The sequence below is a fragment of the Tiliqua scincoides genome, chromosome 6, assembly GCF_035046505.1.
Source record: "Tiliqua scincoides isolate rTilSci1 chromosome 6, rTilSci1.hap2, whole genome shotgun sequence".
NCBI classification, from domain to species: domain Eukaryota; kingdom Metazoa; phylum Chordata; class Lepidosauria; order Squamata; family Scincidae; genus Tiliqua; species Tiliqua scincoides.
In genome coordinates this window covers 25,874,869-25,945,242 of record NC_089826.1, presented here as the reverse complement: position 1 = coordinate 25,945,242, position 70,374 = coordinate 25,874,869, and the positions used below count along the sequence as shown (strand labels likewise).

The following is a 70,374-nucleotide window of genomic DNA, read 5'->3' as shown; positions in this document are numbered from 1 at the left end:
AGAAGAGCTTGTGTTTAGAAAGGAGATCAAGAGTAGCCTGAAGCGGTGCAGAAATTGTTTGTAGAAACGAAAGAGATAAGCGTTACAGGAAGGAGGTTAGATGAGATATTAGTAAAGCACCGCATACGCAGTGGACCAAACGCCTTTTAAAAACTAGACCCCGACCCCATTGGTGCAATATAATAATCCCATTGCATTGGGCACCCTTGAGTTTATATTTGACTTACAGAAATGTGTAAAGGGAAGGAATTTGGCCTGGCACGGACATCTGCAGGTGGACAAAAAGCAAACTCCTTGTTCCTCAAGCTGCCTACATTTGAGAGATTTTTGGATTCCCATATAATTCTATTTCATTTTCAGAATTTGGAGCATAGACTTAGAGACTTAGATTTGAACTTTATGGCTAGCGTCTCACTATGGATAGATTCTGGCACACCACTTCCTACTCGCACAAAGTTTTCTTTTAAAGTGACCCCATGAGCGTATACATGTGGAAACATTCTGCCTGAATGGATTAATCACGTATGTTTCCCTTAAGGAATCCATGACCCAATTTATACTCAGAACAGTTAGGTGCGAGGCCGGCCTTAGGGTAATTTGACCAATTTGGGCCCTATGCCGGTGGGGCCCTGCACTGGGGTGGCAAGCAGAGTGCCCATAGCTGCAGCTGGCACTTCACTCTGTAGCTGACACTCCAGAATGGAATCTTCCGTACCAAGGCATTGCAAGGACAACGCAGCATTGCCACGGAATGGCGCTCCTTCTTGCCTGCCTTTGGGTCCAATTGGCTTGAAATTGCCTCCCCTAAAAGCAACAGGTGGTGACAGAACTGCAGAGTGCCTCACTGCTGTGGCTCATCCTGGTGAGTGGGGGGTGCCCCTTCCGCAAATATGTTTTGCATTGAGCCCTGCAGCTCCTAAAGCCCTGGTTAGGTGGACAATCAACTCTTGCACATATTTATGAAAGAAGATGTGGACACATATATGTACTTTAAACATACTTTTATAAATATAACAGGGCATTCTGCTGCTCTTTCTCAATCTATAACCCTAGGTCAGTGTTTTTCAAACTGTGGGTTGGGACCCACTAGGTAGGTCACGAGCCAATTTCAGGTGGGACCCCATTCATTTCAATATTTTATTTTTAATATATCAGACTTGATGCTACCATGGTATGTGACTGCACTGGGGGAAATGTTACAGATCTGTACTTTTAACAGGCTACTCTGTATATGCGTTTAACAATGACAGTCAATGGGACATACTCCTGGGTAAGTGTGGGTAGGATTGCAGCCTAGGATTGTTAAAAATTTTCCTGCTTGATGATGTCACTTCTGGTCATGACATCACTTCCGGTGGGTCCTGACAGATCCTCATTCTAAACCGTGGGTCCTGATGCTCAATGTGTGAGAATCACTGCCCTAGGCTACATATGATCATAGTCCAGACTGGTCAACATCTTGTCTGTGGGCCAAATCTGGCACTGTTTTGGTCCTGCTCTTCCCCCCTCCCAAATCAGTTAAATCACCATACTGTAGATAGTGAGATGGGTTTTGTGATTCTAGTTATAACCTGTGAGTACCACACTACCCAGACCTGCTGTACATATGTCAATTGTACCCCTGCCGAAACGTGTAGCTTACTTGAAAGGAACCCGGGGCTGGATGGCAAATTAGAAATGCATCCACTTTTCTTGTTAAGCTTGTGTTGATGAATTCTTCTATTCATTCTCCTAACTCTGTTGCAGGCCTCACATTTTGTCTGCTCTCTTTCCATATGCAATTTCATTAAGGCAGAATGATTTTACAAAGTAAAAGAATTCTGTGGCCAAAGGCAGAACCTTGAAAGAGTCACCACTGAAGGAACAAAAGCACCTGTTGTTTTCCACTAGTAATGACCTCAAAAGTACAAATTTGGACTGTTTCTCTCTAAATGCGACCATCTCACCAACTCTGGCTGAATGTAGAAAAGGGGATTGTTGACATTAAGAGCAATAAATTTTAAAAGCTCGTTAAAAAGACATAATGAATTTGGTACACCACATATTTCTAGATCAAAGATATCTTTGAAGTGACCAAACTGAATCCATGGACAAGTGAAACTACTTCCTTTCTGTTCTGATCTTACTTGGTGGTGTCCAATAAAATAGAAGTTAAGGAAATTGTTGTTATCTGAATATGGCCAGAAGAAACCCTCTCTGAATGACATCCTTGTCGCAGGACAACAATTGGGGGGAATCATTAGGAAGGCGAGGCCAAATGACACGAGGAATACGATTGGTGTTTGTGCTAATCTTGTCCTGCAGTTGTCGTCACCCAGAACTCCCGTCCACTTGTGTGAAAACAGCTTTGTCTTTGTCAATGTTAACAGGGTCTGGAAAGACTTCTCTTTCATGAATATGTATCATCAGCCCTTCGTGTCTACAGAGACAAACCCTTCAAAACTGCAATAAAAAAACCCCTCACTAGCCAACCAACAACCCAAATCCTAAGCTATTGGGTCGAGAGAGCTGAAATGCTGGTAAGTAATGTGAGCTCACGCTTTCAGAATGAACCAGAGGAACCCCCTGTTTGAAACCTTTCTTAGGACTCAATGAAGCCTATAGAACACTTTAATTCTTCATGTGCAAATGTGCAAAACCTGCAATGACCTCTTGGGGGAAAGAGAGATGATTATGCATTTTAGCATTCTAGCATGATACGTGTGTACTTTCTCCAGACAAACTGAACAGGTAGCAAATCATCAACGGTGCTTACAAGCCTGGCAAGATTTAAGTTCCAAGCTGTAAATTGCATTAATTAAATTTCTTCACATATGTAGCAGGTCTGATTCGGATGGAACCACTGACGTGATAAAACACGTCAAGCAATTGTTTTGCAAGCAATTTTCCATTAGCGAATGTTTAATTCATTATATGTTCAACATATTTAAACATAGCTTTGGTTGCAATTTTATGCACGCTTATAAGCAGTAGAGGCAGTGACGTAGCTAATGATCGTGTAGCCCAGTGTCAAGCTCAAAATGATGCCCTAGAATTGATGTCACAACCGGAAGTAACATCACAACCAGGCTTTTAGAAAAGTGAAAACTGTGGAAAAATCTGCCCCCCCCCCAGAAGCTCACCACCCACTTGCTCTGTTGCCACCCCCCCAGTCAGTGGCATAATTAATGCATCTACCTACTACCTGGGGTCAAAGAAGATTTTGTAGCCCCCTGCCACAACAAAATAAAATTTAATTAAGTAAATTAAAAGTGTACTCCTTATTGGTTAGAGATGCTGTGCTGGACTGAAGAGGGACAGTTATTCTCCCGCTGCTAAATATAAGAGGAGCATCATTTGAAAAAGTGCCTCTTTACCCAGCAGGGTATCATAAGATACAAGGAAATGAGAGCTGATTCATATGAACACCTTGCTATATCATATAACATCTCATTTAAAATCAGTCTCATAGGTCAGTTTTAAGTTAGGAAAATCCACTTTCTGTTCCATAAGGCAGTTGTGTTTTCATTTTGCGGTTAACTGGCCATAACTTTTGATAGAATACAGATATTTCAATGCAGTTTTTTTCATTGCATTCTGCATTAAATTACCTTTCTAATGATATATATAACCATATATAACATGATGGTATTATTCGTACATATCAATTTTTTCACAATTTTGGCCACTAGTGTCAAGCTCAGCTTGTTGCCCCCCTAAAGCTTGATGTCTGGTGCATCTGCTACCCCCTGCTACCCCCTGCTACCCCCTTAGCTATGCCACTGAGTAGCGGAGCCTGAGGGGGGCAGAGCTGTAAGTCCCACATGGGTCCAAAACTCCCAGTGTAAGCCGTCCCTCCCCCTCACTCTTGCAGCTTGCAGGGGCGGGGCAGCTTACATGGTGAGTTTCAGAGCCATGTGGCATTTACAGCTGCGTACCCCCCTGGCTCTGCTACTGCTTACAAGGGAAGATAGTGGGGCTTACTTCTGAGTATACGTGCACAAGATTGTTCTACATGCCTATTCTAATACTAAGGGCCTGATCCGAACTGGCCCTTGGGCCTGCACAAGTCACATGCGCCGCCCTGGAGGTTGTCGCAATGCTCTGGTCAGAAGGTGATGGCCTGGAAGTTTGCACCACTCGGGGAGGAGGGAGGCCTTTGCATGGACATGTGCCAGCTTCCAGAGGCTGACCTGGAGCCTCTGCAGAGCCGGCACAAAGGTAAGATCATGACGGCCAAGTCAGGCTGGCATGGGCGCTTGGGGAGGGCAGAACAGAGGCGTTCCAGGGCAGGAGGAGGGCTGGTGGTGGGCAGGCCTGAGGGCAGTCTGGGCCAGTGTGTGTGTGTGTGGGGGGGGGGATGAGGCCAGGATCTGGCACTTAGGCCAGATCCTTACCGCACTCCTGGGCAACCTGGTGCAGCTCTGGGTTGCTCGGATCTGTGCCATCTCTTTAGGTGGTGCAGATCTGCGTAGCCCCATTGGGGCTGCCATGAATGCATTCCCCTTGTCCCAGGCTGAACTGCAGGAAGCCCCAATCCCGCTCTGGATATAGGGCAGGCCAGCTGGCTTCCCTGTTCCAGCACAGGTTAGGATTGGGCTCCCTGAGATAAGCTATGATAGCTAAGGGCTATCAGCTGTGATTTGTATTTTGGGGCAATTATTTATTTACTAGATTTTTAATCCTTTTTTTCCAGGTTGCTCAGGATAGTGTATATAGTTTCTCCACTCATTTATCTCACAACAACCCTGAGAAATAAGCTAGGCTGGAGGATAGTGACTTTCCCAAGGCCATCCGGCGAGCTTCACTGGCTGAGTGGTCATTTGAACTAATCCAGCATTCTTTTACTATTATTTTTACTATCGTTGCAAGAAAAAGAACAATTAAAAATTGCTAACATCACTAATGTAATCCAAGCAACTGAAATTATATTGTGAAATGATGCTATATAACAAGGAATAGCCGAACATTTTTCCAAAGCAGAGTAAGATCAATAGAGAAAATGATGCATAGGTTGACATTCTATGCTTATATGCTATGCACAGATATACATTTGAAAGCTGTTATTGTCTAGTGGACAGCCAGTATGGCTAAATTAAATTTAGCTTGCAGATTCTAGATTTAGATTGCAGACTCTAGATTCATTAGGGGCCAGTTTGGATATTTTTAATCCAAGATCAGCCCCACACTGTAAATGATGGGGAAGCTCACATGCGCTCTCCCTTTGAGTTTCCAGTTAGTTCCTTTAGGGCCCAATCCTATCCAACTTTCCAGCAACGGTGCAACCACAATGTAGCCCTGAGATAACGGAACAAACTTTCCCTTACTTTGAGAAGGCTTCCATGACTGGTCACCGCATCTCAAAAAAGACATAGTGGAAATGGAAAAGGTGCAAAAGAGAGTGACTAAGATGATTACGGGGCACCTTCCTTATGAGGAAAGGCTACGGCGTTTGGGCCTCTTCAGCCTAGAAAAGAGACGCCTGAGGGGGGACATGATTGAGACATACAAAATTATGCAGGGGAAGGACAGAGTGGATAGGGAGATGCTCTTTACACTCTCACATAATACCAGAACCAGGGGACATCCACTAAAATTGAGTGTTGGGCGGGTTAGGACAGACAAAAGAAAATATTTCTTTACTCAGCGTGTGGTCGGTCTGTGGAACTCCTTACCACAGGATGTGGTGCTGGCATCTAGCCTAGACGCCTTTAAAAGGGGATTGGACAAGTTTCTGGAGGAAAAATCCATTACGGGGTACAAGCCATGATGTGTATGCGCAACCTCCTGATTTTAGAAATGGGTTATGTCAGAATGCCAGATGCAAGGGAGGGCACCAGGATGAGGTCTCTTGTTATCTGATGTGCTCCCTGGGGCATTTGGTGGGCCGCTGTGAGATACAGGAAGCTGGACTAGATGGGCCTATGGCCTGATCCAGTGGGACTTTTCTTATGTTCTTATGACTGCCTCTGCATGCCCCAGCGGCACTGCTGCACTGGCACTGGAAAATAAGAATGGCACTGGATAGGATTGGGCCATAAGTCTGCAATCCTATACACACTACTTGGGAGTAAGTTTCACTGAAATAATGGGACTTATTTCTGTGTATAGGAATAGGATTGTGCTGTTAATTATATGGGATGAACAGAATGGACAACCCACTCCTCAACATGTGCTCTAATCCTAGTAGGTTTAGGAGTTTATGTAGAAGGGTGGTTCATCTGCACTGCCTCCCTGACATGATTAAAGGAGTTCACGCGAAGCAAGGGCAGGGGTTTAAATGTGCATGCATTATGAGCATGCATGCCCTTTATCGAATGGGGCCAGGTCAGGATTAAAAATATTCTCTGAGCTGGCGATAGGTAGATTCAGATAAAGCCACTAGCTTTCACCCTCAGTTTCTCTTTTGTATAAGAGACATAATATTGAGCTAACTGACAAAACTGTTTCGAGAAATAAGATTATTAAGCCTAATTTACAACATCTGGAGTTCCAACATACCAGCAGCACAGTGGAGACTGACTGCCGACAGGGCAGCAGATCAGGGCTGGGCTGGGGATGGATCTCAGTGGCACTGGTGCTTCTGTATCCAGAACTTCCATTCTGGGCCTGACCTGTCCCCCTTACCCAGAGGAGACCTAGGAACTACCCCCCACAGCATACAGCTTGTGCTATGGTAGTGTGGCTACATCAGCAGGGAAGGGAAGGGATAGGATTGAGGCATTCAGCAATCATCTTTCAACATGATTTAGTATCATGCTTTTAACATTTCAAAGGGCGCAATCCTAACCTGTGCTGGAACAGGGCAAGCCAGGAGGATAATCCAGCGCAGGATTGTGGGCAGAAGCGGTTCAGCCAGAGGTAAGGGCCGCTAGTCACAATGGGTCTCCTTGGACTTGTGCCACCTCTGGAGGTGGCACAAGTTCAAGGAGAGCGCAGCGGTTTGAAGCAGCTCTATTCTCCCTGGGAACGGGGGTTGGGATCTGGCATAACTGCCAAATCCCAGCCCCGCCTCCCGCTCCCCACCTGCCCACCCCCAGAGCCGCCCATCACCTGCCCTCCCCCTGCCCAGGAACGCCTCCCTCCCTCCTCCTTCCCGCCCCCCCACACCTACCTTTTCCGCTTGTGTCGGAGCCGGCAGGCCGACACAAGTGGCTGAGGGGAAGCCGGCACAGAGGCTTACGTCAGCCTCTGCAGGCCGGCGCTTCTCAGAGTGCTGGCCCGGTGCTTCTCGGAATGCCAGCCCGGCTTCCCCTCAAGGAGGCACAAATGTGCTTTACGTGCTTAAGAGACTTGGGCCGGCATAGTGCGCAGTTTGGACTGCGCCCAAAATGTCTGAAATTTTTATAGCAGCCCTGCAAGGTGAACTAGTACTTTACTGTATCCTCACATTGCAAATTGGCTGAGCCTTAGCAGTAGCTTGTCAAAGGCCACTAGTGAGTTCATGATCAAGGCAAGGTTTGAATTGTGGATGTCCAAGTTCACATGCTTGGACATGACACAGCAGACTAAACGGAGGTGGGAGGAAAGAAATACGTAAGGGAATATTTTTAGTGCATGGTTCCTTCCCAACAACTGCTCCCCAGTAGTTTTTCAAAAATAGCTATTTACAGTGAAAAAATTCACCTCAAGATGCTTGTTCCTATTATTTTAACCATTTAAGATATCAAAACAAAAACAGCAAGACCACAATTGAATTTAGTTTGTCTGAGAAAACCCCCACTGTAATTTATCTCTGAGCAACTACTGTTGTAAAATCACACTTTCTCCCTGTTCTCTCTGATTAACATTAAGATAAAGAAATTTGTCTCGGAGTGGACTATCAAGGCGCTGAGCTCAGTTTCAAGGGTTTAAGTTATCATGCAATGTTTGCAGTAGACATTTCCATTTCATTAGCATATTCTGCTTTACATGAAATCCAGGGATGAATACTCCCCCTGATCTGAGGCTAATCCTCTTTAAAGAGCTACAGGCTATATTACATGTGGCCACAGCCGCAGTTATGCCAAAGCTGAATCGCTCTGAAGCCTATTGAATAGTGTTCTCTTGTGAGACCATGCACAGGACTGTAAATCAATGCTGGGTTGTGAAAGCCCACTGTTTTCATGAGGAAGAATTTTTATAAGAAGGCAGAAACTACCTCCAAAGGTAGTCACAGCACTTAGGAGAGAAAAAAAAGATGTTAAACTGGCTTCACTAGTTTTAAACACTAATTCCAAAGTTGTGTCACACAAGAGGAAAGTATACTTTCTGCATTTAGATATTAAATACACACAAGGAACCAATAATTAAAGTGATTAGTTCATTTAACAGCACACTAAGTGGCAAATAAAAAAACTGTAATAATGAAGTAATTTTCTGGCGATGACAATACTTACTGGATAGATGTAGGTGAACAGGATGCATGTACTCCACAGTGTACATGGGCAAAATTATAAGGATATTAAAGCAGGTTCTTGTCTATAATAAGGCCTTCTTTGGACCTTGTCGTCTGACAATGTTTCTGCTGAAGTCAACTGCCTACTGATTTTTAAGAAGTCTTTGATATACCGAACCAATCTAATGAATGCTTCAACACACATCACAAACTATTTCACTGAATCAAGACATGGGCAAAACCACCCATAGGACTGCCTCAGCAAATACTTCTGGTTCCAGCAAGGTCAAGCCTCTTGTTCTGCTCAACAGATAACTGACATAATGGCAGTGCTACACCTGGTGTCAGGGGATGGACTTCAGATCAGTGATTGTCTGCTTTGGGTAGAAGGAAAGCCTGGTCTCAGCTGAAGTACCTTTTCCATACCCTGCTGAAGAAGATGATCCATAATGTAAATGCAACATAGCCCTGCTCATTGTGTCACCCCCCCCCCCAATGGACCTTCTTCCATACCAGATCATACCGAATACATTACAATAACATATGCACAATCTAAATGCACTGGCATCACTAGGGTTGGTGTAACCAACCATTAACTTTATTTTAATATATGACTTTACAGTCATCCAACCAATCAGGAACCAACAAAAAACCAGCGGCAATCTTGATGATATTCACACAACTGAATAAGAGTTCTAATATTAGCTTTGATACATGGAAATGAGAGCTAACTCATACTAACACTTTATTGGTTCCCAGTTGTGTCATAATAACCCCTCATTGGCTCTTGGAACAGTCAGACTCATCAGTCAGTTTTGAGTTAGGAAAAATCTACTTTTTGTTACATAAGGCAGTTGAGTTTTCTTTTTCTGGTTACTTGGCTATAACATTTGAAAGAATACAGATAATTCAACTGGGTTTGTTTCATTACATTATGCATGAAAATATATTTTCAATTATACATAACATTACATGTTATATATTACATGTTATATATTGTATTGGCAACCTTCAGTCTCGAAAGACTATGGTATCGCGCTCTGAAAGGTGGTTCTGGCACAGCGTCTAGTGTGGCTGAAAAGGCCAATCCGGGAGTGACAATCCCTTCCACACCGGGAGCAAGTGCAGTCTGTCCCTGGTCTGTCTCCCTGGCTATGGGCCTTCCTTCTTTGCCTCTTAGCCTCAGACTGTTGGCAAAGTGTCTCTTCAAACTGGGAAAGGCCATGCTGCACAGCCTGCCTCCAAGCGGGCCGCTCAGAGGCCAGGGTTTCCCACTTGTTGAGGTCCATCCCTAAGGCCTTCAGATCCCTCTTGCAGATGTCCTTGTATCGCAGCTGTGGTCTACCTGTAGGGCGCTTTCCTTGCACGAGTTCTCCATAGAGGAGATCCTTTGGGATCCGGCCATCATCCATTCTCACGACATGACCAAGCCAACGCAGGCGTCTCTGTTTCAGCAGTGAATACATGCTAGGGATTCCAGCACGTTCCAGGACTGTGTTGTTTGGAACTTTGTCCTGCCAGGTGATGCCGAGGATGCGTCGGAGGCAGCGCATGTGGAAAGCGCTCAGTTTCCTCTCCTGTTGTGAGCGAAGAGTCCATGACTCGCTGCAGTACAGAAGTGTACACAGGACGCAAGCTCTGTAGACCTGGATCTTGGTATGTTCCGTCAGCTTCTTGTTGGACCAGACTCTCTTTGTGAGTCTGGAAAACGTGGTAGCTGCTTTACCGATGCGCTTGTTTAGCTCGGTATCGAGAGAATGTGTGTCGGAGATCGTTGAGCCAAGGTACACAAAGTCATGGACAACCTCCAGTTCATGCTCAGAGATTGTAATGCAGGGAGGTGAGTCCACATCCTGAACCATGACCTGTGTTTTCTTCAGGCTGATTGTCAGTCCAAAATCTTGGCAGGCCTTGCTAAAACGATCCATGAGCTGCTGGAGATCTTTGGCAGAGTGGGTAGTGACAGCTGCATCGTCGGCAAAGAGGAAGTCACGCAGACATTTCAGCTGGACTTTGGATTTTGCTCTCAGTCTGGAGAGGTTGAAGAGCTTTCCGTCTGATCTGGTCCGGAGATAGATGCCTTCTGTTGCAGTTCCAAAGGCCTGCTTCAGCAGGACAGCGAAGAAAATCCCAAACAAGGTTGGTGCAAGAACACAGCCCTGCTTCACTCCGCTTCGGATGTCAAAAGGGTCTGATGTGGAGCCATCGAAGACAACAGTGCCCTTCATGTCCTTGTGGAAAGATCTGATGATGCTGAGGAGCCTGGGTGGACATCCAATCTTGGGGAGAATCTTGAAGAGGCCGTCTCTGCTGACCAGGTCGAAAGCCTGGTATGTTATATACCATAAAGTATGTTATATATACATGTTATATATTACATGTATAACATTATACATGTTACATATAACATGTATATTACAGTATAACATTACATGTTATGTATTACAGCTGGGGCCTCGGTATCCATGGGGGATCTGTTCTTGGACTCCCCATGGATACGGAAAACCGCAAGTAAGGAAATCTGCAGTTTTGGCCCTTTAAACCCACGGAGGGCAACCAGGGCTGCAAGCTAGTCACCTCCAGAGGGCTTTCTGAAGCCCGCAGACACTGTGCATGTCTGCCTGAGGCTTCTGCAGTCTTCAGAATGGTCTCAGAGTGCAAAAAAAAAAACACGCTACTTCTGGTTTCCCTCGGAAACTGGAAGTGATATTTTTATGCCTTTTAAGGCATTCTGAGGCCTAGAGAGGGCAGCTCCAGTTGCTTTAGGAAGGTTCAGGTTGGGCCAAATCTGGCTCAATGCAGGTCTGGGGGAACCAACATTTAGCCAGACCTGTGGATAAAAAATCCATGGATAAGCAGGCTCAACCTGTATTCATAAATACAAATTTTCTAAAAGGTTTCCAAAGTTTCGACCCAGGGGTCACCAAGTGTGGTCCACACCCACACAGCACTGCCCTCACTTTCATTTTCATTTTGCCATTGCCCTCACCTTCATTTTCCTTCCCCTGCCAAATTATTCATCTGCACCATTGGCCACTCCACAGGCTCCCTGCACACGACTGTATTTCCCCCATGTGCTCATTTACTCATATTTTAAAAAGCACCTGCCAGGAACAAAATCCAGTTCCAATGAAATCAATATTCTGTCACTTATTTCAGTGGGATGCAGCCTGCACGTATGGTGAATTTAGTTAACAACGGGATGAGTAACTGTTGATAAGATAATGTGGTGCTAATTGCATATCCCTCGTAGAGCATGAGCTGAAATGAAGGGTGCTTTTCACGACTGCCTGCAGAATATTGCTCTCTTTTTTCCTAAAGGGCTGGGATCGTGCAGTGGGAGAGGGGAAGCTTTCAAAAATGATGCTGAAGGAGCAGGAGTGCAAATACCCATGGATGGGAAAAATGTGTCATTTGGTTTTTTTCCCAGGAGGGCACTCCATGCTACCCACCCCACATGTTTTTGTGTCAGAAATGACTACCGTCAAGCATTTGACACAACCTTAAACTCTCTCAAGCCATCCCCTAGTACAGTCACATCTCCAGAAGAAAACAGCAAACATTCATGGCAGCACTACATCCTACTGTAGAAAAAATAAAGTTCAGAAGCAGAGTAACAACCATAGCATAGAAAACGCAGGGAGAATTCAACACGGCTCTTGATCCAACATCCTTGTTTCAGCAAAGAGAGCCATGAGCTCTTTAATGATCACAGCTGCTCATGAGGACTACAAAGGCTAATAGCCGTATCATGAGATGGGTCATAAAATACACACTGTCTCCTACGGTGGTTGTCACAGTGATGTCTTCGGGGTTGCATCTCATCTGGAGAAAACTCAGTACACCGATGCCCTATATGTACTAATGCATGGGTTTGGCATTCACCCATTTTATCATCACGTGATTGAACTGAATCTGGCAATCTCATGTTGAATGCATGTTATTTGGAGGATTTATCATATTAATCAACATGTACTGCTATTTTACAGAGAGTGTTTCTTAATAAGCATGGGTTAGAATTCAGAATAGTTGGCCTCTTATTCTTGAGCGCATTGTTCCTCTTGCTGGACTGCCACACCTAATTTTTAATTTTCCTCTGCTATATTTTGCATCTATTGCCAAGCTGCCTGTTATTATTTATCCTTATTTAGCATGGTATAGCATTTAGCATGGTATAGCAACTTAGCATGGTATAGAGCAGTGGTTCTCAAACTTTTTTGCACTGGGACCCACTTTTTAGAATGACAGTCTGTCAGGACCCACTGGAAGTGACGTCATGGCTGGAAGTTGACATAATCAAGCAGGAAATATTTTAATACCCTCACACAACAAAATCAAATCAATTATGTAAAGAGCCCTTCTCACCAACTCAAGCAGTTGCTGATCTGTTTAAAAATAAATCCCCAAACATTCCAAAGGTTGCAATCCTATCCACACTTACCTGGGAGTAAGCTCCATTGACTATCATTGTTAAAAGCATATACAAAGTAACCTGTTAAAAGCACAGAACTGTAACCTTTCCCCAGATGCAGTCACATACCATGATAGCACCATGTCTAATATATTAAACATAAAATACACACTGAAATGAATGGGGACACACCTGAAATTAGCTCGTGAGTAACCTAGTGGGTCCCAACTCACAATTTGAGAAACACTGGTGTAGTGTGCAAAGTGCTTTACCGTCCATATCTCAATCATCTTCACAACAAACCTCTGAAGTGATACAGAAGAAGTTTTAAGATCTTTGCTCCTTTATAGGACCAAACCATCCCCTAGTATAGTTACATAGGAAGTACTACTATGTACACAGGAAGTACTACTTTGGAAGAAAACAGCAAACATTCATGGCAACACTACATGCTACTGTAGAAGAAAAAGGTTCAGAAGCAGAGTCTTTCGTAGGTTAGACAAGCAGCAACCAGGAAGAAAAAGGCTCTTTTTCTGGTCATACCACTTTTCCAGCCTCATCCACCTGATGTTATCTTTGTAATCTTTCAGGTGCCGGAGCAAAGGGATTTTATTCTACTGGGAATTTGATAATTTTATTACTGTTTTCTGATGCAGATGCTGCTTTACAGCCCAATCCTCTCCTCTCCTCCTTCCTCCCACTGGTGCAGACATACCAAAAATGAGCACACTGTATCCAGCAGGGGGAGAGTGGATAAGAAGGCTCCAGAAGAGAAAGGAGATTAAAGTCCCCTTACTCTTCTGTAAGCCTCCCACATTGCAATGGGTCTCCTCAAACTTGTGCCAGCTCTTTAGTTGGCGCAAGTCTGAGGCTAGAAAGGGGGTGGGCAGGCTTTAAAAAAGGGGGCTAGGATCAAGCACGTGCCATTATCACCTGTTCCACCTCCTCCCACAGCTTTCCTGTCCTTCATTCCTCCCTGCCCAGTTTCGCCCCCTTCCTGCTACTACCTTACCGGCTCCAGTGGGTCCAGTGATGTCCACCAATGGATGGGGAATGCTGCCACCTCTTGTGGCAGTGCTTCCCAAATGGCCATCAGTTGAGTGTTGCACACGCTGTCAACAGCCCAATTCCAGACAGGATTGTGATGTCCATCTGTGTATATGATTTTATATATTTTTATTGTGGTTTTTATTGCTACGTGTTGTAAGCCACCTTGCAAATGGAAAATTAAATGATAGGACTATTTTAAATTAACCAATTAATCAACTTCCAGAGGAGTAGGTGTGTTAGGGCCCAATCCTATCCAATTTTCCAGTGCCGGTGCTGCTGTGCCAATGGGGCATGCACTGCATCTAGTGGTGGGGCAGCAGTCACAGAGGCCTCCTTAAGGGATGGGAACTTGTTCCCTTACATTGTTCCCTTACCTTGTGACTGTATTATGGATGCACCAATGTTGGAAAATTGGATAGGATTGGGCCCTGTGTCTGTTGCAGCAAAGGCAACATAGATTTTTGGAGCACTTTAAAGATCAATCAATTTATTTCAGCAGAAGGGGCTAAAGTTTTCTGGGGCTACAGTCCACTTATTCATGCGGTCATCTGATGAAGTGAACTGGGGTCCTTGGAAGCTCATGATGAAATATATTGGTTAGTCTTTAAGGTGTTAGAAAATTCTTTGTTTCTTTGCCAAACAATCAATACTCCTAGTCTATAGATAGAAAAATTGAGATGGGAAGGAGGATAACCTGATGGATTCATTGTTGGCCAGAGGCATGAGGGCAAATTCTTCACCGTCAAGTGCCACTCTGTCCACTGGACCACCCTGGTTCTCCGCTTGATGTTCTTTTACACTCACAAAATAACCTCTCTCACCCAGCACACAATTCCCAAAAGCAGTAAATTGATTCCTTCATGCTTTGTAGCAAAAACAATGGAGCCACCTGTAAAGTTGATGCTTGTTGGAGCCGGGTCCAGAAAAAGAGCTGTCAAAGGGACACTGTGTTCTCCACAGCAATCTTCTGCATCTTGGGTAGAAGGGGCAAGCACTCAACAAGCCAGCATGAAGCTGTATTCTGTGAGAACGGAGTAAGAAAGTGTAGAATTGAGTGACTGCCTGACATCCATCCAGATACTCTCCTCTACTACATCTGGATTATCCTAAGCAACTGTTTGCTAGATGTGGCAGAAAAAGGGATGAATAGAGAACTGAGTAATGATGCCAGTGTGGTACTACTCTCTGTATTCATCCCAAGTACTGGGGAAATGTGCCTCCAAAGAGGCAGGATCTGGGTGCAGAGCAACAGGAATGGTACAGGATTCAAAATGTCAGCACTGGAGAAAACCCTCCAGATATTTAACTTCCTGTACAGAACAAAAATGCTCCACCAAAACTTTTGTCCTAACCTGGAAGTAAATCCCATTCATCTTATTGGATGTCTTTTTGAGTAAACCTGGAAGATCTAGGTTCAAATTCTCTGAAGACCTGGAAGATTCAGTTGCAAATCCTTGCTCAGCCATGAAGCTTCCTGGGTGACCTTGGGCCAATCACTTTCTTCCAGCCTTATCTACTTCACAGGGTTGTTGCGAAGACAAAAGGAGGGGAGGAACCCTGTACACCACCCTGAGCTCCTTGGAGGAAAGGAGGTATAAAAATGTGAAAAACAAATAAAATAAACGAAAATAGACTTGGGATACTTGAGTTTAAAAAATGCTCTTTAAATGCTTCTGTTTCTTTTCTTTTTTTCCCAAGCACTTTGAAAGACTCTTCTGGCCTGGAATTAGGATTCAGTTCCTCCTTGTATATTTCCTGGTCTATTTCTCATTTCCAAATCAGCCATGCATTTATGTCACTTCTTTCTTTTGATTCTTATCCTTGATCCTTCCTAAAAAGCTTTGCTGCTCTCCCTGCTTTGCTCTGTGCCACCTCCTTTACAGCACCACACTTGTCACTCATTCTGCATTATTCAACATGTAATTCCCCAATTCTGGTACTTTCCGACCCCAGAAACAATTATAGCCCCAATCTCGCTGTTGGGTTTTCGGGAGAATGAAGAAGAAGTTTGCGTTGCATCTGCCGTTGCTGCCTCTGCACCTGCTCTGCGGGTGAACAGAGGATTTAGTCTCCATGGTTGTCAGTCCAGAACTTTCAACCTTATCCTGTCAAAACATATGCATGTGAGTAGGTCTGTTGAACTCAGTGCAATTACTCATGTGCACAAAAGAACGCACATGCAGAAACCCCCTGGCAGGATCAATTTCTTATTAAGAACTAAATCCCTCAGAAGAGCAAACAAACAAAGCATTGATGGACACCCTAATTGGGAAAAACACATGCTTGAAGCAACATTGCCATCTAGAGACAGGACCGCAGTTGCGCTACAACTGGGTTTTTTCAAGATTGATCCAAGTTTTGTATAAAGAGGAACAAGATGGAACATTAAAGAACTGGAAAGAGAACAAAAAAGTGCAAATGTATTTGGGGATATATATATATATGTTTGCTTGCTGGAGAAAATAAGGTTTGTTGGATCACATGTGTCTATGTTTTTAGAACTTTCAGTAACTTTCCATACTTTATAAAAATTAATGTGTGTGATCTAGGGCTTAGGCTGAGGCTTTTAAGCCTTTATTAGTGTCTTCCCAATTCAAACCTGGCTGTTTCCCTAATTATGTCCAGCACTTGTGAAATAAATCTTGCAGATTTTACAAAACACAATCCCCTTTTCTTGGCCTCTTCAGCCAAGGATAAAATACTTGGCAATTAAAGTACAAGTCTAATATGGACCTGAACAGATGTAATCTGTACTGCAGTGGTTCTCAGACTGCGGGCCATGACCCACAAGTGGGTTGCAACCTGATTTTTGGTGGGTCACAAAACTAACCAGCTGATAGCTGATAAGTACAGTTGTATCTAAGACAAGATCATAGCCTAAGTCTTACTGAACACAATGGGCTTACTTTTGAATAAAATAAATAACACCATTTTCAAACACCTCTACTGATAAGGAAAATGTATTGAGACCTATGGAAACCGAAATGGAGCAGCATATGTATGTTTACTCATGAGTAGGCAGATGTGCCTCAGTTCATTTCAAAGGGCAGGCCAAGAGGAATGCAATGTCACCAGGATGGCTCTGCTCTGATGAATGCAGGCTCCAACAAACTGTCAAGAAGGAAAACCACCTCCAAGCTGAAAATGTACTGAGCCCTCTGGAAAGTGAAACTGAGCTACACATGTGTGTTTACTTGCAAGTAGGCAAACATGCCTCTTATCAAAAGCCAGGTGAAGGGGAAAGCAAGGCCACCATGGTACTGATCCAATGAACGTGGGGCTCAACCAGTGGCATAGCTACAGGGGGTGCAAAGCACTAAGTTTTGCAGAGAGCCTCACAGCGATGTGCAGGTGGCCCCTCCCCCTCCCCTTCTGAGCCATTCTGGGCAGGGGGAGCAAAACAGAGGGGGAGGGACAGGGACTATTTCTTCTTGATGCTTTATCTGCACAGGAAAACAATGATTTCAACTTGTCCTGCCAATTTTTGTAAAACAAAACAGTAAAAAAAGGGGGGGGGAAGCAACATGCAACTTGCCCAAGATCAAAATATGTTAGTAACCATCGTTTCTCTTCATGCTGTATGACAATAAAACAATTTTGCTTTAACTTCAGTCTGGACCTGCCCAGAATCCGCTCCTGACCTCACTACAGGAACAAATCCATTGTGTTAACTTCCCTTTAAGTCAGGGGGCTCTTTGGCACATCATGACCCTCCATATGCCAACGCAATGCAAGTACCATTACAGGGAGATGGGCACTGGTACAACAGCAGCAGTTGTGCTCTCCCACTAGCACTGAGACCCTTAAGCATAATAATATAGTGCAGGCATGTCCAACTTCAAACAGGTCCTGATCTACTTTTTCCAGCCAAAAGTGCCGGTGATCTACCACCATGAAAATTAAGTTTCAAATGAGTTTCAAATTAAATTTTAACCCAATAAAGTTGGAGAATTCGCCTCCCCCCAATTTTTAATGAACCTTCTGTCATTTACTTGGATGTGATCAGCTGTTAAGCAAATTAAGCAAAAACAAAACAGAGAGACGAAGATCCAGTAAGAACTGCAAAGGGAAATGGAAAGTATATTTTTTCTTAAAGTTTTATTAATAACTTTCTTTAACTGTCTTAATAATTTTCTTTAACTTTTATTGAGTTATTTGTGTTAAATTTAGGTCGAGTATTGATCCAGGCTGATCTTGCACAATCTTTAATATTTCGCTCTTGCTCATTTGTGAGATGTCTGAGCCTACATTTCATCCACCAGCTTTTTGAAGTTGGGTGAATATTGCATGAGGGCCAGTCTCAGGGAATCCTGGAGATGTTCATCTGTCATGTTGGAACGTTGTGTACTCTTCGTCATTTTCAGATGGGAAAATGCAGATTCACACAAATAAGTTGAACCGAAACAGGAGCGTACAGCTTCACTGCATCTTCTCAAGTTGGGAAATTTGTCTCTAGGCACTAGCTTCCAAAACGATTCTTGCTCAGCACGGGTCTTGAGAAAAATGTCATTTTTAAGGGTTAATATTTCGTTTTCAAGAGATGGCTTCTTCAATGAGTAATTTTTACTGATAGCAGCTGCAGTTTCTTTAATGTCCACATCTACTTTGAATGGGTATGACTCCACAACTGTTTCAATTTTTTGGAAATCACAGAATCTATTTTCGAATTCCTGGATAACAGAACAGATTTCTGTCACATACTTTTGAAAAACAAAATTTGGATATTGTCCCAGATGGTCCTGTGTATTAGGAAAATGATCAAAAGTGTTGTTTGCAAAGCCAGTCATCATTAGCTCGAATTTGCTCTTGTAGATGAAACTGTACTCATCATCTCGCCAATGCATTTGTTTTTACCTTGTAGTTCAAGGTTCATATCACTTAGTTCGCCTGTAAAGTCAGAGAGAAATGCCAGATCACATAACCACTCCTCATCTTCCAACTCTGCTTGGTCATCTCTCCTCTCCTTCAAAAAACTTCTTATTTCATTCAGCAAATCATGAAATCTTTGCAGAAATTTGTGCCTACTTATCCACCTTACATCTGTGTGCAAAATGATTTCTGCTGCCCCTTCATCAAGAGTAAGATTGAAAAGCAGTCTTTGAAGTGATCTTCCACGAACTGAATTTACAATTTTGAAAGTGATGTCCATGACAGTCTTTGAATTGAGTCTCTTGCTTGCCAAAACTTGCTAGTGAATGATGCAGTGGTAAGAAAGGAAATCTGGGAAGTCATTATGCTGTCTACAGAGGGCTATGAAACCATTAACCTCACCTGTCATTGCTCTTGCTCCGTCAGTAGTGATGGAAACAAGTCTATGCAATGGAAGATTACACTTTGTCACAAAAGAATGGAAAGAACTGAATATTTCCTGACAGGTAGTTCTCCCTTTTAAATAAATCATTCCAAGTAGTTCTTCTTTAACACTGAAGTTTTCAAAAACCATCCGGATAAAGACTAGTAACTGGGCTATGTCTCTTATGTCTGTAGATTCATCCAGTTGAAGTGAGAAAGCACGACAATTTGAAACATCCGCCAACAATTGTTCAGTTGTGTCTCCACACATCTTTTCTATTCGCCGCTCTACAGTGTTTCTTGACAATTGTACATCTTGAATAGCAGCTATGATCTCTTTCTTATTTTTAAATCCTTCAAAAAGATTGTCAGCTCCTTCAAGAAAACAATTTTTTACAAATTCCCCTTTAGTGAAAGGTTTGCATTTCTTTGCAATCAGGTTGCTGACCTTGAAGGATGCTATGGTTGCATTGACCGAATGTGACCTTGGCTTCGTCATCAACTGTTGCTGAGTAGCCAATTTCGATTTAAGTTCTTTGAGCTTCAGTTTCACTTTTGGGTGGAAAATCAGCATCAAACTTATTGCTATGCAGAGCCTTATAATGACGTTCCAGATTACCCTTTTTGTGCAAGGATACTGGGGCGTTACAAATTAGACAACAACACTTGTCTTTCACCATGATGAAGAAGTAGTCCATTTCCCATTCATCATGAAAGTGGTAGGTTTTGCTCTTCTTTGGAACACTCATCTTCGTTATACTGGGGTGGCTGGATGTAAGAAGGCCAAATCTGCTAAGTTAGTATAAACAATGGCTGAATCTGGTCCAAAACTGTCACTGTCCCAAAGTATTAAAGATCAACAGGAAATGAAGACCTCTGGATGATGTGCAATACAAGTACTGGAGATGCCAAAACCACACATGCAGTTCTAAAAGTAAAAATAAGAATTCATCATACTGGCACCAATAATCAAATACCACCAAACAATCATCTCAAACACCTGCCCAGTAAACCAGATAAAATCAAATACCGCCAAACAAGTTCAAATACCACCACATGCGATTTAATAAATTCTGCACACAGTGTAGAATCAACACAAAGGCAAGGCGAAATAAAATTGCAGAGGCAAGCAAAAGTCACAGTGGGTTGAACCAATTCGAAGGCAAGGCATAGCAAGTTAGAACAAAATTGGAAAAGCCCACCAAAATCACCAAATTCTTGACAATTTGTTGTGTCTGCCTGAAAACGTTTAATGAAAGCGAACTATAAGCAACCATCGACCAGCACACGACACAACTAAAATGGTAAGTGTATTCAGTTAAAGCTCGGGCGAATGGATATCGCCCGGTATATAACACACTTCTAAGGGGTGTTGGGGTGGGGGCAGGAATGGGTGATTTTGAGAGGCAGGAGACCGGGTATGACGCGGGCCTGTGGCGTCTCGTTGCGGGGCACGGACGGTGGCCCCCTGGGGTACGCACAAACTATTGGCACGAAAACAACAAGCGCCCTAATACACACGCAGGCAAGATTCCCGCAGGCAGGGAAAAAAGACAGGTAAAGGATCAGCAGCGGCAGCTAGCCCTCGGCAGATGACCTGCCGGCACGAGCTCTCTCCTAGCGACGGGGCAAGCTGCTGGAGAGATGGAGCCAAGTGGGGCTGGCGATCTACCTCTGTCCCCTCCACGATCTACAGGTAGATCGCGATCTACCTGTTGGACATGCCTGATATAGTGAGTCCTCCTCACCTGTGGGCTTGGCATCTGCAAATTTAGAAGACATCCTGGACGTGGCCAGAAGTTGTTTCTCCATGTCTCAGAAGGCCTCCTGGATGCGACTGGAAGGCACTTCAGGTTTTCCAGCACAAACCAGAAGTGCTTTCCAGTTGCATCTGGGAGGCTTCTGAGGAGGCTGGGAGGCAGGGCCTGGCCCCCAGGTAAGTAAATGTGGTGCTGTGTGGCCCCCTGGATTTAATTATCTGTGGAATTTTGTATCTGTGGTGGGGGGGGGGGGTTTGGAATGGATCCCCAAGGTTACCAAGGGCCCATTGTACTGTGAACTGCTGTGTCAGTGCATTTGCACAGGGATTGGTTAGTAACAACCCAATCCTGTTTTTGGCTGGCCGGAGTGTGGATGTAGTGGTGCTGACACAGCCTCTGATGCATCTTGCAGGCCAGCTGGGGACCATGGCATGATAGACAGGCAAGTAAGTAAGAAAATTCTTTCTTACTTACTCTGCTGCACCATGGTCCCCAATGGATTTACTCAGATCTTCGTCAGCTCCTTGACTGGTGCACATCTGAGTGGACCCATGGGGGCGTGTTGAGGCTGGGTGTGGGACTTAGGATAATGGCAGTGTTGTTGCCACTGCAGACCCTCAACATGCCTCCAGGTGGCCATGATCCCTGCCCTGTCCTCCTCCGCTCCACCCTGACCCTCCTCTTCACCACTCACAGTCCACCCCTCTGTGCCATCTCACCTCCTCTAGCAATGGCAGGGTGCTCTGGTTGACAACCTTCAGTCTCGAAAGACTATGGTATAAGCCTACAGCACCTGGTATTCCCAAGCGGTCTCCCATCCAAGTACTAACCAGGCCTGACCCTGCTTAGCTTCCAAGATCAGACAAGATCAGGCATGTGCAGGGTGCTCTGGTGGCGTGGTAATCAGCCTTTTGTTTGGGCAGCCCCACTGCATACATTGTTGCTGCACTTGCAGCACCAACAGAGTGGTGCTTCTGCTGACAAAACGTGCATTTCTTCAAGGGAAGGCACTCATAGTTAGGGTGTTAGGTTACCACAGTATTTCCAAGAAATACCAGTGATAGATTTCCTTATTTTGCATCAGACTAATGGTCCACCCAGTTCAGGACTGCCTTAAAATATTGCTTTCGGAGTGATGAGCAGGATGATAGGGGATTTTCCAAGCCCTCTCTGGAAATGATTTTCAAATAAGTAAATAAGAATTTCCGCACATCAGGCTAAGCATATATTCATGGATGTGGAGTGAGATAATATACCAACGTCTTTTGAGCAATAAATCAACGACTGCTTGAAAGATATAAAACAGATTGTTGGACAGAAACTGTCATCCCTCTATAGATACCAGCAATAAAATAATAAAATTCATGTAGTTCAGAGAGAGTATGCTTCCTCCTTATTTGAAAAACACACATTTCTTGTAACTTCTTTCAGTAAGGAATTAACATTCAGGAAGTGAGAAGACTCTTGTCAGAAGGAATGACCTGAAAACAGAAAGTTTACAAGATGGCCAACACAGTTTGCACAACTGTGGGATTTCCAGCAACTTCTGTGCCAATTCGCAGCATACTGTAAAGAAAACATAGCCAGTCTTCAGCCTGCTGCACAGCATTTTGGGATCTGAAGAAACATTTCTTTCTCAGCTACATCCTATCTTTTCTGCTTGCATGCATGCAACGCCCCAAAATAAGGGTCTTCACAGAGACTAGTGAGATTACACAATTTAGGATTGCCACCATTATGAGCCAAGCACACAATCTATTGTTTAGAGCAGGGCAGTCCAACTTTGGACAGTGGGATATCCATTCCAAGGGGAATTATCCTTGCATGACCCCCAGTTGTGCCAGCCCAGAAGTGATTGGTGCTGACATGATGACATCACTGCCAATGACTTCTGCATTCTGAGCCACTGAAGTCATTCAACAGGCTCAGGACACAAGCAGTGGTGGGTGTGACAGGGCTTTTCGATCTCCCTGCTACACTGTTCTAGCCCCTACCTCTCCAAAGAAGAAGCTGGAACTGCATAGAACGGAGTCTGAAAAGCTTCTGAAGTGGGAGGATGTGGGAGGGGGCTGCAGCCTGCCTTTCGGGGACTGCCATAAAGGGCCTCACAGGCCACATGCAGCCCGCAGGTCACATGTTGGACCACCATAGTTTATTCCTTGATTCCAGGAGGCAATCGCCTACCTCACCACTCCTGCCAGTGCTGGCCTGAGTCCTGTCCACTTGGCAAGGTGATCAATACAGACATGAATGAGATACACACTCCTGAAAAACCTTCAGACTGGTGGGTGTGAGAAATGTCTACTACTGGAAAGCAGACATGGCAGCAAAATGAAATGTCTGTCAAATCCACAGACTTGAGATGGGAAGTATACTGTGTGAACTTCTGATTAGAGATACCATTTGGTTGAAAGTCATTAGATGCTGCCAGGGATGGGCAAGTCAGGTGCAGCTGGACTCAAGTTGAGTCACGAGTCTCCACCCCCGCGACTTGACCAAAACAAGTTTTGCATGGAGCCTCACCACAAGTACGCAAGTGGCCCTGTCCCCTTCAGAGTGAGGGTGGCAGGTGAGGCAGAACTGCCCCGTTGTCATCAATGAAAAAGCACCGCAGCTATCCTGCTTGCTGACACCCAAGGAAGCTCTTCTTATACCTGCTTTTTTGGGTGTAAGCAGAGCCTCCTCATGTGTAAGCAGGCAGGGCAGCTGTGGTACTTTTCCATGGACTATGATAGGGCAGTTCTGCCTCACCTGCCACCCCTGCTCTGAAGGGGAGGGGGCCGCTTGCACATCTGTGATGAGGCTCTGTGCAACATGTCGTGCTTTGCAAGCCAAGGTGTACCCCCCTCTAGCTACACTACTGGAGTGCATAGGAGCCAGCCAGCATGATCACTTTGAACTGCCTCCTCCCCCTCCATGGGCTTCTCCAGCCAATTCTAAGGCAAGAACCCTCTTGGGTTCCTCCTTCTGCCCCATCTCATCCAAGGAAAAAATCCAACCACTCATCCTTTGTGCAACGACCAGAGGTTCCTTCAGAGATAGGCAAGAGAGCTCCCAGTCTTGTAGGCCAACTGCTCTTAAATTCAGTATATATGTATATAGATGTAAAACAGCCAACTTCAAAGCACTTACATCTGAATTAATTTTTCAAAAATGAGGAAACTAGAAAATGGAAAGTTTAAAGTCAAGTAGGTCAAGTGCCTCCCAAATGAGGTGATGTCATCAGAGTAATGACATAATCCTATTCCCCCCACTAGCCAATGTAATGTAGCAACTCTAACAGAGTGCATGGTGCAACCTCTTGTGGTATGGTGGCAACCAGGCTGGCCAGGAGAGGTTAAGCTGTAATCTGCCTAGCCACCAATAGGTCTCCATGGACCTACAGCTGGTGTAAGTATGGTGTAAGGAGCCTCAGGGGATGTGCTGGGCTAGGAAAAGGGGAATAGAATCTCAGATTGTGTGACTGCAGCTGAGACCCACCCCTTCCACTACTGAACCACCTGCTGCCTGCCCCACTCTCTGCCCAATCCTCCCCCAAACCACCCGCAAACTGCCCTTACCCACTCTGGCACAATCTGGGTGAGCCGCTGGCACAAGCATGGGGCTCTGGCCATTTGGGCCGGCAGTCTTGCAGGGCAAAGCAATGGTGCACTTTTTACAATTGTGTAATCCACTGCTATAAACTGGGCTGGGATTAGACAGGGCTGTTAAAGAAGCACAGCTAGTATGTATGCTACAGATAAGGAAAAGTATCATGAAGTTCAAAAGGAAGCTAACATGTTTGGTAAACAGCATCAAGGAAGTTACAAAACTTTAAAAGTCTTCCTTTGGGGGGGGGGGGGAAGAAAGCCTTGCCCAAATGAGAACAATAAGGGATGTGAAAAATAATTCATTCTGCTAAAAACATTAAGATCAGCAACAAAACATTACTTAAGCACATCAGAAGCGGTAAAACAGCCAGGGAGGTGGTTTGAGCCATTAGATGACAGGGGAGTGAAAAGTGTTCAAAGATGAGAAGGGAGGTTGTAGGGAAACTAAATTAATTCTCTGCCAGCCCAATCCTAACTTGCGCTGGAATGGGGAGGCCGAGTGGCCTGCCCCGCATCCAACGGAGGATTGGGGTTGGTTGTGGCACAGCCTGGGGCAAGCGTAACGCATTCCCCTTACCCTGGGTAACGCTGCAACAGCCCCAATGGGGCTACTAGGATCTGCACCACCTTAAGAGGTGGCGCAGACCCAAGCAGCTCAGAGCTGTTCCAGGCTGTCGAGGATCAGGGTTAGAATCTGGCACAAGCACTGGATCCCGGCTCCATCCCTGCTCAACTGAGGCCCACCTACAGGCCTACACACCACCTTCCCTCCCTCACCCCAGAACACTTCCTTCCTGCCCTCTCCTGCTCCCCCAGACCCCGAGATGGACTTACCATTCCTCCGGGGCAATGGCACTGGAGGCAGCCTTTGGAGGCTGACGCATCTCCAAGTGCCGACCTCCCAGCTTCTGAGGTAGTATGAAAGTGCTTTACGGCACTTTTGCAACACCTCTGGACCGCTGCAAGGGACTTGCACTGGCCCATTTCCTTATTTGGATTGGGCCCTGCATCTGCCTTTACTGTGGAAGGTGTAGTACGGATACCTGTTCCTGGACTAACTTTTTCAGGGTGCACACTCAAAGAACTGAGCCAAACAGAACTAATAACAGATGGAGTTCTGAGGTGTATTGACATAAAAACAAAACAGAAAACAGATATAAATCTTATCTAGACAAGAGTCTTTAAAGAACTCAAATGTGAAAATCCTAACTTTCTTACAATAATATATCTATAGTTCCCCCCCCTTATAATCAGGTTCCATAAGCAGTTATAGCAACACCAATTTTTGAAAAGGGATTCAGGGACTCCTGGGAGATTGGGAGATTATAGCCTCATTAGCTTAATGTTTGTTTTGGGTTAACTAGTGGAAAGCATAACTAAAGATAAAATTATTAAACATATAAAATAATAAGCCTGGCTGAAAATCACTACAGTTACTGCAAAGTTAAGTCCTGCCTCACTAAGAGTTCTTTGAGAGTGCCAGCAGGCCTGTGGGCAGCGGCAATCTAGTTGTACGTATACTTTCAAAAAGCTTTTCACAAAATCTCTCACCAGAGGCTCTTGAGTAAACAGAGTAGTCATGAAATCAGACAATGGGTCCTCCTGTGGACAGTCAACTGGTTAAACAAGAGGGAGTGAAAATAAATAGAGAAAGTTCACAATGGAGGTTGGCAAGAAGTGGGGTCCCCCTAATATCTTTATTGTGACAGCTGCTTTTAAACTTGCTCATAAATGATCTTGTGAGAAGGGCAGTGAGCAGTGACTGTGAGGCAGCCTACATTTGTAGATGACAAACTTTTGGGGAAGACCAAAATGGATGCTCCAAAAAGATATCTCAAACTGGGTGACTAAGCCACAAATGGCTCAGTGTTAGTAAATGCAAATGAAGTGATACACAATGGGGCAAAACAATCTTCACTTCACATACACACTGATTGCTGTCGGAAGTACAACTAACCAGAAAAGAGAACTGAGTGATAGAAGTTTTAGGGCAGACAAAAGGAGATACTTCTTTACTTCTTCATAACTAATTTATGGAACTTGTCACAATAGGATACTACTCACAACTGGCTACTAGTCACACAGCCCAAACCTATCCCCCTTTATCTAGCACAGCATGTGCTGCATGCTGTTGTGTGTGTGTGTGGGGGGGGGGGGATCAGATACCAGCAAGAGATAAGTAAAAACCTCCCAGTAGACCGTCTGATTGGCCTATGGGTTTCTTGAACCCACACCAACTGTTTTGCTGGTGAAAGTCCAAGGAAAGGAAGGGATGAAGTGGGCTGAGAAACCACGGCTGGTTCTGATGTGCAGCTTTGACATTGAGATCCACCCTCTCCAGCTTGTTCCCTGCCCCCAACCTCCTCCCTCCCCACCCTGAACCTTCTTTGAACTGCCCCTTCCATTACATGGTCCAGCGGAGTGTCGAGGTGCATGTGAGGTGCTCCTGGCCATTTCCCCCAGAAGCTCTGTCCCCACTGCAGGGCCATTTACAACAATGGATCGATTGATTTGCTGTTGTAAATGGCCCACAGGATTAGGCCATAAGTGGCTTTAAAAGAGGATTGGACAAATTTGTGGAGGGCAAGTCTACCAAGGTCTACCAGTTGTGATGGTTCCATGTAACTGCCAAGTTCTGGGGCACAGTGCCTCTAATTGCAAGGGAGTAATACCTCCTGCTTATCTTCTACTGAAAAGCATCTGTTGTACTTTGTGAGAAACAGGATGCTGGACTAGACAGTCCTTTGCTTGGATCCAGTAAAGTCCTTCAGGTGCTCTTACATAGCTTCCTGAAGCTGCTTTTTAGCAGCTTAATTTAAGCTTCAATTTAAAAAAATTGTTGGGTGTATAGCATGTCATGACAGGTAGTATTCAATTTGGCATGGCTATGCAGTTAAACTCCTAGACAAGTGTTTCTCAACCAGTGGTATGGGTACCACTGGTGATACTAGAGGCAGTGTCTGGTGGTCCTTGCAGGACACCAGACACCCACTGCCTGACAGTGAGACCAGCAAGGTGATGTGACAAACTGGTAGAAGGCCCAGCTTGGTGGGCAGAGTTCCAGGGCACGCCTTCTGCATGCTCACAAAAGCCTCCTATCTGCCCTAAGCGTCTTACTGGTATTTATCACGTCTTATCTGGCCTCCCAACCTGGAAGTAACTGGTGATGATGTCATCACCAATTACTTCTGGTGGTACTTCCAACAGGTGGACCATGTGAAGTAGTACAGTGGGGGTCAAACATTGAGAAATGCTGGCCTAGACTATTCTCTTTTCAAAGCATGCCAAAGAGATACATGTCCACAGTTTTTTGGTTTCCTTTTTTCATATACAGACTAGGAAAACTGTACACATTTCTCAGATCCAAACACTCTTCAGATCCTCCCCATGTGATGTGAGTTGTCTTTACACGTCTCTGAAAAGGGGAGGGGTAATCAAAGTTCTACAACAAGATAACCAAATCTCTTTTTCAACTAAAGGTGAAGTGTAGCTGAACTAAATTTCAGTGTAATGTAACAAAAAAGTACAGTTCCTTAATCCAAAACAGACTAATGAGACTGATTGTTCGAAGAGCCAATGAGATGTTATTATGACAAAGCATGAGCAATAAGGTGATAGTAAGACACTGGTTGGCAACCTTCAGTCTCGAAAGACTATGGTATAAGCCTACAGCACCCGGTATTCCCAGGCGGTCTCCCATCCAAGTACTAACCAGGCCTGACTCTGCTTAGCTTCCAAGATCAGACGAGATTGGGCATCTGCAGGGTAACAGTTGCTGCAAGACAGTTGCTGTAAGACACTACCAGTGACCAAGATTGCTAAAATCACAGTTATTGCAAATAATATGATCATGTTATATACCTTTCGGTGTGTAATTTACAGCAGAATGCAGTAAAACAACAATGTTGAAATAAATGTGTTCTGTCAAAAGGTGTACTCTAAAAATCAGGGGGGTGGGGCAATGGTACATCACCATGCCCTCCACCCGGGTCTGTGCCCCACACACTGCATGGGAGGAGGTGCATCATGGGGGTGATGCACTGGCCTCCTGCACTGGGTGATGCAAACCGTAGTGACGCCACTGCCCTGAAGGCCTAGATGACTTTTAAAGTGGATTGGACAGACAGGGGTGTTGGATGGGAAGGCTGGACAGGGGAAGCCTGGCTCTGATTGGTCTGAGGAACTCCTTGTCACAGGAGGTGGTGGGGATGGCACCTGATGGCCTAGATGTCTTTCAAAGGGGGTTGGACAGGCAGGGGTGCTGGACACAGGGGCTGGCTGGCTGACTCTCTCCCCCCCTGCCCTTGGATCTCAGGGTCTTGGGGGGGGGCTTCTTGTGGTGTTGCACAGGTTCTGTGGGCAGGTGGGCTTTCTTGTGGCCAGCTCTCTGGAGTGGTAAAGCACCCTTCCTGGGTCTCCCTTTAGGTCTGGAGCCCAGCACAGGTGCCATCACTTTGGGGCCTGACAGGCTGCGAAGGGGCCCCCCACCCTGCTGGACTGCTGCAGGCAGGGATGCCTCCCTGGAGGCTGCTGTCCACTTGCACCAGCAGGCACAAGTCGGATCAGTCCTGCTTGGGGGTGGGGGGTGGGAAAGAGAGGGGGGCCTCTTGGGGCTCCTCTCCCAGCCCGCCACTGACAAGCGCAGCCCACCTGAAGGAGCACTGTGAAGAGCCTGGGCAGGTAGAGTGCAGGTAGTGTACCTGGAGGGGACAGGGCTGGAGCGCTGCAGCAGTGGTTGGTCCCTCCCCCTTCCTGGTTCTACCCACCCAGCCTGGTCACCTTCTGAGTCCTAAACCCCCATGTCAGAGAGATGGGAAGGCTCCTGCAGACATTTGCCATGGCCTGCTGCTTCTCTGCTGCTCCAACATATGCAGGTGAGTGGACTGACAGCTTGTGCCCTGTCCCAGTCAATCCAGTGGTGTCACTGGAGGGTGTGAGCTGCACCGGGTGATGTGCACGGGTGTGTGTGTGACAAGCACTAGTGATCACAATAGCTAAAATCACGGTTATTAGGAATAATACCATCCTTAGGAATAATACCATTTGATGCGTAATTTACGGCTGAATGCAATGAAAAAAGCTGGAATGAAATATCTCAATTCTATCAAAAGTTACGGCCAAAATACAAGAAAACAAAAATACAAGTGTCTAATGCAGGGGTGCCCAAACCCCGGTTTATGTGCCATAAACCGCTGCACTTGGTCCCTGCACCCACAATGGATTTTCCTTACATACACATTGCACACGTTTTAAACGTGTATGCTTGGTAACACAAGCAGGGGGACATGGCCAAACAACATGCTTCCATTCCCCTGCCATGCATTCATTCTGGCATTTTAAAGTTACATCCAAAAAGGCAATGGCATCGCTAGGGTTCGTCACCCAGTGTGGGAGGCCAGCGCATCACCCCTAAGATCTCCTCCCATGCAGTGAGCGAGACAATGCCCTGGGTAGTCGATGTGGTGATGTACCATTGCCTGACCTGCTGATGGTTTTGTGTTTTTTTTTGCTATAATTTTTGATAGAAAATTATATGTGCACAGAGATATTTCAACACTGTTTGTGTCACTGCAATCGGCATGAAATCACACATTGGTTGATATATAACATGATGGTATTCGAAAATACCAAGATTTAAAAATTTTTGGCCAGTAGTGGTATTACCATCCTTGTGTGCATCAGCCAGTATGGCCTGACCCCCTGTACCCCCTAGCAACACCACTGAAAGAGGGCGCCTATGCATATGCAAACTGCATATGCGTATGTTTTATATGAATAACCAGAGCCCAAGACTTGGGCCATCTCTAGCCCAAGACAGAACCAGAGATGCCATGCCAAATGCTGCTTCCCTCACTCAATGATGTGCCAGCCTCTGTTCCTCCCATTCTCCATTGTTCTAGCACAGCACTCTCCTCCTCTCCTTTTCTCTTCCTCTCTGCCCCCCTTTTCTAATTCAGGAAGAAGGAGAAGCAGAGGAGGCAAGTAGGTGGACACAGATTGATGCCTCCCCACCCATCTACTGCTTGACGCAAATGCTTCAGTTGGCCTCATGGATGGACTGGACCTGAAGGAACCTACAAACATTACCCAAATGCTCATCTGAACGTCCAGATGGGGACAGCAGAATTTATGGCCTCTGTCATGGCCCCACAAGCATTTGTCGCAACATGTCTGAAAAAACCTGTGCACATACAACCAGATTCTGCTCCTCAGTTCCCACTTTGTTCAGATGAATGTCTGAATAGCAATCAGATCTCTGGGAAAATTGTCTTGGTCTAATGATAGCATGCAGGGCTTTTTTTCTAATGGAACGCGGGGGGACGGAGTTCCAGCACCTTTTTGCAGGGGCCCCTCCCCTTTGGAGGCATTCCAGGAGGGGGGGAGCAAAATAGAGGCATTTGCTGGGTGGGTGCTAGGGGGTGCAGGGTGGGCGGGTGCCTGGCCCTGCCTGACTGCACAACCACCCCCTCCTGCCCCATCTCCAAGCTCTTGCCTGAGACCAGCCTGCCTCCCCTCCCCCCGCGCTCTGCTTTCCAGCGCAGCTTCCAAGCTGGTGGAGGGCGCAGGGGACACGTGCCGACACCGAGGAGGACGGCCAGCCAGCCAGCCAGGGAGACGGGCTGCGGCATCCACGGAATGCCCAGGTACTGGCTTGGTGGAGGAGGAGGGGAAGGAAGCTGGCTGGTGCAGCCCCCGTGCCAATCTGCAGCACGAGCCTAGGCGTGTCTACTCAGAAGTATGTCTCATTGTGCTCAATGGGGCTTGCTCCTGGGAAAGGGTGCATAGCCTTGCAGCCCGAGAGCCCAAGCATGTCTACTCAGAAGTAAGTTCCATTGTGTTCAATGGGGCTTACTCCCAGGAAAATGTCATAGCCTTGCAGCCTGAGTAGACAGGCAGAGAAAGAGCTCTGAGGCTGCAGTCCTCTCCACACTTTCCTGGGAGGAAGCCCCACTGCCTCTAGTGGGACTGACTTCTGAGTAGACAGGCACAGGATTGGGCCCTGAGGCTGCCATCCTATCCACAGTAAGCCCCATTCACTAAAGTGGACTTCTGAGTAGACATGCCTAGGATTGGGCTCTTAGGCTGCAATCCTAGGCACTTTCCTGGGAGTAAGCTCCATTGACTAGACTTACTTCAGAGTAGACATATCTAGGATTGGGCTCTTAATCCTGGCAGAGATATATATCTGCACCCGTTTTCACATGCTAAGGGCAGGTGAAAAAGGGATTCTACGTGTGTACAACATGCTGTCCAGCCTTGCCAGAGATCCTCCTCATCCTTCCCCCACAAGCATGCCCTCCGCCAGCCAGCGTTTGCAGCTCCTCTCCAGCAAGGCACAGCAGCTGCTCAGGGCAGCAGAGAACATACAATTGCATGCCAAGCGCCTTCCCAAAGACACAGAGTATTCTGATACCTGAATTAAACCATATTTAATTGCTTGTTTGCAAATGTAGCTGTTTCTATGTGCACCTAAGGACCCCTCTCGTGTAAGAATTCCTTTTTTGTTCTTACTCCCACAGTTGCTTAGAGTAATTTTACTACATGGAACTCATGTAAGCCATTTTCCGGAATCCATTCACTGCTTCCTCTCCTCGAAGTAGTGCCACACTACATACTACACGCTACAAGTGCACCTGTACAGAATTTTTCCCCATGTGTAGAAAAAATAGCCAGGGGGAAGGGGATGTAGAGATTGACAGACCAATCCTATGCATGTCTACTCAGAAGTAAGTTCATCTTTAGGGGGGAAGCACATAAAAAATATTTTATTTCTCCAATTAAAAATGGTTTATAAATAAATAAATAAATAAATAAATAAATAAATAAAATAAAAGATTAACAAGTTGTGAGTTCCTGCACCTTTTTATTTACAAAAAAAGCACTGATAGCATGTATAAAGAATTCTCCATTTGGGGGGGGGGAACGCCCCTGAGAATATAGTTGTGAAATGTATGCCTGCCTGCATATAGGCCAATTATATGTCTTCAAAATGGCGGAAATATGATGATTGTGTGACCTGCCACCCCTGCTGCTGACTTTAAGGAACTTGAGTTTTGCAAACTGGAAACCACTGAAACCATCACATTTCTGAGTTGAGATTTTAGTCTGGGTATCTGTTGTTGACATGACTGATTGCTGCAATAAGGAAGTCTTCAGGGAAGCAGCAAAGAATATGAAGACTACCCAACTTTTCAATGAGGTGGGAAAAGAAAACAGAAACAATTTTGCCTCGGTTTTTCCCAGTTACACTGAGTGAAGTCAGGAAGGGGACGGACAGGGTGATGCAATGCCTGTTCTGGGCTTGGTTTTGCTCAGCCTTTTCAATAAATGACACCCTTCTGCTGCTCCAGAGCTGAGCTGCTTTCAATCTGTGCTCAGGGAGGCATAGAAGAGCCCAGTCAGTGGGGTTTACTCCCAGGTGAGTGTGGATAGGATTGCAGCCTGACAGCCCAATCCTATGCAGATCTATTCAGAAGTAAGTCTCATTAGAGTCAATGGGGTTTACTCTCAAGTAAGTGTGGCTAGGATTGCAGCCTGACAGCCCAGTCCTATGCAGATCTATTCAGAAGTAAGTCTCATTAGAGTCAATGGGGTTTACTCCCAGGTAAGTGTGGTTAGGATTGCAGCCTGACAGCCCAATCCTATGCAGATCTATTCAGAAGTAAGTCTCATTAGAGTCAATGGGGTTTACTCTCAGGTAAGTGTGGTTAGGATTGCAGCCTGACAGCCCAGTCCTATGCAGATCTATTCAGAAGTAAGTCTCATTAGAGTCAATGGGGTTTACTCTCAGGTAAGTGTGGTTAGGATTGCAGCCTGACAGCCCAGTCCTATGCAGATCTATTCAGAAGTAAGTCTCATTAGAGTCAATGGGGTTTACTCTCAGGTAAGTGTGATTAGGATTGCAGCCTGACAGCCCAGTCCTATGCAGATCTATTCAGAAGTAAGTCTCATTAGAGTCAATGGGGTTTACTCTCAGGTAAGTGTGGTTAGGATTGCAGCCTGACAGCCCAGTCCTATGCAGATCTATTCAGAAGTAAGTCTCATTAGAGTCAATGGGGTTTACTCTCAGGTAAGTGTGATTAGGATTGCAGCCTGACAGCCCAGTCCTATGCAGATCTATTCAGAAGTAAGTCTCATTAGAGTCAATGGGGTTTACTCCCAGGTAAGTGTGGTTAGGATTGCAGCCTGACAGCCCAATCCTATGCAGATCTATTCAGAAGTAAGTCTCATTAGAGTCAATGGGGTTTACTCTCAGGTAAGTGTGGTTAGGATTGCAGCCTGACAGCCCAGTCCTATGCAGATCTATTCAGAAGTAAGTCTCATTAGAGTCAATGGGGTTTACTCTCAGGTAAGTGTGGTTAGGATTGCAGCCTGACAGCCCAGTCCTATGCAGATCTATTCAGAAGCAAGTCTCATTAGAGTCAATGGGGTTTACTCTCAGGTAAGTGTGGTTAGGATTGCAGCCTGACAGCCCAGTCCTATGCAGATCTATTCAGAAGTAAGTCTCATTAGAGTCAATGGGGTTTACTCTCAGGTAAGTGTGGTTAGGATTGCAGCCTGACAGCCCAATCCTATGCAGATCTATTCAGAAGTAAGTCTCATTAGAGTCAATGGGGTTTACTCTCAGGTAAGTGTGATTAGGATTGCAGCCTGACAGCCCAGTCCTATGCAGATCTATTCAGAAGTAAGTCTCATTAGAGTCAATGGGGTTTACTCCCAGGTAAGTGTGGTTAGGATTGCAGCCTGACAGCCCAATCCTATGCAGATCTATTCAGAAGTAAGTCTCATTAGAGTCAATGGGGTTTACTCTCAGGTAAGTGTGATTAGGATTGCAGCCTGACAGCCCAATCCTATGCAGATCTATTCAGAAGCAAGTCTCATTAGAGTCAATGGGGTTTACTCCCAGGTAAGTGTGGTTAGGATTGCAGCCTGACAGCCCAATCCTATGCAGATGTATTCAGAAATAAGTCTCATTAGAGTCAATGGGATTTACTCTCAGGTAAGTGTGGCTAGGATTGGGCTGTAAGGCTATAATCCTATGCACATTTACCTGGGAGTAAGCCCTATTGGCTGTAATGGGACTTACTTCCGAGTAGGCAGGAACGGGCTTGGGCTGTAAGGCGCCTCTGCTGCCCACCCTTGTCCCCTCCCCTCTCGGAGCAGGTCCAAATGACAGCAGCTGATCCTCCCTCCCAGCCTCTCTGGAGGGCGGGAAGAAGGAAGGGGAGAGTCCCGTCCCTTGCGCTCGGGAGCATCGGAGCTTAGAAGGGGCAGCAGCCCGCCTTCCTGGCAGGCAGCCGGCGGTCCCTTTGCGCGCCCGCTGAGACCCACCTCGGGGTCTCTTTGGAGAGCTCCTGGCGGCGGTGAGTGGCAGGCAGAGGGAAGCTCCCAGGCAGGCGCCCTCTCCGCAGCTGCGAGCTTGGCAAGGGGGGAAGCGCCAGGCACAGCCCGCCCCGCTCGGGGCTCCTGCGCTCAGCAGCCGGGGGCCGGAGCCCCGCTCACCTCTGCGTCCTCTCGGCCGAGCTTCCCACGCCGGATCGAGGCCGCGACTCCGAGGCTCCCTCGGGCCTGCTGCGCTGCGCCCGTCCGGAAATGGAAGTGAAAGTGCGCCCGGTTCCTGGAACGCCCGCCTGGCTGCGGGGAGGGCGCCGGGGCTGGCCTCTGGTGCGGGCAGGAGGAGGGTGGCGGCGGTGCATCGCTTGGGACCCCTGCCTGGGCGAAGCGGAGAAGGCTCCCTTCCCGGGGCGGGGAAGCGCCCTGCTGCCTGCGCTCTGGCGGGAACCTGGCTGCTGTCTGGCCATCGAGGGGACCCCTCTGGGGACTTTCCCGGCTCCAATGCTGCAGGGAAACCCCTGGTGCGTGATCGGACCAGCGGCGTCCGTGGGAAGGATCGGGCTGCAGGCTCCCGGAGGCGGTGGCGTAGCTAGAGGGGGGGCGAAGCGCTACGTTTTGCAGGGGGGTCTCACTGCAGCCCCTCCCCTTCGGAGCCAGTCCAGGAGGGAGAGCAAAACGGAGGCGTACGCTACCGGAGGCGTTTTGCTCCCCTCTCCTGGAGTGGCACCGAAAGGGAGGGTCCCCTTGCACGCTGCAGTGAGACCCCCCTGCAAAACGTAGTGCTTGGCACCCCCTCTAGCTACGCCATTACCCTGTTGAAGAAGGCTTCAGGTTTTAAATCTTGGTGGGCTGCTTGCAACCGCACAGTGAGTGCTTTACAGTGCCATCCTCCCAGTGTTTCTCAAACACGGTGGGTTGGGAGCCAACTTCAGGTGGGTCCCTGTTCATTTTAATATATTAGACTTGATGCACCCATGGTGTGTGACTGCATTTGGGGAAATGTGACAGGGCTGCACTTTTTCAGGCTACTGTGTATATGCTTTTAACAATGATAGGAAATGAGACTTACTCCTGGGTAGGATTGCAGCCTAGGATTGTTAAACGTTTTCCTGCTTGACGGTGTCACTTCTAGTCATGTCATCACTTCAGGTGGGTCCTGGCAGATTCTCATTCTTTAAAAGTGGCCCTGGTGCTAAAAGTTTGAGAACAGGAGCTTTTTCTGGACCGCATTTATTGCTATGTAATTGTTAGTGTAGTCAAACACAGACTGCCATTAAATAGAAAAGTCCAAACACAAACATTTTACCACTGAAATTCTTATTAATACTATTAATCATTAGTAAGAACTGCAGTCAATCATTTGCATGTTTACTTCAAAACAAGTTCCAGGGGGTTTACTGGGGCTTACGTCCTGGTAAGTGTGACTAGAACATCAACCAAGGAGATGATCCAGACCCTTTCCAGATCCATGCATGCCTGTAAAAGAGTTCCACAATGGCATCACTGTTGTGCATAGGGCTGCATGTGCATGTGTACAGAACACAGAGGGAACTGGATTGTTCTATGTATCTGTTTTTCGAACATCAACCAAGGAGATGATCCAGACCCTTTCCAGATCCATGCATGCCTGTAAAAGAGTTCCACAATGGCATCACTGTTGTGCATAGGGCTGTATGTGCATGTGTACAGAACACAGAAGGAACTGGATTGTTCTATGTATCTGTTTTTCGAACATCAACCAAGGAGATGATCCAGACCCTTTCCAGATCCATGCATGCCTGTAAAAGAGTTCCACAATGGCATCATTGTTGTGCATAGGGCTGTATGTGCATGTGTACAGAACACAGAAGGAACTGGATTGTTCTATGTATCTGTTTTTCTCTTTAAGATATTTACACTAGTAGCTAATGGAACCTTGGTATGTAAATATCTTAAAGAGAGTGCTGTGTCATTTGAGTGCTGTGTACCAACAGTCTTGTAAATCTCTCTACATCTTGTGATTTAGGCTGTGCTTTTAAGATGGTGTTCTAAGGCATGAGCTGAAGCTTAGTTGTTGCATTGCCAGATTGGTCTGGGAGAGACCTTTGCCTAAAACTCTGCCTGGGCCAGTCATGGCACAATATAACTTGACTACAACTATCTAACTCAAAGGCAGCTTCATAGAATGATTATTTAATGATTAGAAGTGTTTTCATCTAGTAGTCTCAAAATATGATCTTTTCTTTCAGTGCAGGAATAATTTAATCAGTTTCAAAGGCAACTGATTCCAATCATTTAGCAGGTCACACCTCTGGGTTATGAAATGTGAAACAGCCTTTGGAATAGTTTTGTTTCCCATTTTGAGAAGGCTTCCTGTTTCCATCTAACAGGCTACATTGGCCATGCAATGATTCTAAGTGTCGTGTTGTGGCCTTTTCTTCTTCTAGAATATTCTGTTATCACTGCCATGACAACACTGGAAGAAGCTGCAGAAACTGAAGAGGATTCAACTTGTCTTTATGTGACTGTCTATCATCCAAGTCAAGCGGCAAACAAAATATTCAGTGAATTAAGCTTCAAACACCGATATAAGCTGAAAGCACACCATCAGGTTATGTTTGGGAGAGACTGTAGCATCTGTGATTTTAACTTGGTTGACAACCGTGCGTCACGCATTCAGTTTGCCCTGCAGTTTTTCAGGCACTTTGGCAGCTTGGAGTATGGTTTTGAAATTAAGAACTTGAGCAAAAAAACAAAACTCACTGTGAACAATGTTGAGCTGGCCTATCTGAATAAAGCTGACCTGCCAGGGAACTGCACTGTTTGTTTTGGCGATTACCAAATCCTTTTGCAAAAACAAGGACGACCATCAGAGGACTATTTCGAAATTCAGTTTGAATTGGCCAAAGCATCACTGCTGGAGGAAAAAAGTCTTGGTTCCCACTTACCTGTACCTGAACATGGTTTGGCATGTACTGAATCTCCAGTAGAGATTGATGAGAATGAATGGGGAAGATCCCAGAAGAGATAGATAGAATGATTTGCATGTTTAGATATTCAGTTCCTACTTCTTGGCCCTTTGTACCATAGCAAGACTGTTATCATCCGTAGTTGCAAAACTACACATTAACTTGCACTATGAAGAGATTATTACAGTATTAAAATCCTTGGGATCCTGCTACTTAAAGGCTAAATTTTGTCATCATAGATTGAAGAAATGTGCATGATGTCTCTGTATTTTTCAGATGTAGGCTTTCTACGTTACTCATCTTATCCTGCAAAATTAGATGAGAAGAGGGAGGGGGGAAAAACTGTCCCACATCCAGAGTGCCTTGGCTAAGTGCAGACACCTACCCTCTTTCCTCTTCTGCTCCAGAGTAGGAGGGGAAAGAGTGGAGGGGAGGGGATAACCTTATGGGGGATGATCATAATTCTGGCTTGGCAAGCAAAGCCAGTCAACAATGCTGGCATACTGATGGACTGTGATATTTAAATACAGCTTTATATGTATAACCTTTCCCCCTTTCTTGAAGCCAAAGCTGTTGATACCCACCATGCAAGTTGTGAATGTAAATAAAGATATACCTTTAATGCTGTTATGTATTTGTCAACTCAGCTTTGTTAGCCTTTATATACACATTAGGACATCATGAAATGTTTTCTTCTGCATAAAGCAATGGCAGCAGTAGAGTATTTGAGAGATACTAACTTGTAGAACTATAGCTACATGGAAAATCAAGCAAGAAGCAAACAAAAATCTGTTAGAGCTTAGAAAAGTCCTGGATACACTGAAGGCATTAATGAGAAACTTTTTAAGGATGTTGAAAGTGCTCTTTATCTTTGTAGTGGAATAAATAGGTCGTGGATTATAACTATAAATATAATTTGGTGTGAGGACTAAAATCCAGAGTTGCTTATGGACTAATTTTTCATTAGACTTGAAAGAGTTCTGTCTTTTTGAGACTGTTTTTCGTTTTGTTCTTCTCCGTTAACCACACTATCTGTAAGAAAAATTCAAAGAATGCCTGGCTGAAAAAATTGCAAGATGGAGCCTGTTCCAGATATTTGTACTCAAATGATCCTTAAAAATTTGGAAAAATTGCTCACAATGAGAAGACAGCAGTTGAGTTGGTCCTTGCAGATTTAGGCCAGTTTAAAGAATATCTCTCCACAGATAGATGTGTGCAAGGAGCAAATGGAAGATGTGAAGAAACAAGTAGAAGGTACACAGAAGGAGAAAGCGGAAAAGATGATGGTGAGGAATGAAATCATCATCAGAAGAGTGGATACAGAAATTAGAAGAGTGGAAAATCAACAGGATCTAGAGGGGACGCTGATGGAGATTGAAATAGAGAAGATGAACAGAGAAACATGGGTGCACAAAATACAAAATTTGTTGGAACAAGAAGAAAACATATTCCAGTTAATTGGAAGAATGAACATACCTTATATAAGAAAGTGTGGGCTTATTGGATTCTGTTATGAGATAAATTATTAAAGATATTACAGGAGAAAAAATGGAAAGAAAAAAAACCTGAGGGTTAAAGAAAATTGGAGGATTTTATTTAGTTAACTGGTTTAAATTTACTTAAAAACAAATACATACAAAATTGATATATATGAATTAGAAAAAATAGCTGGAGATATTAGCGTGTGGATGAATTGTTTTATAGGTGGTTATGTTAAATGATAAAAAGTGAATATTTAGAAAATATATTATAGGGAATTAGGAAAAATCTATTATATTTGATATAAGAAATATATAAATGAGTAGAAGAGTTAGAAGTAGATGGAAGAATTGTTTTGTTATATTGGTAATTAGATAGTTTTAATATTGAGTAATTGAAGTAAGTTTGTTTGATAAAAAGTGAAAATTTAGAAAATATTGTACAGGGCATGGGGAAAATTTAGTATATATTATATGAATAAATGAATAAATTAATAAGAGGCAGAAGTAGATGAGTAGTAGATTAGGAGATATGGTATGATTAATGAGTAATGGTATATGGTATTTAGCACTCCTAAATGTATGTTATGTTTGTATGTTTGTGTGTTAATTAAAAATAAAAATGAAAAAAAGAAAAGTAACGGACACAGATTTCGACATGTAGAAATGACAGTGAACTATGTCCAGATGTTAAAGGTTACAGCTTTGAGTTAACCTCACCAACCAGCAAACTGAAGGTCAAACTACATGTTTCCTTTTCTAATAGTAAATAACTACCAGATCAGGAAAATGGTGAGGTACTTTTTCAGCTTACCCCATCAGGTTTCCAATCCAGACTAGATCCTTGCACATTTTTTGCCTTGGAAATATTGAGTGCATATATGGGGAATGATCTAATTTGGGACCTGAGCAGAGTTCAAAGGTGCTGATCCACACAGGCTCCTGATCTGGTTTCTATTTTACTGTTTTTAATACTTGCAAGTGTGCTTAAAATAACATGAGCACAGACCTTCATTTTATCCAAATATCTCACAAAGCCAACTGGATTAACACTCCAAACCCACCAGAACTGGAAGCAGGGCATTCCCCCTTAAGGGGAGTGGCCTAGCTCTAATAATAGTGACAGTGCTCCAAGGATCACAGTGCTGCTGCTTTGAAGGGGCTTTTTTACCTAGCTGGAGCACAGTGCTGGCCTCCTGCAGGGTCCTAGAGGTTGCAGCTCCCTCTATCTTCTCCGTGGATGCTGTAAAAAGCCCTTATCTCTGGTCTAAAGCTACTTCAGGTTTTTAAAACCAGAAGTAGCTTTAGATAAAAGGGCTTTTTACAGCAGCCATTTAGGAGAACAGAGGGGGCTACAACCCTCAAGGACCATAGTAAAAAGTCCAGTGCATGATCGCTGTGGTGCTGTCACTGCCCCCCTCTCCACCCATGCAAATGCTTACCTGGTTTCCAACTCCATAGAAGTCTGGCAACCACCACTCTATGGCAAAGCTTGTTAAAGAAAAACAGAACATACAGGATAATGTGTAATGATATTGCAAAGTAAAAAGGCTTGGAATTTCAGACATCTTGGAATTGAGGACTTCATTGGTGTACAAAACTGAATAGAGCTGTGCAACAAGTTAACACCCTCTTTTAACTTTTGACATGCAGAAAAGTGATATGAAAGTAACAGCATGGCAAATCTGGTAGGTCCCAGCCAATGTTTTGTGGAAGTCAAGTAGGAAAGTGTTACAAAAACTTTGAAGGCATTAACTAGTAGGATTGACTGATTTCTATGACAGTTCCTTTCCAGTAGTTGCATTGAAAGTTATTATAGCTAATCTTGCTGAGTTGCAGTTATGGTTATCAGGGAGAAAAAAAAGACATGGAAGCTTGTCAATCTATGATGACTGAAGGCATTAATATGAAACAGCCAATAAAGGGAACTTGAGGGAGATAAAATTTCAGCTGTACTTAAGTAGGCAATATTCACTCTTCCACATAAATAGTATTAGGCTAATTATAATGTATAAAAAATTTATTCACAGCTTCAGATATTTAAGGAGTAATAGAATGCAAGTCAGGAAGAGACACAGCAGTTTATGTCAAATCAAAAATATACATTTGTAATGTACAAATCTTTTATAAAGCATTTTACAAGCATTGCAAATGTCAAGCTTAACATGTACATTTTTAGCAACAAAGCTTATATTTAAGAAATGTAATACATTAAGAAAGGCTAAGCTGTTTAAGGTTTCATAGATACACATGGTTAATATCTCATTTAAACATAAAAGGCACATGGAAAAAAATCAGTCCACAATGATTCTGACATAACATAGATTAAGATAACTATACAAACATTTGATATTTACTGCCACTGACCTCTTCACATCCATAATTTATTATATGGACAGTGTGTTGTGTATCAAAAGTAAACACTTCTGGTCTGTAATGATTTTATATAAAGTAATCAAGGTTGAGAATAACAGCACAATCCTATGCATGCCAACTCAGAAGTAAGCCCCATTGTATTCAATGGGGCATACTCATAGGAAAGTGTTTACAGGATGACTGCTGAAGCAAAAGCTAGAAGGAAAGGAAAATAGAAAATGAAAGTCATGAAGGTGTGTTATGGGGCAGGGTCATGACAGCTATGAAGAGGGTAAATGTTGCTGTTGATTCGTTTCAGCCACTGGCAACAAATACTGCTGCCACTCGCAGAAAAGCTAAGGCAGCTTACAGCCCTGTTTTATGGTTCCCTGCCTCACTGATGCAGCCACGCCATAATGGCTACCACTGCATCCTATGTGGGGGGAGACGAGACAGATGCGGAGATCTACACAGCAGATGAATCTACTGGGACCCGTGCTAGCAAAAATTGTTGGCACAGGTCATGAACCTGGACCATGGAATTTGTTTTGGAAAGGCCAGAGTTTGGTGACTGCCTCTCCCACCAAAAGTGCCCACTTTCTGAAGCTGATCTATCCATACTCTGCCCTCACTGCTTCCTGTTTCTGGCCTCCCCATCTCAGTTCCACCTCCCCCCGTCCCAGATGCTTCAATAGGCCTGAGAGGATCCTTCAGCACATACAGGAAGGCTCCAGCAGTATGCAACTCCATGGAGTATCAGATGACTTATAACTGGTGTAATGCAGTTAGCACTGGTAGAATGCTTGTTTCACCAGCACTAAAGTCAACAGGACTGGGCTGTTAAACTCAGTATGAAGGATTCATACATTTTCTATGTGCTGTTTCTTCCTCCATTGCAATAGCAGCTGTTGTGGAGGGCCATGATCCTGCTTGTTTACATCTGCATGGCTTTATCTTGCAAGGAACCCCAGGGGTACATTGCAAGGAACCCTTGCTTTCCTTTAAGAGAGGTAGACAGAAGTCCCTGCAGTAGGATGAGAACAACACGTGGCCCAGCAACTCAAGAAGGGACAATCATGCAAAGCAGGTTCTTTTGCTCTGATCTACTGCACTGTTGAACTCTGCAATATGTTGATTTGCTATCAGTCAAAAATCTGTGTGGCAGACACAAACCTTGGTGCATTATCAAAGAGTAAATTTCATTCTAAATCACCTTTCTTTTCAAGAAGAACAAAAAGCAATTTAATAGAAGGATAGAGGTTTTTCTGCTGCTGTAGAAACAGAGGAATTAACACTAACATTGAGGAGCATCTCCTAAGAATTAAAATCCACAAGACTCTTAAGAGAAATTAAATATTTGGACACCATCATCATTTTCCCAAAAAAGCCCAGTGGCAATTAAGCCAGTTAAGTTAAATTAATTCAATCAACTGAACATTTCACATATTTAGGAAAGATACTTTTGGATCAGAATACTAGTTTGCATTCATACAGTAACAGAGAGCATTCATGGTTTCTGTCTTCACATCTAAAAGCACATCATTCTCCAAGTGTCTGCTATTAACACATCAGCTACCATTAAATTAGCAACACTGAAGAAATTGTGTAGAATTTAAAAACATATGCAACTAAAACCTTTATAATAGCAGCATTTGGCATTCCAAATTGGGAAATAAAAGAACCTTTGGTTCTCTAAATTTTTATTTTCAAAAACTTTCATTTGTTTCTAGTGTTTTAAACAGGGCAGATGCCTTATTTAAGTGGGAAATGCCTTGTGCTTGAGATCTGAACATTTCTGTAAAGTCAATAAATACACTGGAATTGATAGTTTCATGTGTAAAAAGTTCATAACTGATTTTCAGAACAAAACCAAACAAAAAGGAGAGGAAAATTGCTCCCTAGTATCATCATTCAAGTATTAAAAGGTGTTCAGTAGATGTAAAATTGTAGTTATGTCAATGTCAAAATTTAAAGAATTCAAAAGTACAGCCTAGAACAAGTTGGGTGGTTAGAATATCAAGCTGTGATGCTTCAAATTAGTGCAGACAATTATATACTAAAACCCAAGAATAGACACAACAGAATCACTCAAGTATTTTCATAAAAATTTCAAAGGTAGATGATAAAATTGCACTTAAAATTCTGAATTCAGATAGCAAACCATACTCTCTTCTGTAAATGACAAGCATCACATATTTTCCTTTTTCTAGCAGAAAGCTGGAGCTCAGAGAGTGCTTTCACTGTGCATCTTCCTTATTTTAAAAGGAGGCTGTTCAACAGCTATGATTGGATGATTCTGCACAATACAGATTTGTAGTATTTGTCCAGCTTCAGCCATTTGGTCAGATAGCAAAGGGCCCCGTGCTTTCATTATCTGTCTTGTTGGTCAACACTAGATGTCTTCTTGTCTGATGCAGACAGTTCTAAGACAGGGTTTACAAATCCAGCATATTCCGAGTTGCCATTATCATCCATCTCAGCACTAACAAAATCATTCTCCCATTCTAAACCATTAGAGTCATCAGAGGCAGAAGTTGGGTTACTTCCAGTTTTCTTGCCACTAAATTTTAGGGCTGCCCGGAGTATATCCTCTTCAGTTTTTGAACGCTCTCGCAATGGGATCATTCTGTTTATACCTGTAATTTAAGAAATTGTTTTAAAAGCCATCTACTTGTCTTTCAACAGTTTTGGGATTCAAGGAGATGAATATTGAATTCCTTTTCCTGCGAGAAACATGCAGTAGGGAGTGATCATTATTCCACATCCAAACCAAAGTCCATACTTGCTTACTTATGGGATTGTTCCCAGTTCAGTAGGTATTTTTGCATTCTTTATTTTTACAGATAAGCATATACAGTACACGTTCTTTCCTTTATTAACATTCAAAGAACAGTGGAAAAGAAGTGGTCAAGTTTCCACTATAAACCACTGATACCGTGCTGTCACACAATCCATTTCTACACAAGATGTTTTAAAAAAACACAGTAGCAAGATACTTGCATCTGAGAGAATTTGAGATGAAATTTCATCACAGTGTGTATTAGAATCCCAGTTTATCCTGCATATTCTGGGCCTCTTTTTTTTTTAGATAAAGGGAAAACAATCATGATTGATGAATTCCACCATTACCTTATATGTTTTATATGCCAGTTCCGCCTATAAGACAAGAAATTTTTGCCAATAAATTCAGCTTAGATAATCTCCTTGCCTTAACTTCGAAGTCGTTCAGGGGTTAGGGCTGTTGCAGCAGCAGAGATAATGACAGGGCAATCAATCTCCATGGTGATGAGGCTGCACACTGCAGCCAAAGCTAACCTTTCTCCTGAGAAAAAAGCCAGCCCAAGGTTTCCATTTAGATCAAGTAAGCCTCGTTCTCTTTAGCAGACCTTTCTGCAGCCTTGTTCCATTTTGCAAATGATTGGCAGAGGTCTGATTTTTCAAACAGAGGATGTAATCCTCGTGTTTTCATCTGAAAAAAAAGCTAGGCTACAATTCAGTGCACCATTACTTACGAATAACACCCATGAAAAGCAATGGGGTCTACTTCTGAGTAAATAGGGTTGCAAGTATGTATAGCTGCACTTGTTCACAGTTGTTCCTGTCTCTCACTGTGCACACTCCCAGTTATGTGATATATGTTGTATGTTACATGTTGAGCCTCTGGGTTCTGTTTAATGGTTCTGCTGGTATGATGTTTACAGTGCACTTACTCCGATACTGTTTACACAAAGGTTGTGAAGACCAGAATTTAAAACATTAATGAATAAAAATGTTTATGATCTTTTCTTATTTTTTTTATTAAAATATAGACTGTACAGTTCTTAGGTTACATTTACTGGTAGGTTAATTTTCAGCATCTGGCCTAAGGTAAAATTAGACAAAAATATAGTCAGACACCCCTCCTACATTTAACCCCCTCCCCTAACTTATCTGAGGGTCACAGAAAATTCCATGATTTTTGGCTCAAGACCTGCCCTTGGCTTATCTGTAAAACCAACTTATACTGGAGTATCTCATCCACCTCAAAATTCCTATAGGACTTATGGTCAGGGCCAGTATATTACAGACCCTGACCATAAGTCCTAAAGGAATTTTGAGGTGGATGAGTTATCATTAGAGCCTGTTAGCACATGCCTAAAGGAAGGGTAAAATCTTGGGTAGGCATCTAACAACTCTGGCATAAGATGGCAATCCTATATAAGCAGTAACCTGAGAGTAAGCCCCATTAGACACAATGGGACTTCTGTGTAGGTATAAATAGGATTGTGCTGTAAAAGTTGTATAGGATGCCAAAAACAATGGCATGCCCTAACTGTTAGTTTCTCAAACTGGGTTGTGAGCCAATTTCAGGTGGGTCCCACTCATTTCAATATTTTATTTTTAATATATTAGATATGATGCTACCATGGTATCTAACTGCATTTGGGGAAATGTTACAGATCTGTACGTTGAACAGGCTACTATCTATATTCTTTTAACAATGACAGTAAATGGGACTTAGTGATGTGGGTAATATTACAGCCTAGGATTGTTAAAAATTTTGCTGCTTGGTGATGTCACTTCTGGTCATGTCATCACTTCCGGTGGGTCCTGACAGACTCTCATTCTAAAAAGTGGGTCCTGGCACTAAAAGTTTGAGAACCATTGCCCTAACAGGTTCTGAAGAGAAAACCTGTTCACCTCAATTTCCTATGGGACTAGGACCTAGTCAGGGACTAGATCAGTGATTTTCAATTTTTTCATCTTGTGGCACACTGACAAGGCACTAAAATTGTCAAGGCACACCACCAGGTTTTTGACAATTGACAAGGCACACCATGCTGCCAGTAGGGGGCTCACATCCCCATTGGCCCCACTAATAAATGATCTTCCCCCAAATTCCTGTGGCACACCTGTGGACCACTTGCAGCACACTAGTGTGCCATGGCACAGTGGTTGAAAATGGCTGGACTAGACTATTATGCAAGGAACAAGCCTACCATTCTGAGAATTGATTTTTATAATCCAACAGCATATGCTTGGATGTTCAAAGTGTCCTACAATATTATTTATATTAATTAGGTCAATGAAAGTATTAATAACACAAAATGATTACCTTCTTCATCTTCCCACTCTAAATCTAACGAATTACTATCATCGTTTCCACTTGTTGATTTGGTTTTGGTCATTAAATCACAACTGCTCTCTGTATTTGGTGTCAGAACTGTAGCATCTGATGAAAGCCCTGCAATCACAAGACATTTTTATACTTCAAACACACCACCACTACTGAACCCAATTAAGCTGCAATCCTACACACTTTCCTGAAGGAAACCCAGAACACAATGGGACTTATTTCGAAGAAGATATGCCAGGAGTGTGCTGCCAGTAACATTATAAAACCCCAATGGACTTCTTTATTTTGCTATCTGAAATTAGTAGTTGTATTTTGATGACCCAAATAAAAAAACAAAAAGGGAGATATTAAGTTGAAGATCTGCAACAGTAGCAATAGGAAATACATGGCCTTAATAAACATTTATATATAAATTATAAACAGTCAGAATGTCTTGAAACTCTGAAAGACAGACTATGTGCAAGGACACCTCAGTGAAAAACCAAATGTGCTCAAGAAATGTTCCTATAGGATGCTAAGATCAATAACATGTTTTGAAGCAAACTGAATTCTGAACGGTTAGCACAGCATTGATGGTCACACTTATAATGTACACCTGCATACAAATTGGTTTCTGTATCCAGAAACTGGCTTCCTACAACCTAGTTCTATATCCACTCCTCTAAGTGGACTTGGCAGACGCATTTTAAGCTAATAATATTTTTCCACTATTATTTAATTATAATTTTATTATAAAAACACAAAAAACCTACTGCTACTCCGAAAAGCTTCATACTGTAGTTTTACATTTTGCAAGGAAGAATCAAATGCCTCTTCTGTGACTGCGCTGTAAAAGAATGAACAAGTTATACCAAGGGGAACTCATTCCAGAGAACACTTAGCAAGGGAACAAACCAAAAGGCAATTTTGTTATGCTAACAATGCAGCAGAACTGGATGCAAGAAATAGAGGGCCCAATTCTATCCAACTCTCCAGTGCTGATGCAGCTGAGCCAATGGGGCATGTACTGCATCCTGCAGTGGAAGAGCTGTCACAGGCATCCTCAATGTAAGGGGATATTTGTTCCCTTACCCTAGGGCTGCATTGCAGTTGCATTTGTGTTGCAAAGCTGGAGAGGATTGGGTCCTCAGTTCCAGATGTTTAAAGTCTTAGCGATCCACATTACTGTTTTTTTTCTTTAAAAAATTAACTAACATTTCATTCATGAAAGATTTGCTGCTTTTGGTCCAATAGTAGAAACTTTGATGGAGTTCCCATGTTTCCTTTTAAGGACATGGAACCAGCAACTGACACAGAATGACAACAAGGGCACATTTCCCTGCTATCTGAAGTTAATAAAAATTCAAGTAGCCTTGCTGTTAAAAAAAAACAAAACATATTGAGTTCCTTGTAAAACTAACTGTTATCTACTGCATCTTACCTTTGATTATCTCCATTGTTTGCCAGCTGTGCTCTTTGTGCTATCCTCTGAAGCCTTTGTTGCTAAGAAAATAAGAATATGTCAATTGTTTGAAGAAATCAACAATTCAAATAACTCAGTTTATAGAGTCAATTCTAATGCTAACATTTGCTGCAAAACAAAGTGTGTTTAAATAATATGATCACTACAGCCAGTACTGGATAATGTAGTAAGATGGTCAGAATCACCTGCCTTGTTATTCAAAACACAGTGGATTATTTCCTACTGTCAGCTAGAAAAACTTGAGGATTCAAGTCAAAAGTAATATTTAGATAAGGCATCGATTAGCAAAAGCACTGCAGACACTCGCCTATAAGTCATTCTCACAGATAAGCTGAGGGCAGGTTTTGAGTCAAAAATCAAGGAATTTTCTATGACCTTCAGATAAATCGGGGGTTAAACTTAGGGGGTTGCATGGCTATAATTTTCTCTGAACCATTAATCAAATCCTTCTCTGAGGTGCCTGGTGTATTAAGTCAGAAGCCCTACATATACAACTTATAACACATAGGGCATAAATCTAACCCCTTATTTCAGTGCTTTCCAGCACTGGCATAGCGCTACCAATGGGACATGTGCTGCATCCCACAGTTGGGTGTCACTCACAGACGCCTCCTCAAAGTAAGGGAATGTTTGTTCCCTTACCTCGGAGCTTCATTGCCCTTATGTCAGTGCTGGAAAGCACTGACATAAGGGGTTAGGATTGCACCCATAGTAGTACAATTCAATTCACAGCGGTGAGACAAGCAACAAGGAATGACTGTGAGCAAGTGCAGCTGCACATAGTTGCAAACCTATTTACTCAGAGGTAGACCCATTGCTTTCCATGGGTGTTATTCTTAAGTAATAGTGCACTGAATTGCAGCCTGGAACTTTGTTTCAGATGGAAATGAGGATGACACCCTGGTATTTTAAAAACCAGACCCCTAAACTGGGGCTGTGTGAAATTCTTTGAAAATGACTGATCAGGAATGTTCTAAGACAGCAGGAAAAGAAAAAGGAGGAGGAGGTATTTTACTTTCTTCTTCAAGCTGGAAGGGGCTTGAAGGTGCTTATGAGAGTTGTAGACTTTGTGGGGAGTACAGTGGCGCACTTCCCCAGCAGCAACCCTCATACAGACTACAGTTCCCTTAAGTGCCTTCATTTCTCTCTGTTTTGAGAAGAAGCTAAAATGGCTGTCTCTGAATATCGCAATTACTAGTAAAAATTCTCCTTTATCCTCCACCCCTGTGCCCTTCGTCTTAGCCCAGTTCCACGCCTCCTCACTTAACCAGACAGCTGCTAAGCTTCCCAGAATCTTCTGCTTTATTCACTGCATCAACCCAGGTGTTCAGGCTCAATTTTTAGATAAATTTTTTAACTTATAGGTGAGTACATAAGATAATCTATTTCTTTCACCTTTGGAAGGAGAATAATCTTAGCAAAAGAAAAGTTGACATTTTAACAAGTATACAAGAATGAATGGGAAAGGAAAAAAGAATTTTCTTTGCTAAAACAAACATGAGCTTGGTTATTTAATGGTGGTGGTATAATCTTCTGCTGTGTTCACTGAATAGGGATGATTACATTATTACTTCTCTTGGAACTTTGTATTTAAGTATGTGATATGTGGGTAATATTATAGATAGCAGATAGAAACATCAAAGTGCTATTAAAAATCTCACTCTCCTGACTTCTTTTAGTAAAGATGTCCCCCAAACTCTCCTGGTTCCTGGGAGTACCAACAAAAGACAGAGTACACTCTGTATCTTATTCCATGTCATACCTTTGAAAAAATTAGAACAAGCTGCTGTTAAGATCCTTAAGTAGTGGGCCATTGCTAGACTCAATAAGGTTACTCCCAAAGCATAGACGAACAGGCCTTCATAGCATAGAAGGCATAGACGAACATAGCATAGACGAAGCATAGACGAACATAGCATAGACAAAGCATAGACGAACAGCAAAACACATAGACGAACAGGCCTTGCTGAGGGAGAGTCAGCATGGCTTCTGTAAGGGTAAGTCTTGCCTCACAAACCTTATAGAATTCTTTGAAAAGGTCAACAGGCATGTGGATGCGGGAGAATCCGTGGACATTATATATCTGGACTTTCAGAAGGCATTTGACACGGTCCCTCACCAAAGGCTACTGAAAAAACTCCACAGTCAGGGAATTAGAGGACAGGTCCTCTCGTGGATTGAGAACTGGTTGGAGGCCAGGAAGCAGAGAGTGGGTGTCAATGGGCAATTTTCACAATGGAGAGAGGTGAAAAGCGGTGTGCCCCAAGGATCTGTCCTGGGACCGGTGCTTTTCAACCTCTTCATAAATGACCTGGAGACAGGGTTGAGCAGTGAAGTGGCTAAGTTTGCAGACGACACCAAACTTTTCCGAGTGGTAAAGACCAGAAGTGATTGTGAGGAGCTCCAGAAGGATCTCTCCAGACTGGCAGAATGGGCAGCAAAATGGCAGATGCGCTTCAATGTCAGTAAGTGTAAAGTCATGCACATTGGGGCAAAAAATCAAAACTTTAGATATAGGCTGATGGGTTCTGAGCTGTCTGTGACAGATCAGGAGAGAGATCTTGGGGTGGTGGTGGACAGGTCGATGAAAGTGTCGACCCAATGTGCGGCGGCAGTGAAGAAGGCCAATTCTATGCTTGGGATCATTAGGAAGGGTATTGAGAACAAAACGGCTAGTATTATAATGCCGTTGTACAAATCGATGGTAAGGCCACACCTGGAGTATTGTGTCCAGTTCTGGTCGCCGCATCTCAAAAAAGACATAGTGGAAATGGAAAAGGTGCAAAAGAGAGCGACTAAGCTGATTACGGGGCTGGGGCACCTTCCTTATGAGGAAAGGCTACGGCGTTTGGGCCTCTTCAGCCTAGAAAAGAGACGCTTGAGGGGGGACATGATTGAGACATACAAAATTATGCAGGGGATGGACAGAGTGGATAGGGAGATGCTCTTTACACTCTCACATAATACCAGAACCAGGGGACATCCACTAAAATTGAGTGTTGGGCGGGTTAGGACAGACAAAAGAAAATATTTCTTTACTCAGCGCGTGGTCAGCCTGTGGAACTCCTTGCCACAGGATGTGGTGCTGGCGTCTAGCCTAGACGCCTTTAAAAGGGGATTGGACGAGTTTCTGGAGGAAAAATCCATTATGGGGTACAAGCCATGATGTGTATGCGCAACCTCCTGATTTTAGGAATGGGTTAAGTCAGAATGCCAGATGTAGGGGAGAGCACCAGGACGAGGTCTCTTGTTATCTGGTGTGCTCCCTGGGGCATTTGGTGGGCCACTGTGAGATACAGGAAGCTGGACTAGATGGGCCTATGGCCTAATCTAGTGGGGCTGTTCTTATGTTCATACCATTATCATCTAGAAAGACTTTATTATGCTTCTGTAAACCAAATGCAGCCAACACTTTTACATTCCAAGGTCCATAAGTCTTTTTTTGGGGTGGTTGTGGTAGCACTGGAAGAAACTATATGATGCAATACATTTTTAATATTTCATTATTTATGTTTTATATGTATGCCTTTTTGGTGAAGAGTGGCCTAGAAATACAGGTAGTAAAATCATAGTAATAATATATACAGGAATATTCCTTTTGCAGTCTCAAATATAAATCCATTGGGGTCTAAATATTCTATTCCCCTTGATTTATATTTCTCTTTTCCAAAGCGAGTTAAAGGAGTCAAAATTACCATCAATGTTGAGTGTTATAGTGCAAGGTGACCCATAGGCCATTAGGGTGCCTATGCAGAGGTAAGCCCCCCCCCCCACACAAGGCATGTTTCTGTAGAAAGGGGGAGGGCTCCTAGAGAAAGACCAAATCAAGAAGCAAAAACCAAACACCCACATCCAGAAGAGTCTGAGGAACAAAAGTAAAAACAAACCAGAGACTAGAAAGGAGTCAGTTTTTGAGTCACAGGAATGTCATTTTAGAAAGATCATCAAGACTCTTCCCTGTCACCAACCTATAGCTTTGTTACATAAAACTTTTTTTGTTTCCTTTATCACTCTCCTCTGTATGTTTATTACTGTAGAACAAGGGCATAGTGGAAATGGGAAAGGTGCAAAAGAGAGCGACTAAGATGATTACTGGGCTGGGGCACCTTCCTTATGAGCAAAGGCTATGGTGTTTGGGCCTCTTCAGCCTAAAAAAGAGACGCCTGAGGGGGGACATGATTGAGACATACAAAATTATGCAGGGGATGGACAGAGTGGATAGGGAGATGCTCTTTACACTCTCACATAACACCAGAACCAGGGGACATCAACTAAAATTGAGTGTTGGGAGAGTTAGAACAGACAAAAGAAAATATTTCTTTACTCAGCGTGTGGTCAGTCTGTGGAACTCCTTGCCACAGAATGTGGTGACGGCATCTGGCCTGGATGCCTTTAAAAGGGGATTGGACAAGTTTCTGGAGGAAAAATCCATTATGGGTTACAAGCCATGATGTGTATGTGCAACCTCCTGATTTTAGAAATGGCCTATGTGAGATGCAAGGGAGGGCACCAGGATGCAGGTCTCTTGTTATCTGGTGTGCTCCCTGGGGCATTCGGTGGGCCACTGTGAGATACAGGAAGCTGGACTAGATGGGCCTATGGCCTGATCCAGAGGGGCTGTTCTTATGTTCTTATGGTAGATCAGCAATTTTCAAGGTGACAAGGTGCTAAAATTGACAAGGCATGCCATTGGTTTTTTGACCACTGACAAGGCAAATCATGCTGCCGGTAGAGGGCTCAAATCCCCCAATTGCCCTACTAATAAATTACCTTGCCCAAAGTCCCATGGCACACCTGTGGACCATCTGTGGCACACCAGTGTGCCACAGTACAGTGGTTGAAGATCACTGTGCTAGATTTTCCCAGCCAGTGTCCCTGTTCCACATTTACACTTTCTCAGTCTCTCATTCTCAAACTGACACCCCAATCTTATGCTTCCCCCCCACCATTGCTGTGACGCCAAACTGACTAATGCTGTATCCACAGTGGTGGTTGTGGCATGGTGGTGGGCCAGGAGGTTTCAGTGGAGAAAGGGGATTTTATATCCTCTTACCACTATGTAAGCCTCCCCAGCCCCTTTCTCTCCTTGGACTGACAAAATTATCAGTGCAGGTCCAAGGAGACCCATTGCAGGTCAGGAGGCTTCTGTTGGAGGCGATAAGATCTGTTGCAGGCCTTCTATGACTGACTGTCCCCCTCCTGTGGCCTCCCCACTCCCTGTTACGCCCACTCTCTGCTTCTGCACTGCCCTCCCGCCTCTCTCGTCATCCCCCCTGCTCTGGCGAGTGAGGAATTCCTGGATGGTGGGGGAACAACAGTGCAGGCCTTCCCACTGGCACGCCGAGGAGTGCACTGACTTGTGTGCTATCGGAGCACTTTTCACGATAGGTGCTGAATGCTTTACTACAGTTAGTGCCATTGGAGGAGCCGCGCCACCATTGGGCAGCAAGGGAAGGATTGGGTCCTGAGTTTCTTAAACTTTTATAGTCACATATACAGTACTGATCCAGAACACATTGATTGTGGAATGTTCAAATTCCACTTTTACTTCCATGAATGGACAGGCCACCAGCAGAACTGATAAATTCTGCACTACTCTGCAAGACAGACTAGTGTACAATGAACATCTCAATAACAGCTCAACTGGCATCTCAATAGGCAATTGGTCAAATATTATTCACTGATCCTGTCTAAATAGTAACACCACTTTTGCTATGCATGTAAATATCCTCTATAAAATACTCAATATTCAATTTGAGAGATTCCAAGAAAACAGAAACTACTATAAACCAGGCTTCACCTTGGATGTTAAGAAAGCATGTGGCACTAAGATCAAAACACATAACAGAGGCTCTGATAGATATATTTTGGGGTTTCTTCCCCTCACCTCCAAGAGCTTTCTCTGCTTTGCTGCCCTGGCTGCTTCACGCTGTGCAGCATATAAAGTCTCCTCTTCTATTCTTAACTTCTCCTCTTGTATGGCTAACTGTATATGAACAAAATAATAAGGGTTAACAAAAGAGAACCTAGCTATCTTTCCTATGAAAATAAATTCACAAAGTTTAAAGAAAAAGTTTTACATAATACAAAACAAGATTTAAAGAAAATTATGAAAAGTTGCATACTAATGTTTTAATACAAATTGGTTGGGTTTAAATTAAACAGTATAAAGTAATTCAAGGTTATAAATGTATGTCACTTGTCATAAAAAGATCTCCAACATACAATTTTGTTCAAGATGCTAAAACTGTCTGTTAAACTGTTTCAGTATTAATGTATGTAAGGGAAGAGAGAATACTGAAAATGTTAGCACATATGGAGAGAAAATAATTATTAAAACAACCCACCATTACTATAAACACAGCATTGATGTGGACCTGTCTCATGTTGCCTAAAGCTGCATTTACTCAATAAAAGGCACTGGGTACTCAGAGTGACTGCTCTGAGCTTTTCAAGTGAGTCATCCTGTTTTCAAATGGCAAGTGCACACATTCAGTACGAGAATTACCACAGATTCTCGTGGTACATCTCGTGATAAATCTGTACTATTTATCATAGAATTTGCTAATGGGCAGATTCTTGACATGTGTGTGCACAGTATGAATAAGTACATAAGTATAGTGTGTATAAGTATTGTAAGGATTGCTTCATGGATGAGTGTACAAAAGGCGGTAACCACATCAGGGATCAGCACTCCATGATCAAACCCTCCTGGCATGTGCATCATAACTACATATGCCATGTTTATGTTACATTTTTATGGGTGCATATGTATCTATAAAATTAAGGTATGAAGCTACAGAACCCTTCAGCTTTCCTTGCAGACCCTATCAAAGCAGGACTGTAGTTAAGATTTCTTTCCCATGCCAAATGGCTTTGGAAATCACAAGGAAGAACCATTTAGGGACATGCACATTTTTATTTCATGCTTTTTCTGTAGCATCCAAAGTTGTAACTTATGTACTTCTTCCATAGTGAGATGTGCTTGTGATTCATGCCCCTCCCCAGATGCAAGTAAGAGTTACCACTTCAAACATTAGAACAGTGTTTCCCAACTTGGGGGGCTCACAATTCCCCAGGGCAGGTGCTCTCAACCTTCTTTTGGGACACTATCCCTTTAAGGATGGTAGCAACTGTAGTGCCATTAGAACAGTACTTCCAGACTTCAACACTGCCAAACATAAGTAAAAAAGGTTTTTAATAATTTTTTTTAGAATTAACTTATATGTGTTCAGCAGTGGTGGTAGTAAAGAAACTTGGAAGTGCCTTTCTAATGGCACTACGGGTCTCCCAGGTTGCTACCCTCCTTAAGGGGATAGTGTCTCCAAAGAAGGTTGGGAACCACTGTATTAGAAGCATGAAGTGCCTCTGTTGATGATTTTTATTTGTAATAGCCAAGTCTGCCCACAAACTATTGTCCTTATTCCGCATTTTTTCCCCCTCCACAACTTTTCAGTTTCCACTGCAATCGTTCTAATTAATGTTCTTATTGCCATACTGTAGTCTTTCCTTCTCCTCTGCTTTACACCCTGAACTTTCCATTCTGTTGCTGGAATTAATCCATATTGCCCACTTTACATAATGCTTCCACCTTGGTTAGCCAAATATTAAGATCATTATTTGTATATACAGCAATACAATACAAACCATCACATTACTTACCTCTGACTGAAGCTTATAATCCAATGTCCTTTGTTTGTCAACAATGGAAGTGTAATGCCTTGCTCGTAGATCAGCAATTTCTTCCTCAGTCAAAGGTCTGAAGAAAAAAGGAAAAAAGAGTTGGCACAATGTTGTTCTGATACTGGACACTGTGTACATGGAAACAGGCTTCCACATGAGTATCCAGGTGGACAGGGAACAGTGTGAGCAGAAAGGTTCTCTGCATGTGCAGTGCTGCAAGTTGAATCTATTCAGACATTTGGTGGGAAGTAGGGACATTAACTTTCCCTCTCCAGATACCATACAGCTTCAAATGTGGTTGCTTTGGGTGGGAAATCTAGTTACAAGTTCAACTTAAGTGGAAGAAAGAATCCTACTAAATATAACTACTACTATATTTTGATAGATTAGAAAGTAAACAATGTTATTGCCTTGGCAACAAGGACCTGACCACTTTTTTCTTTTCTTTTTGGAACTGATACCTCCCACTTTGCTGCCTTTCAGTTAGCCTGATGTGTTGGGCCATTGCAAGCTAAACTTTTGCTAATGTCAGGCAGTCACACCATGGATGCTGCATTGTCTTGGGGCTTCCCTAGATGTTGGCAGTGTTACAGGGAGGGCTGCACCAGCACGGTGTTTATTTTCCCTCTTTGTGCTGGACAGGCTTTGAATATGGAGAATTTCTCACTGACACTGCACTATTGCAGTAGAGCATGACACTGCATCAGTATAGGATTGGGCCATTAGCTAATTCACAAAATTGAAAACAGATCTCAATATGTGAAAGAGGTTGTTGAGAATGTATTTTGGGGTGGAGAAACTCGATTCATTCTGCATTGTCCACTATGGCACCAGGGGATGGTGGGGAACAACACTGATGTTCCACACCCAGGAAGCAGGAAAGGGATGAGAAAAGCAGAGAGACATTCCAGGAAAGGAGAACTCTGTGTGGAGGAATGGCATTTGGAACTTTGGGAAAGAGCAGTTAAAAGAGGCAGCTGAAAAAGAATGTGGGGGAGACAGACAGTTGCTCTGAGGAAAAAAAAATGGCTGAGCAGATGCTCGGAAAGGGCTGAGGTAAATAAGAAGCATTCCCTGAAGACCAACTGGAACGCCCCACCAAGGAACAAACCTCCTGTAGAATATATGTTAATATTTACTTCACTAGTGTGAAGTTTATAGTAAAATTCTTTAGGAGAAATCCTACTATGTCAGTGTTGTTTGATGGGGACCAAGCGCTAACCTAACAAGTCCAGTTGCTAAAGAAACTGGCCATAGTAATGTTACCAAGCAAGAAAAGGGAGGGTTCAACACCCCTTTAGCATTACATGGTGGCAGTGTTGGGATTGTGTGGGGATGCTTTATCCCATCAATGTCATGGAGACAGTTGATGACGTCTACTGCACAATATAATTAGTAACGGCTTCAATAGTGGATATGGAGGCTCTTGGATCATTGGAGGTGCTGGCTGAGGCTGCAGCAGCGACATCTGAAGATGGAAGAGATGGAGTAGAGAGTGCTGTGGGGGGTACAGATTGTGTTATCACAATACCTTTTATGAGGAAATGAAGCACTGTTATTGGGAGACTATGGAAAAATGGTGGAAGAAGGTTGAAGCGAAGAAAAAGGAACATAAATTATCAGAGATGGAAGCTCTGATGAATTTTCTAAGTGCAAGACAGGACAGGGAACAAGGAATAAAGCAATAGCTGGTGGTGTGATGGAAGCAGCCACCAGTACAGGTCCACAGGGAGAAGTTATGGATAAAAGATGGGACAGACAAAAGGTGAGGACAAGAAGGAAGTGGAGACACTGGACAATTTTATTCAGGGGAGACAGCAGACCAGTCGTGATGAGTGTTGCAGGAGCTTTGTGAACAGGTGGAGTCTACGAAGAAAGAATGAGAATCTGAGCAGAAAGATGACGATTGGATTGATGATAAAGATCGGAAAGAGTTGAGAAATTGAGTACCTTCTACGGCAAATGCAAGTAATGCAGCAATGAATTGATGAGTTGGAGAGAGAAAGGAGGCAAAGTTGATGCAGGCAGAAAAACAAGAGTACAGAGAAAACCTCAAAGTTTCAAGAGGAAGAGAGGAAGTAAGATTACTTAGAGGACAGAGAGAGAGAGAGAGAGAATTTTACTGGTTTACAAAGGAACCCAGATAAGGAATATGGATTTAGAAATGTACCCTGTATAGAGGGGGCAGAGTGGGCTGAAGGTGTCTACCAAAGATGGCAGCCCCAGCATCTTTTGAAGAGGTATGCCCAAGGAACTAGAGGGGAGAATTTGAGCAGCCACAATTGATGATTTTGGAAGGCTAACTAGGACAGTGGTAAGCTCTGAGCCTGTCCCACATGTACAAATGGGAATGGGGGATAAGAGCTCTACTCCCAAGTTGGAGCTAAATGTCTTGGAAAGGAAAAATGGGACTGGACTAATTCTCCCAAAGGTAGTGAGTTAGGCATGTCAGCCTTTTGGAATGCCTGAAAGAGAAACAGAATTAATTTCCCCAGAACAATTTTGTTGGAAGTACAGGTGGTAGACACAGCAGGTCAGTTGCAGGCAAGACAAATTCAACCAGAATCAGAGACAGTGAATAAGCTTCATGTCAGGGAGTTGATAAAAGAGTGGACATGTAAGCCTTGTGGAAAATACACAGAACGGTGCAAGTGGGTAGAGTCTCAATAGAAAAGAAGGCAAGTATAGCTGAGATGCAACCAGAATTCAGTTATGAGAATTTTTCCAGGAACAGAACTGTTGCTTCTAAGACACAAGTTGTGGTCCAGGAAAACATGAGTGAAGTTGGAAAGGAGGTTCCCAGGAAACAAGGGGTTAAACAGGCACTGATTATGTTGCTAGGTGCCATGTTATTACTCTGTTCTAATTCTGCTAGGTAAGCTAACCTAAAGAATTTGGCCACATAACATTACCAAGCGAGAAAAAGGAGGTTCTGCACCCCTTTTGCATTACAGAAGTAAAAGTTGGGCATTTGCCAACCAAGAGTTGGAAGAAAGGAAATATATATAAAGACAATGTCATACCTTTGGCTGCTCCCTGGACTTTCACCCTGTTTAAGTACCAAAAAAGTTATGTTTTATCACAGTGCTTATAACAACTCAATTATCAATGTTTGAAACACAAAGCGAACAGATGTGATTTATCTATTTAAAAAACCTATTACTACCATTAAAATATATTCAACTGATTTTAAGAAATCAAATCAGCATTAAAATTGTGGGCTCATCTGTAACAGAGGAAAAAAGCAAACTGTATCAAAATGATGCATTTTGATACAATAATCAATACATCCATCTGTGTGGTGCCAGTTAACACAGCATGTATGCAGCCATACACAACAGTAGTCCTAGAGAATATCAAATAGACAGGAACTTCTTTAACAAGTATTTATTTGCCACCTATTTTAAATGGTCCTTTGAGGTTACAATAACATGGGACAGACTTTTGCAGCCCAATCCTAACCTGCACTGGAACAGGCAGACCAGCTGGCCTGCTCTGTATCCAGCACAGAGTTGGGGCTGGCCGCAGTACAACCCAAGGCAAGGGGAATAAATTCCTCTTACCTTGGCTAACGTGGCAGCAGCCCGAATGGGGTTACTTGGACCTGTGCCACCTAAAGAAGTGGCACAGATCCAAGCAGTCCAATGCTAGGCCAGGCCTCCAAAGAGAAGAGTTAGGATCCAGCCCAAGTACCAGATTCCAGTACCACTCTCCTCCAGGGCCTAGCCTGCCCATGGGCCCACCGATCCCCTGTCTTCTTCCCACCAGTGAACACCCCAGTTTCGCCCTCCCCAGACCCCTGTGTCAGCCGCCCACTGCTAGCGCAAACTTACAGGTTCTGGGCTTCCTATGGCACAGTGAGGCTCGTGTGTGCCCTTTATCCGGCCTCCCCGACTCTCAGTTAGATGCACAATGTGCCTTACAGCACCTTTGCAACACTTCCAGGCTGGCGCAACCCAGGATTGCACCCTTAATCTTATGAACAAATCTGTCATTTGTTTATATCCCAGGATGTAGCAGCTATTCTGAGCAGGAGGTCTGGCTCAGTTGGTAGAGCTGCCACCTTGTATTCCTGAAGATCTGAGGTTGCCAGTTCGAAACAACTGGAAGTATCTGAGAACTGATGAGCTGACCCTCAGTGGCAGAGAGGAGTTGCTGTCAAGTTAAGTGTGGGAGGTAAAGCAGCCAGAGAGAGGCCAGACCAGGAAGGTATCCAGCTGGAATGAGGAGTTCTATGAAAGATTAGAACTATTCTATTGTAAAAATCCCTATGGGGGTTTAGAATAGCCTGCCTATGTAAACTGTCTTGGATTAAAGCCCGAGGACAAATCTGACAACCAAGAAAGGTATATAAATAGCTGTATTATTATTATTATTCCACCTGAGTGCAGCAGAAGGAGAGAAGCAGCACAGCCCGCTTCCTCAGGTTGGTTGGGATCAGCAGCCATTTGGTTCTTGCAGTCCCAGAACTGGCCCTTCAGTGGCCATTTCTTGTAATCATTCTGTAACTTAAAACTCTGGGTACCTGAATTATCTTGTTATCCTTGCCCTTGTAAGTGTTTATTAGACTGCAAACCTATACAAAGAGTGTGTAAATTTTTAATTTATGTAGAAGACCTGGAAAAGCTCTGGGATGTGCATCAGAAGTTTTTAATCAGAACTTCAAAACTGCTCAAAAGGTGAGCAGGTCCTGAAATGTGATCTCTTTCATGCAAACATTTCTAACTATTTCTTAACTCTCATAAATATTTCTTTACCTTAAGTTCAAATGACTGCTGGGCTGCTCAGTCCCACCCGGTGGCTCTGCTAGGTGAAGTGGCACCAAAACGGCTACTGCTGCATTCATTGGCACTGCTGGGGCCGCCAGAAGTTTCCTTGGCAGAAGGGAACTGTCATCCCCTTCCCCTGGAGAAAGCCCCAGGCCCTGTAATGTGGTGGGGGGAGGGCGGGCAGTAGGTAGGCTCATGGGCAGGCTGGGCTCGGAAGGGGGGTGGTTTCCCAAGCACAGACTTGAGAACCTCCAAGTCAGGCTTTGCAGCCCAACAAGGAGGATAGGATACAGCAAAGCAGAGCTCTGCTGGTGTCATACCCTCCCAGGCCAGTTCCTCCCCCGTGCCCTCCCCCACCCCATTCTCCCCACTTCCCACCTTCCCTGTCCAAAAAACACTCACTGCCAGGTGGTGCAGGAGATCTGCACTGGCAGCCCCTCTTCTAAGGGTGTTGTGGACGTGCCTTATAGCACGCTTGTGTAACCCAGCACCAGTGCTGGAGCTCAACGCTGGTGCTGAGAGTTAACAGGATTGGCCCTTAGTCAGGACTACAGATAAAGAGAAGAAACTTCATCCGCATGTACCTCCTGAAGCAAGAATTAAACCCCAGCCCTTTACATGCTGGGGAGACTGCTTCATATGCTGTCAACCTTTATATGCTGTTGAAGGAAACGGCTTTTAAATAAATGAGACTTCTACAATCATAACTAATACGGTCCTCAGAAAAGCACAGAATTGTCAGAATAGTTATTTTCCTATTCTAGGAGAACAAAGACAGTTCAGTACAGAATGATACGGAGCCAGGATCATGCCAAGGAAGGAGATTCTCATTCTCTATACCATTATAGAAAACTTTAAAGGGGGGGAATACATTCCCCCTTATTTAAAAAGGTGCTAAAGAACAGCTGCTCTTCATTGTTTTCCTGATTCATGATCCTCTGGTCTACCCTTGGTTTGTACATTCTGTAGAATGCTCATGATTCACTTTGCATAAGATTTAATGACAGTAATCAGTAAGCTACTTACCTCATCACTTTCCACTAGATTCTCAAACTGCAAATAGATACAATAATATTCCAATTAAACAAAGAATGACAGATCCAAATGAACAAGCATTTACTGTCCAATTCTTACTTTCTAGCTATGTTTAGAATTTTAGCCTAAGCGCAATATACCAAATGATATCTCTTGGTTTTAGTTAACCCATTTCTGCCCAGTCCACAGGTGTACACATTTGATCCCTGTTGTATATATGCAACATTGGGCAGAAATGGCTTAAATACCCGTGAATACATAGATAAACTAGATGTTTCATAAGTTGCTATTTCTGTTATCACAAAAACAACAATTATTTTTGGTACCAACTGTTGCCAACAACAACATTTTAAATATATTTCATTTTTCAAATGTTGAGAAACACTGGTCTAGAACATTTGTGCTACACCGTACCACTTCACGTGGTCCACCTATTCGAAGTACCACCAGAAGTGATGACATCTTTGCCAGTTACTTCTGGGTTGGGAGGCCAGATGCAACACACCACACACCAGTAAAAGGTTAAGGACAGATGGAAGGGCTTTTTCAAGCATGGAAAAGCATGCTTTGGATCTTCCTACCACTATTTGTTTTGTTGTGTAGTTTTTGGTCTCGCAGGTGTCCAGGGGTCCCAGGAGGACCACCAGGCACCACCCCAAGTACCACTGGTGATACCCATACCACTGATTGAGAAACACTGTTCTAGACTGCAAATCTGAGCCTGAGCTTTAAAATGGAAAGCTTTTACCCACCTCTATTGTGAAATGCTCTCCTGTTGAACATGTCCTGAAGTATTTTGACCTAGAAGATAAACCAAACATTATCATATAACAGAGCTTTTCAAACTGGGGTGTCGCAACGCCCCAGCCTGTGGGCCCTAGCCTCTGCCCCCTTAAGGGGTGGGGCAGCCAGAAAGCAGGGAGGAAGCAGCAGCACAATCCCCAGGATCGCACCGCTAAGGGGGCTGCAGGCGCTTGGCTGCATGCACTTGAGCCTCCTGCAGCCTTCCGAGGGAGCAAAGAGCTTTCGCTTCTGAAGCTGTGGGGAGCCCTGCAGAAGGTTGCACAGGGCTCCCTGCACCCTTGGGAGGCTGCAGGAGGCTCAGGTATGTGCAGCCCCCCCTGAGCAGCGCGATCCTGGGGTTCATGCCGCTGCCTTCCCCGCACCCCCACAGGAAGAGCCGCTCAAACTCTCCAAGAGAGTTTGAAAACCACTGGTATAACAGAATGCTATAATTTTAGAGCTTGTATAATTTTTCTACCAGTTTTTCAACATGCAGGTTCCTGTCTTACTGCTTAGAACAGGGTATCTGGGGATGTGCTGCTATTCAGAACCCTATCACATGGCCATGGGAACCTGCTTATGGCAGCATTTCTCTCACAAAACTACTGACATTACAGGAGCCTCTATATCAAAAGATTGACCTTTTCTGTTCTACATAGGCAATACGGGAGAACATGAAATCAGGTACTGTACAGTGTTACAATTCAGGAGAGTCACAGTGTAGTTGGCATTAGGGTTAGGGAAAAGGCAAAAACAGAAAGATTCATGCAGTTGCAGCAGGGCAGAACAATCTTCCAGTCTCTCATCTATAGGGAAACTTAAATGGCAAATGCAAAAAAGTCATTTGTCTCTGCCTCTTTCTATGATGCTCATATTTCAAGCACTTATTAGCAGAAAAGCCATAAGAACATAAGAAGTGGCCTGCTGAATCAGGCCCACGACTCATCTATTACAGCATCCTCTTTTCTCTAGCAGCTGACTGCCAGAAGCCCTGCCTGAAGAGATGAAGGTGTACTCCTTTCCTGCCATGCTTCCCTGCAACTGGTATTCCCTAATGAGTTAGTATCATAACTAACAGCCACTAAAAGACTCATTTTCCATTACACCAAAGACCAGTATGAGCCAGCTTTCCTGTCTTTGCTGAGCTGCAAGCCTAAATGGCCTATAGGAAGGGATGAGAAAAAATTTGCTCCCTCTTTCTTTCTGGCAGCACTGCAAAGATTTGCAAGCAGGGGACAATTATAACATTTATTTGTACAAAACAGTTTACGCAATCTCTTAAACCCTCCAGAAATTAATATAAATCAATACTAGAAAAGATTGATTACTATTGCAAGAATTAGGATCAAATATAAAGATCAGCTGTTGCATAGGGCAAAAGAATTAATGTGTGATGTGACTAATAGTGCTTGAAGTTGGCCCAGTGATTTCTTTACAGAAACTGTATTACCAATCCTATCCAACTTTCCAATGCCAATGCAGCCCTGAGGTAAGCAAACAAATATTTCCTTACCTTGGGGAGAACTCCATGGTTCCCCCCCTCCCCACAGAAGAATGAAGTGCATGTCCCAATGGCACAGCTACAACAGTGCTGGAAAGTTGGATAGGATTTGGCCCTTAGTCAACAAAATTAGCTGAATTTTCTTGGTGTATTTGCAGGTATTTCCTACTGGTTATGAAACATTCTGTTATACTGACAAAATTAAAATAAGAAGCTACATACTCATCACTGTATCTTCTATACTGTTACGTACTGAGGACTATATCCCCTTTCCCTTCCTCTTAATCACATAAAGACATAGGGTCACTACGGAACTCACACAGCACCTATCCTCACTGACCTTTACTAGCTACTGACTTATATCAATCTTGGCTGCTCATGATGATTTTTAAACCATAAACAATCTAGTCACAGATACCTTCAGAAGCATCTGATCCTATATCCTGTATGCCCAACCCCTTGCACATGAATCCAAATTACTTGGAGATGTGTTTGCAATTTTGTTTAAAAAAGCATATAGATTTAATACATGGAGGGGAGGGGGAGGAGGAACAATATAGCCTTGTTGCAGAATGTCTAGTCATGCTGCTGCTGCTGTGCTCTCTCCACATACACAAGGAATTTGTGTACTTCTTGTCATCAGCAGGGTCACAGATATTTGTTACACTTGTATAGTACCAGGTAGAGAAGATGATTTACTCAAAATGTGAAGGTTCCAAAAAATTTCAAGCTGTATGTTATTCATCAAAAGGAAAAATCTGGATAGCATGGAGAGGAATAGGCTTGCAGGACGGTTTAGCCTCCTCCTTTTGGGTGCAAAGCTTTCTAGATTTTTCTGCAAAGAAGAGTGTACAGCTCAAAATGTTTTGACACCTCCAAGTTTTTATATTTCCTGGATCTGAGAGTTTTTGTTTGTTGTTCTTTAGGTTAAGTTTAAACTTAACTGAAAACTTTTCAACCTGTACATTCTCAAGAGCACAGTACAGGCAAAGACTGTGGAATTGTTTCAAGAGACAAAAGATGCGTTAACTGATTGCTTTTGATGCTGCTGAAGATTTATGTTGTTTGCAGATCACATCATACATCAAGGCTATACTGGACACTAAATAGTACTCTAATGACATGTAAACCCTTAAGTCTTGATTGAAACTGTAAAACATCTATAAAATAAAGTTTAGGATGCAAAGAACAAATTTACAGCCCAATCCTAAGCATGTCTACTCAGAAGTAAGTCCCATTGTGTTCAGCGGAGCTTACCTCCAGTTAAGTGTGCATAGGATTGCAACCCTAATAACATTTTTAATGCTTAGACATAAAATACGTATTGTTTTGCACAACACAAGCGATAGGAGTGTACCGGCTTTCTCCTAATAAAACAGAAACAAGACTAGAGATATAACTATATTTATTCCCAGAGGCTTTTTAAGAATGATGCTGTGATCCCCCAAGGAACAAAGTAAAAGCTGACAACTGAAGGCACCGAATCTCAACCTGACCCACTTTCTGATTATGGATAAAGCAGACAGACAATGGATCTTTTGCAACAACCTAAACTGAGCATGCTACAACTTACAACCACTTTTATAAGAATTCAACAGGCTTATTAACCTGCCATTATTAGTGGTCTCCACTGATAGTGGTCTTCACTAATAATGGACAGTGGGCTTGAGAGAGGAAAAAGGCCTTTTCTCATCCGGAAGGGAATATGAAAATTGTAAGAAACAGTGGGGGCATCCCTTGCTACTCATAAGAAGTTTCTGATTTTTCTTAGTTTCTCAAAACTGACAGTGAAAATGAGGCCTTGGGTAGGGGATCTGTGTGGTAGTGAGTGTTCTGCTTGCCAAAGGGCTGGAGGTACTCATCCCTGGAGAGCAGATTTGCTGATACCCAATTTTTTAAAAAAATCAAGACATCTTGCGGATAAAATGGATCAATTTAAAAATACAAAAAGAACAGAAATATATTTGTTCACACCTAAAATGAAAAGAGCTATAAGCTGAAGTGTCCACAGAAGAACCTTTATCTTCTTCTGATTTAGTACTATCATCACTGGGGGAAAACTAGCAGTTCAGATACAGCCTAGAAATTAGATAAAATTGGAATGGACCTAGCTTGCCACAACACACCACCAGCCTTGAACCATTAAACATTATATTGAGTTATTCTGCTTTGCTTTCAAGTTATAGATTGAAAAGATCAATTATACCCTGAAACAAACATAAAAAAGTGCAACTGTCCTTCATTAGTGGTTAATGTAATGGGCTGCAGCTAGTAGGTTAGAGGAATATGAGTATACCATCTCTTATCTGGGAAGGGTCAAAGGTGAGATGAAAATAATGGCCATTGAGCTCCAAATGTCAGGGCTGCCCACCCCCTCACCTGGTGTCATTTCAGCAAGTGATCCTTAAGTGGCAGCATAGAAAAAAATAGTAAATACTGTATGCACTTGTTTCTTTACTCCAAGGGTGGGCACACTTTCCACTTTAGGGACCCTGGACCTTTAACAACTGTACAGCAGAGGGAACTTCAGCAGGTGCAGCTTGTCCAGTGTGAGATGACGGGTGACACCCTCTTCTATGCAGCTGTTCCAGGTCCAGGACCCCTAAAGTTTGCCCACCCCTGCTTTGCGCTCAGAACTCCCCCTCTGCAAGGGAAAGGCTACACGGAGACCTGCGGGGCGGGGAGCTGATCAGGCGAAGCAATGCACCCTGCTTGCTGATCCTTTGTGGGAGTTCCGACAGAGGACCGGAGGATCGTGGGCACCCCTGACTGTGCACCCGGAAGTGGTGGCGTAGCTGCAGGGGAGGCGCAGCACTCGGGCTGGTAGGGAGGTGGACGAGCGGCCCCTCCCTTCGGAGCCATTCCCGGCGGGGGGAGGCAAAACGGAGCCGTACCGAGGGAGGAAGTGAGAGAGAGAGAGAAAGCCGTACGGCTCCGTTTTGGCCCCTCCGCCGGGAATGGCTCCGAAGGGAGGGGCCGCTCGCCCACCTCCCTGCCAGCCCGAGTGCTGCGCCCCACTCCAGCTACGCCACCGCTCAGAAGACTCAGTGCTGGTAGCATCTGGTGGGGGGGGGCCTGTGCTGCACTGAGCCCGAAGGGAGACGGGACTCTGTGGCTCAGGCACCGGACGAGCCGGCCGGAGAGGCGGAGCCAGACCAGGCAGGCCGGCTGGCCGTCGCCTCCCTTCCCTTCCCTCGCCCCCCGGCGCTTACCCTCCTCCTCCTCGCTGGCCCCGTCCCGCTTCCCGCCTCGGGAAGAGCCAGCAGCACCACTGCGCCGCCCAGCCGTTCCCCATGGCATGCTTGAGGCGCTGGGCGGGAGCGAGCACGGCCCGTCCCTCAGTCACCAACCGCCGCTCAAAGGCCGCCCCCTGGCAACGGCATCAGCTAGGGGCAGAAGGGGCGGGGCCACCGTTGTCGCGGCGGGGGGGCACACCCAACAGAGCCGCTTGTGGGGAAAGCAGCCGTCCTCATGGACCCCTCAGGCTGTGTCCGCCCGCTTCAGGCCACGCCCACTGCCCCTGCTAGGCCACGCCCCTTCCCGGCTCTCATTCATGGCCCTCTCAGAGGCTATGGCCTCGCGAGAGTGCGCGCGTACGCGCAGGCAGAAGCGGTTTGGCCCCTCCCCCTCGCAGCGGTGCTGTTGTGGATAAGAGCCCTGGGAGGCGGGATGAGATCAGTGGGACGTGATGATGTGTATTGAGTGGCGAAGAGATAAGGGCGGGGGGGGGCGATGCTGGAAGCGCCTGACTGAAGCGGCTGCTCCTACAGTCATACACAGCTCTTGCCAGGCCTAGAATGTGTTCCCAGTGCCAAGATTCAGACCCATAAGGAGCAGGGACGTGAGGCGGGTGAGGCAGAGCCCCCACCACCACCAGAGCCCTTCGAGGAGCGCAGCAGCAGGGCTTTGCTGCGTGTGTGGGTTGTGGGTACTTGGGCACCTCACACAAAGGTGGTGCTGGCGCTTTTAGAAGGACTCCGGATGGGAGGCTCTGCCTCACCTGCCTCCCCACGCGCCTCACGTCCCTCAGAAGGAGAGCCCTGCTGCTGGCCCACGACCCACCTAGTGGGTCCCAACCCACACCCACAGTTTGAGAAACACTTGTCTGGCAGCTGTGAGCCTAATGTTCAGCTAGGCTTCCTTTTCAAAAAGCTTTTTTCAAACAAAGCAAGATGAGTCATGAGGGTGACGGAGTGGGGGGTGGATTGGGTAGGGTTCACTACAATATGAAGGAATTGTGCGTATTGGATTACAAATGAAACTAAGAAAAATGGTTAAAGGGATTACAATGTTACAAAAAAAGCATGTTTCTCTCTCTCTTGAAAGACAAGTCAGAAAACCTGCGTGGGGGTAATTGGTCAATACAGAGCTCAACGCTCCTCTCAGCTGCTCCCAGTTCTCAGTTGCGAACAGTTGGTGACAGTTATGCAGATAAGCAGGCAGGGGAGGGTTCTGATTGGCTGCACAACTGGAAGGTGCCAGGAAACCAGCATATAAAAAGGAGAGCGAGCTTCCGCTCAGGGCCCACAGTTCCCTGTGGGCAAGGAAGGAGGCTGACCAAGAGTCTCCAGGAGAAGGGCTTTCAGGGAGAGACCTGTCTTGAGGATCCACTTGAGCTCCAGTCAAGACCCAAACTTTCATCTGTGGTCCAAATTACTTACCAGAGACTGTGGGCAAAATCGTAACCCCTCATGTCAGTACTTTCCAGCACTGGCAGAGCGGTGCCAATGGGACATGTGCTGCATCCTGCAGTTGGGTGTCACTCACAGAGGCCTCCTCAAAGTCAGGGAATGTTTGTTCCTTTACCTCAGAGCTGCACTGACATAAGGGGTTAGGACTGCGCCCTGTGCTGTTCAAAGGGGACATGGCACTTTTTGAATGTATTTTAATATGGGATCCAGCTTTTATTGTGTTTATTGTTTTTTAATGTCTTTGTGTGTGTGTGTGTGTGTACATTTTATGTTTTTAATATAATTTTAATTGTAAACCTCCTTGAGTGTCCTTCATTGGATAGAAAGGCAGGATACAAATTCTATAAATAAATAACTAAATAATAAAGATGCACTTTTCAAGCAGCTATCTGCTAAAGGGGAAAACCTTGTTTACCCTTCCCTTCCAATAACCTGCCCAGCAGAAGGTTTAAGAAGGAGAATAGCTAAGAATATCTTCTGGGGAATCTTTGTCTTATATAGCAAAGCTTTTCCTTTTATCTCCTTCTCAATCAAAATCTTTGTTCTTGTTCAACTTCACCCTGGCATCTGTGGGCAGTCTGTATCTTTCTATTACCCATTGTCATTTAGAGGTGACCTTTACTGGTAGGGCTGAGTACAACAGCCAGTGATCAAAGGGGCCATGAGAAATTTGGCTAGCAAAACTTTGAACAAATAGATCAGAATTATATTTTTTAAGTAGAGTTTGAACCCCAAATGTGACCATGTATTATGGACCATTATGGATCATGTACTTTGACCATGTATTATGACTATTTCTGTACTTCAGTAGTCAAAATTGAACCAAATCAGATACATCAGTACCAAATTTGGCATCACAGCATTAAACTCTGTCATAAAATAGCACCGAGGTATGGTGATACAGAAAAATGGGAAAGTGGTGGGGTAAATTTGACCCCACTTATCCATTTAAGGCCCAAATCCTAACCCATTTTCCAGCACTGGCATGGCTGAGCCAACAGGACATGTGCTGCATCCTGCAGTTGTGGGACACTCATGGAGGCCTCCTCAAAATAAGAGAATGTTTGTTTCCTTATCTAGGAGCTACATTTCCCTTATGTCAGTGCTGAAAATTGGGTTAGGATTGCACCCTCAATCATACTGATGCAGTGATGCTATGCTGAAAATAAATATTATACATTATACCTCTACATTTCCCAACATTACATAACATTATGGATCATAATTATGAGTTATGATATATAAAACTATATAAATATAAATAGTTTTATAAATAAATTTATATATATATAAATAAACTATATATATATATAAATGTGAATGTTAGTCTTCACACAATATATGCAAACATTTGAGATTCCAGGAAATTTCCAGCTCCCCTCCTTTAGCTCCTGGGTCCCCTTTTGACTCTGGGCCAAGGTAAGATGTACCCCTCCACCCTTTCTCATGGGCCCAGCTACTGGATCAGGCCAAGGGGTTTCCTGTATGTCTAGGAGCACTCAAGATAATATGATTACTGTATCCTTGCATTTGGCATTCAGAGATAGGCTACCTCTAAAACCCGGAGGGTGTGTATAGTCATCACGCCTTGTAGCCTGTAATGAATTTTAGCTCCATAAATCTGTCCAAGTTTCTGTGTGTATGTGTGCATTTTAAAGAGGCAACCTCATATGGATTTGTCTGAAAACATTATTGATGCTGCTTGGTTAGTATTGCAGGATTCATTGAGTCCTTGAGTCCCTTCGGGGAGAAAGGCGGG

The 70,374-nt window shown here is 44.1% G+C and overlaps 2 protein-coding genes and 1 pseudogene across 3 annotated transcripts; 1 reads left to right on the top strand and 2 right to left on the bottom strand.

Moving 5' to 3' along the window:
* Positions 1–28,122: 28,122 nt before the first annotated feature.
* On the bottom strand, positions 28,123–28,242 carry LOC136656316 (5S ribosomal RNA; annotated as a pseudogene).
* Positions 28,243–34,677: 6,435 nt separating this feature from the next.
* TIFA (TRAF interacting protein with forkhead associated domain) lies at positions 34,678–38,372 on the top strand. Of its 2 annotated transcripts, none has more exons than XM_066632502.1 (2): positions 34,678–34,823; positions 37,221–38,372. In XM_066632502.1, the coding sequence occupies exon 2, from the start codon at positions 37,241–37,243 to the stop codon at positions 37,802–37,804; it is 564 nt and encodes a 187-aa protein (XP_066488599.1). In that variant the 5' UTR covers positions 34,678–34,823; positions 37,221–37,240; the 3' UTR covers positions 37,805–38,372. The 2 variants fall into 2 exon arrangements, with proteins under 2 accessions (XP_066488599.1, XP_066488600.1); XM_066632503.1 differs by lacking the exon at positions 34,678–34,823 and adding an exon at positions 35,629–35,726.
* Positions 38,373–41,238: 2,866 nt separating this feature from the next.
* AP1AR (adaptor related protein complex 1 associated regulatory protein) lies at positions 41,239–67,423 on the bottom strand. Its single transcript, XM_066632580.1, has 10 exons — positions 67,137–67,423; positions 62,393–62,441; positions 61,632–61,658; positions 58,860–58,885; positions 55,816–55,912; positions 54,041–54,139; positions 48,112–48,173; positions 47,444–47,517; positions 46,671–46,799; positions 41,239–44,211 (listed from the first exon to the last, which is right to left on the bottom strand). Exons 1-10 carry the CDS (start codon positions 67,217–67,219, stop codon positions 43,946–43,948), a joined length of 912 nt encoding a protein of 303 aa, XP_066488677.1. The 5' UTR covers positions 67,220–67,423; the 3' UTR covers positions 41,239–43,945.
* Positions 67,424–70,374: the final 2,951 nt, after the last annotated feature.

What these genes read in the sequence shown, in the direction of transcription:
- TIFA (XM_066632502.1), top strand. Translation starts at nt 37,241, where the DNA reads ATGACAACACTGGAAGAAGCTGCAGAAACTGAAGAGGATTCAACTTGT.
- AP1AR (XM_066632580.1), bottom strand. Translation starts at nt 67,219, where the DNA reads ATGGGGAACGGCTGGGCGGCGCAGTGGTGCTGCTGGCTCTTCCCGAGG. An exon ending in GGCCAGCGAGGAGGAGGAGG is followed by an intron (nt 62,442 to 67,136) that starts GTAAGCGCCGGG and finishes TTTATCTTCTAG; the next exon opens with GTCAAAATACTTCAGGACAT. An exon ending in GAGAGCATTTCACAATAGAG is followed by an intron (nt 61,659 to 62,392) that starts GTGGGTAAAAGC and finishes ATCTATTTGCAG; the next exon opens with TTTGAGAATCTAGTGGAAAG.